The sequence below is a fragment of the Pristiophorus japonicus genome, unplaced genomic scaffold (assembly GCF_044704955.1).
Source record: "Pristiophorus japonicus isolate sPriJap1 unplaced genomic scaffold, sPriJap1.hap1 HAP1_SCAFFOLD_1640, whole genome shotgun sequence".
Classification (NCBI taxonomy): Eukaryota; Metazoa; Chordata; class Chondrichthyes; family Pristiophoridae; genus Pristiophorus; species Pristiophorus japonicus.
In genome coordinates, this window is record NW_027251321.1 from 2,501 (window position 1) to 53,383 (window position 50,883).

The window sequence follows — 50,883 nt, forward strand, 5'->3', positions numbered from 1 at the left end:
CCGCCTTCAACATGAGAAGGGTTGACAGCTAACTCCGATTTCTTTAACATCCAAGCATGCTCAACTGATAAACAATCGTCCTATAATTATATCCTGACAAGGCGGGCAGTTTAATATCTCACCAAAACGACTCAATTTCTGACGGTACAGCACATTGTTACATTAGGAACAGGAGGCCATTCGGCCCATCGTGTCCGTGCCGGCCGACAAAGAGCCACCCAGCCTAATCCCACTTTCCCGCTCTCGGTCCGTAGCCCTGTGGGTTACGGCACTTCAAGTGTACACCCAGGTACTTTTTAAATGTGTGAGGGTTTCTGCCTCTACCACCCTTTCAGGCAGCGAGCTCCACCCCAGACCCCCACCACCCTCTGGGTGAAGACATTTCCCCTCAAATCCCCTCTAAACCTCCCTCCAATTACTTTAAATCTATGGCCCCTGGTTGTTGACCCCTCTGCTAAGGGAAACAGGTCCGTCCTATCCACTCTATCCAGGCCCCTCATCATTTTATACACCTCAATCAGGTCTCCCCTCAGCCTCCTCTGTTCCAAAGAAAACAACCCCAGCCTATCCAATCTTTCCTCATCGCTAAAATTCTCCAGTCCTGGCAACATCCTGGTAAATCTCCTCTGTACCCTCTCCAGTGCAACATCCTGGTAAATCTCCTCTGTACCCTCTCCAGTGCAACATCCTGGTAAATCTCCTCTGTACCCTCTCCAGTGCAACATCCTGGTAAATCTCCTCTGTACCCTCTCCAGTGCAACATCCTGGTAAATCTCCTCTGTACCCTCTCTAGTGCAACACCCTGGTAAATCTCCTCTGCACCCTCTCCAGTGCAACATCCTGGTAAATCTCCTCTGTACCCTCTCCAGTGCAACATCCTGGTAAATCTCCTCTGTATTCTCTCCAGTGCAACGTCCTGGTAAATCTCCTCTGTATTCTCTCCAGTGCAACATCCTGGTAAATCTCCTCTGCACCCTCTCCAGTGCAACATCCTGGTAAATCTCCTCTGTACCCTCTCCAGTGCAACATCCTGGTAAATCTCTCTGTACCCTCTCCAGTGCAACATCCTGGTAAATCTCCTCTGTACCCTCTCTAGTGCAATCACATCTTTCCTGTAATGTGGTGACCAGAACTGCACGCAGTACTCCAGTTGTGGCCTAACCAGTGTAAATCTCCTCTGTACCCTCTCTCGTACTGGCACTGGGAGTGTGATTTGAGGTATCTGCTGTACATGGTCCATGTCTCTGAGCCATACAGGAGGGCGGGTATCACTACAGCCCTGTAGACCATGAGTTTGGTGGTAGGTTTGAGGGCCTGGTCTTCAAACACTCTTTTCCTCAGGCGGCCAAAGGCTGCACTGGCGCACTGGAGGTGGTGTTGGATCTTGTCGTCAATGTCTGCTCTTGTTGATAAGAGGCTCCCGAGGTATGGGAAATGGTCCACGTTGTCCAGGGCCGCGCCGTGGATCTTGATGACTGGGGGGCAGTGCTGTGCGGTGAAAACAGGCTGGTGGAGGACCTTTGACTTACGGATGTTTAGTGTAAGGCCCACGCTCTCGTACACCTCGGTGAAGGTGTTGACGAAGGCTTGGAGTTCGGCCTCCGAGTGTGTGCGCAGAAGCAAGCTCCGCTGGGCAGGGCCACATTGTCCGCTTGCCCCAGACACGAGACTCCCCAAAGCGAGCGCTCTACTCGGAACTCCTTCACAGCAAAGGTGGGCAGAGGAAACGTTACAAGGGACCACCCTCAAAGCCCCCCCTGATAAAGTGCAACATCCCCACCGACACCTGGGAGTCCCTGGGCCCAAAGACCAGCCCGCCCTAAGTGGAGGGAGTGCATCCGGGAGGGCGCTGAGCACCTCGAGTCTCGTCGCCGAGAGCGTGCAGAAACCAAGCGGAAGGAGCGTGCGGTAAACCAATCCCACCCTCCCCTTCCCTCAACCACTGTCTGTCCCACCTGTGACAGGGACTGTGGTTCCCGTATTGGACTGTTCAGCCACCTAAGGACTGGTGTTAAGAGTGGGAGCAGGTCTTCCTCGATTCCGAGGGACTGCCTACGATGATGGGCCTGGCCTCTGAGGCGTGAGTCTCGAGGGGCGTGAATGCCAGTGTCGCCTGGGGAAAAACAGACTGCCCTCCCTTTGCAGAAGGACTCGTGGATGTGACACTCGGAGTGAAAGAGCGTCAATGAAAGAGCTGACAGGGTAATTATTCCGCTCCAGCCCCTGCCACAGCTGTTGTTCCACAGCTGATGCCCTCTGACCCCGCCGAGAGTCTCGCTTTTACCATACAGTTGGCGGGGGGCAGGCCCGTTCCGGCAATCGGCTCGGACCTTTCGGGAACAGCCAGGTCACCCCTCGCCCCCCCGCCCCCCCGCCGCTCATTCCCCACACACCCGCCCTCGGCCCTTGGCTTGGCGAATGGGGAAAGCCGGGGGAGCGAGGGACTCTGAGCGACAGAGCATAGAAGGAACAGGGAGGAGAGAAACATACATTTTTGTTGTCCACGCACAGAGGGCAGAGTTCGGGCATGGGGGGGGGGGGGGGTGAACTCAGAGAGAGCGAGAGAGAGAGAGAGACAGACAGACAGATAGACAGAGAGGGAGAGAGAGACAGAGAGAGAGAGAGAGACAGAGAGAGGCAGAGAGAGAGACAGAGAGAGAGAGAGACAGAGAGAGAGAGAGAGAGACAGAGAGAGAGATAGACAGAGAGAGAGAGAGACAAAGAGAGAGGGAGAGAGAGAGACAGAAAGAGGCAGAGAGAGAGAGAGAGAGACAGACAGACAGATAGACAGAGAGAGACAGAGAGAGAGACAGAGAGAGAGAGAGAGAGACAGAGAGAGAGATAGACAGAGAGAGAGAGAGACAAAGAGAGAGGGAGAGAGAGAGACAGAAAGAGGCAGAGAGAGAGAGAAAGACAGACAGACAGATAGACAGAGAGAGAGAGAGAGAGAGACAGAGAGAGAGAGAGACAGAGAGAGACAGAGAGACAGATAGACAGAGAGAGAGATAGACAGAGAGAGAGAGAGACAAAGAGAGAGGGAGAGAGAGACAGAGAGAGAGAGAGAGAGAGACACAGAGAGAGAGACAAAGAGAGAGGGAGAGAGAGAGAGACAGAGAGAGAGAGAGATTGACAGTCAGAGAGAGAGAGAGAGACAGAGAGAGAGACAGACAGAGAGAGAGAGAGAGACAGAGAGAGAGAGACAGATAGATAGACAGACAGTGAGAGAGAGAGACAGGCAGATACAGAGAGAGAGAGACACACAGAGAGAGAGAGACAAAGAGAAAGGGAGAGAGAGAGAGACAGAGAGAGAGAGAGAGACAGAGAGAGAGAGAGAGACAGGCAGACAGCGAGAGAGAGACACACACAGAGATAGACAAAGAGAGAGGGAGATAGAGAGAGACAGAGAGAGAGAGAGAGACAGAGAGGGAGAGAGACACACAACGAGAGAGAGAGACAAAGAGAGAGGGAGAGAGAGAGAGATACAGAGAGAGAGAGAACTCGATTTACTATATTGCAGGTGCTATATAAATACAAGATGTTGTAGTGGAGTGCAGTCACTGTTGGAATGTAAGAATCATGGCGGCCAATTTGCGCACAGCAAGCTCCCAGACACATCCCCTGATTTCCATCACTCCACCATCGGTGGCCGTGCCTTCAGCTGCCTGGGCCCCAAGCTCTGGAACTCCCTCCCTAAACTTCTTCGCCTCTCTCTCCTCCTTTAAGATGCTCCTTAAAACCGACCTCTTTGACCCAGCTTTTGGTCACTTGTCCTAATATCTTCGCTGTGGCTCAGTGGGCAGCACTCTCTCTCGCCACTGAGTCCGAAGGTCCTCGGTTCGAGTCCGTCTCCATGGACTTGAGCACTGTCGGAGGGGCAGTACTGAGGGAGCGCCGCACTGTCAGAGGGGCAGTACTGAGGGAGCGCCGCACTGTCGGAGGGGCAGTACTGAGGGAGCGCCGCACTGTCGGAGGGGCAGTACTGAGGGAGCGCCGCACTGTCGGAGGGGCAGTATTGAGGGAGCGCCGCACTGTCGGAGGGACAGTATTGAGGGAGCGCCGCGCTGTCGGAGGGGCAGTACTGAGGGAGCGCCGCACTGTCGGAGGGGCAGTACTGAGGGAGCGCCGCACTGTCAGAGGTGCCGATTTTCGGATGAGACATTAAACCGAGGCCCCGTCTGCCCTCTCGGGTGGATGTAAAAGATCCCGGGGCCACTATTTGAAGAAGAGCAGGGGGAGTTCTCCCCGGTGTCCTGGGGCCAATATTTATCCCTCAACCAACATCACTAAAACAGATGATCCGGGTCATTATCACATCGCTGTGTGTGGGAGCTTGCTGTGCGTGAATTGAGCTGCCTTGTTGCCTACATGACTGCACTTGAATAAAACTGCTTCATTTGCTGTGAATGAACTTTTCGATGTCCTGAGATGGTGAAACAGGACATAGAATTGTAAATTCTTTCTTCACAGGGAGGAACTTGTAGTTATCTGGTGCCTTTCTGGTTAAGAAAGAATTTATATTGATAACGGGTGCGAGGGTTACATTGCTGGCCTAATATCCAGAGAATGTGAGTGGGTACATATTTATAATCCGCCTCATCCTGTATCCGACCAATCACAGTGTCGGGAAGGGCTCGAAGGTCCTTTGACCCTCACCACGCGGCAACTGTGGGAGGGCGCTGACATGACGGCGACCTTTGCACTCCGCCCTCCCCGAGCCGCACTTGTTTTATGAGCTGGGTGCGTGTCAGTCTGCACGGAGCCGGACTTTGACCCAGTGCCTCCACACACCACGTGTTCATCACAACCTGAGAACTAATAACGGGAGTCGGCCATTCGGCCCCTCGAGCCTGCTCCACCATGTACCGCCCCTCCGACAGCGCAGTGCGGCGCTCCCTCAGTACCGCCCCTCCGACAGCGCAGTGCGGCGCTCCCTCAGTACCGCCCCTCCGACAGTGCGGCACTCCCTCAGTACTGACCCTCCGACAGTGCGGCACTCCCTCAGTACCGCCCCTCCGACAGTGCGGCGCTCCCTCAGTACCGCCCCTCCGACAGCGCAGTGCGGCGCTCCCTCAGTACCGCCCCTCCGACAGTGCGGCACTCCCTCAGTACCGCCCCTCCGACAGTGCGGCACTCCCTCAGTACCGCCCCTCCGACAGTGCGGCGCTCCCTCAGTACCGCCCCTCCGACAGTGCGGCACTCCCTCAGTACTGCCCCTCCGACAGTGCGGCGCTCCCTCAGTACCGCCCCTCCGACAGTGCGGCGCTCCCTCAGTACTGCCCCTCCGACAGTGCGGGGCTCCCTCAGTACTGCCCCTCCGACAGTGCGGCACTCCCTCAGTACTGCCCCTCCGACAGTGTGGGGCTCCCTCAGTACCGCCCCTCCGACAGTACAGCACTCCCTCAGTACCGCCCCCTCCGACAGCGCAGTACGGCACTCCCTCAGTACTGCCCCTCCGACAGTGCGGCACTCCCTCAGTAATGCCCCTCCGACAGTGCGGCGCTCCCTCAGTACCGCCCCTCCGACAACGCAGTACGGCACTCCCTCAGTACTGCCCCTCCGACAGTGCGGCACTCCCTCAGTACTGCCCCTCCGACAGTGCGGCGCTCCCTCAGTACTGCCCCTCCGACAGTGCGGCGCTCCCTCAGTACTGCCCCTCCGACAGTGCGGGGCTCCCTCAATACTGCCCCTCCGACAGTGCGGCGCTCCCTCAGTACTGCCCCTCCGACAGTGCGGCGCTCCCTCAGTACCGCCCCTCCGACAGTGCGGGGCTCCCTCAGTACTGCCCCTCCGACAGTGCGGGGCTCCCTCAGTGTCGGCCTGGATTGAGGGTTCAATTATCTGGAGTAGGAACTCAAATTTACACGGAATTACAGCACAGAAACAGGCCGTTGGCCCCCAGCGCTCCGTGCCGGGGTTTATGCTTCACTCGAGCCCCCTCACACCCCCCTCCATCTCCCCCACCATCCCCATATTCCCTTCTCCCCCATGTGTTTATCCAGCCTCCCCTTAAACCCATCGATACTATTCGCCTCAACCCCGCCCTGTGGCAGCGAGTTCCACATTCTCACCGCTCTCTGGGTAAAGCAGTTTCTCCTGAATTCCCCGTTGGGTTTATCAGTGACTGTCTGGTATTGATGGCCCCTGGTTCTGGTCTCCCCCACACAAGGGGAAACATCTTCTCTACGTCTACCCGATCATAATTTGGAAGCCTTCGATCAGTTCGCTCCTTCAGCTCTCTCCTTTCTAGAGAGATGTGCCCCAACCCATTCAATCTTTCCCAATAGTTGAAAGCGCCCACTTTTGACCCAGAATCCTGGGTCCTACCCCAGAGCCCACGGCAAACGTCACCAGAGCAGGTTGTGTGGGAGTTTTCCAACTCCAACTGATGCCATTCCCGCAAAGTCCCACCTCTTCCCTCATCGTTTCACTTCCCGAAGATATTCTAATATTAAAGCAATGACAGATTAATTATTGCCTGCAGTAATAGGCATTCCGTCAAATCGTTTCACTCTCGAGACTGAATTATTGGACATGAGATGACATTTCATTGAGTAAATATTGATCTCGTTGCTGTCAGAGTGATGCTCCATTAAACACAAAGAAATAAAATAAGATTAAACACTCACACGCACACACTCACATGCACACACACTCACACGCACACACTCACACGCACACACACACACATACACACACACACACACACTCTCTCACACACACACACACACACATACACACACTCACACACACTCTCACACGCACACACACACACTCTCACACACACATACACACACTCACACACACTCTCACACGCACACACACGCATACACACACACTCACACGCACACACTCACACGCACACACACACATACATACACACACTCACACTCACACACACACACACACACACTCACAATCTCACACACACACACTCACTCACAATTTCACACACACACACACTCTCACACTCTCACACACACACATTCACAATCTCACACACTCACACATTCTCACACTCACACGCACACTCTCACACACACACACTCACACACACATTCACAGTCTCACACACTCACACACTCTCACACTCACACGCACACTCTCACATACACACACTCACACATACATTCACAATCTCACACTCACACACACACTCACAATCTCACACACACACACTCACAATCTCACACACACACTCACACACACATTCACAATCTCACAATCACACACACACTCACACACACACACACAAGAGCAGGGGGAGTTCTCCCCGGTGTCCTGGGGCCAATATTTATCCCTCAACCAACATCACTAAAACAGATGATCTGAGTCATTATCACATTGCTGTGTGTGGGAGCTTGCTGTGCGCAAATTGAGCTGCCGCGTTTCCCACAATACAACAGTGACCGTACTCCAAAAGTACTTCATTAGCTGTAAAGCACTTTGGGACGTCCGGTGATCGTGAAAGGCGCTATGGAAATGCAGGTCTTTCTTTTTTTCTCTTGCCCATCCCTGATTTCCATCACTCCACCATCGGTGGCCGTGCCTTCAGCTGCCTGGGCCCCAGGCTCTGGAACTCCCTCCCTAAACCTCTCCGCCTCTCTCTCCTCCTTCAAGACACTCCTTAAAACCGACCTCTCTGACCCAGCTTTTGGTCGCCTGTCCCTAATATCTCTTCATGTGGCTCGGGGTCAGATTCTGTTTGATAATCACTCCTGTGAAGTAGTAACCTTAAAGGCGCTATATGGGTGCAAGTTTTTGTTGTTGTATGGGACAAATTGGATAATTTCCCATACCTCGGGAGCCTCCTATCACGAGGGCAGACATTGGCGACGAGATCCAACACCGCCTCCAGTGCGCCAGTGCAGCCTTCGGCCGTCTGAGGAAAAGAGTGTTCGAAGACCAGGCCCTCAAACCTACCACCAAGTTCATGGTCTACAGGGCTGTAGTGATACCCGCCCTCCTGTACGGCTCAGAGACATGGACCGTGTACAGTAGACACCTCAAGTCGCTGGAGAAATACCACCAACGATGTCTCCGCAAGATCCTGGAAATCCCCTGGGAGGACAGACGCACCAACGTTAGCGTCCTCGACCAGGCCAACATCCCCAGCATCGAAGCACTGACCACACTCGACCAGCTCCGCTGGGCAGGGCCACATTGTCCGCATGCCCCCGACACGAGACTCCCAAAGCAAGCGCTCTACTCGGAACTCCTTCACGGCAAACGAGCCAAAGGTAGACAGAGGAAACGTTACAAGGGACCACCCTCAAAGCCCTCCCTGATAAAGTGCGACATCCCCACTGACACCTGGGAGTCCCTGGCCAAAGACCAGTCCGCCCTAAGTGGAGGAAGTGCATCCGGGAGGGCGCTGAGCACCTCGAGTCTCGTCGCCGAGAGAATGCAGAAACCAAGCACAGGCAGCGGAAGGAGCATGCGGCAAACCAGTCCCACCCGCCCCTTCCCTCAACCACTGTCTGTCCCACCTGTGACAGGGACTGTGGCTCTCGTATTGGACTGTTCAGCCACCGAAGGACTCATGTTAAGAGTGGAAGCAAGTCTTCCTCGATTCCGAGGGACTGGTGATGATAATGTCTGGGTGTAAGATGTTATTGCTGCTGAATGTGTATTCCAGGCAGTCAGTCACTCAAGGGCCATCTCTCTCTCTATATATATATACATATTCTAATTGAAGTCTTACACCTCGAAAGGACACGGGTCGACTGAGGAGATCGTTTTCCACCAGTTAACATATCTGTCTATTCATATCTGTTGCAGCCTGCGCTCTTAAAGGGGCAGGCCCATTCCAGGCGAGGAGTTGCTGTGAGGGTGTGGTGGGGGTGGGGGAGGTGAGAGGGGGAGGGGGGGGGAGGAGTGTATTTTAGAGGTGACTCCCCTCCGCGTTCAATAATGTATCACCCCCTCCCCTCCGCTATCTTCTCCGCACCACCCTGGGCAGGCGATCGGCGGCGGGCTATTTGACTACATGCGGCATCGCGGGGACGCACGTTTTCGGCGGCGGTTGGCTGGTTCCTGGCCTGGGGTCGGTGGGGGGGAGGGTGGGGGAGCGGAACAGGTCTGGGATTCTTGTTGTTTTCTTTCCGTCGAAACATATCCCCGGGGTCGCCAGCACGCCTTTGGGCCTTCAGTTCTGCCGCGATCTGGAACACCGCACGCTGCCTGAAAGAGCGGTGGGAGCACATTCAATCGTGGCTTTTTCACACGGGGGGGGGGAATTGGGTAAATACTGGGCGGGGGGAAATGTGCCGGGCTGTGGGGAAAGAGCAGGGGGGAGTGGGACTGATTGGATGGCTCTGTCACAGAGCCGGCACAGCACGGGCTCCATGGGCCCAATGGGATCCTCCTGTGCGGTATCGTTTCGCGATTCTCTGCCACGTGTGATGGCCTCGACCAGAGCAACTATAGCGAAGGGGCTGGGGAGGGAGGGGGAGGTTACAAGAGATGAAAACATTGTATAACGAGGGTAGACCAACAACAACTTAGGTTTATGTAGTGCCGTTAGCATAACAAAAAGGTCCCGAGGTGCTTCACAGCAGTGTGAATCAGACACTCTGACCCCGAGCCACATAAGGAGATATTGGGGACAGGTGACCAAAAGCTGGGTCAAGGAGGTCGGTTTTAAGGAGCGTCTTAAAGGAGGAGAGAGAGGCGGAGAGGTTTAGGGAGGGAGTTCCAGAGCTTGGGGCCCAGGCAGCTGAAGGCACGGCCACCGATGGTGGAGCGATTATAATCAGGGGATGGTCAGGAGGGCAGAATTGGGGGAGTGCAGAGATCTCGGGGGGTTGTGGGGCTGGAGGAGGTTACAGAGATAGGGAGGGGTGTAGGGGCTGGAGGAGGTTACAGAGATAGGGAGGGGTGTAGGGGCTGGAGGAGGTTACAGAGATAGGGAGGGGTGTAGGGGCTGGAGTAGGTTACCGAGATAGGGAGGGGTGTAGGGGCTGGAGGAGGTTACAGAGATAGGGAGGGGTGTAGGGGCTTGAGGGGGTTACAGAGATAGGGTGGGGTGTAGGGGCTGGAGGAGGTTACAGAGATAGGGAGGGGTGTAGGGGCTGGAGGAGGTTACAGAGATAGGGAGGGGTGTAGGGGCCATGGAGGGATTTGTAAACAAGGATGAGAATTTTAAAATTGCGAGTTAGGACACGGGGCAGCGAGCACAGGGGGTGATGGGTGAGCGGGACTCAGTGCGAGTTAGAACACGGGCAGTGAGCACAGGGGGTGATGGGTGAGCGGGACTCGGTGCGAGTTAGAACACGGGCAGTGAGCACAGGGGGTGATGGGTGAGTGGGACTGGGTGCGAGTTAGGACACGGGGCAGCGAGCACAGGGGGTGATGGGTGAGCGGGACTCGGTGTGAGTTAGGACACGGGGGCAGTGAGCACAGAGGGTGATGGGTGAGTGGGACTCGGTGCGAGTTAGGACACGGGGGCAGCGAGCACAGGGGGTGATGGGTGAGCGGGACTCGGTGCGAGTTAGGACACGGGGCAGCGAGCACAGGGGGTGATGGGTGAGCGGGACTCGGTGCGAGTTAGAACACGGGCAGTGAGCACAGGTGGTGATGGGTGAGCGGGACTGGGTGCGAGTTAGGACACGGGGGCAGCGAGCACAGTGGGTGATGGGTGAGCGGGACTCGGTGCGAGTTAGGACACGGGGGCAGTGAGCACAGGGGGCGATGGGTGAGCGGGACTGGGTGCGAGTTAGGACACGGGGGCAGCGAGCACAGTGGGCGGTGGGTGAGCGGGACTCGGTGCGAGTTAGGACACGGGGGCAGTGAGCACAGTGGGCGATGGGTGAGCGGGACTCGGTGCGAGTTAGGACACGGGGGCAGTGAGCACAGTGGGCGATGGGTGAGCGGGACTCGGTGCGAGTTAGGACACGGGGGCAGCGAGCACAGGGGCTGATGGGTGAGTGGGACTGGGTGCGAGTTAGGACACGGGGCAGCGAGCACAGGGGGGTGATGGGTGAGCGGGACTCAGTGCGAGTTAGGACACGGGGCAGCGAGCACAGGGGGTGATGGGTGAGTGGGACTCGGTGCGAGTTAGGACACGGGGGCTGCAGGAGTTCGGGATGAGCTGAAGTTTGTGGAGGGCGGATGTCTGGGATTGCCAGGGGAGGGGCTGGGGTTGTGGGAGGGCTGAAGCTGACAGAGACACTGGAGAGGGTTTCGGATGGGAGAGGCAGAATATGCAGATTAAGAAAGTGTTTAGCTTATCTTAATCCATTGAAGGCTATCAGTGAATCAAGTAATGGGGGGGATGAACAGAGACAGAAGCTTTCCGTCTGCTGGCCTTCGAGATAAATAGAGTCTGTGTTGAGCTTAATCAACGTCAAGGGGTCGTCTATAAACTCTGCAAAGTTGTCGAGTTTGTTTGTGCTGGATTCCATCACATTCCCTCACTGGGCCGGGGGTATCCACATTCTCCGGGGTGTGCAGCGCGCAGTGGGCGGGTTATTCACCCAGGGGGTGATGGGTGAGCGGGACTCGGTGCGAGTTAGGACACGGGGGCAGCCGAGTTTTGGATCACCTCTAGTTTACGTCGGGTAGAATGTGGGAGGCCGGCCAGGAGTGCGTTGGAATAGTCAAGTCTGGAGGTAACGGAGGCACGGATGAGGGTTTCAGCAGCGGATGAGCTGAGGGAGGAGGCGGAGTTGGGCGATGTTATGGCGGTGGGAGTTTTGGTTATGCTGCGGAGATGTGGCCGGAAGCTCATTTCAGGGTCAGGTATGACACCGAGGTTGTGGACAGTCTGGTTCAGCCTCGGACAGGAGTTGGGGAGAGGGAGGGAGTCGGGGGCTGGGGAACGGAGTTTGTGACGGGGACCAAAAGCGACTTTTTCGGCCTTCCTGATATTCGATGGCTGGTCCCAGACTGGGTGTCGGAAGGACGGAGGACGTTGTTTGATTGCAAAGCACGGTTGCCAAGGGCAACTTGCCGGTTGAGCTGGCTGGTTGCCTGCCGATTGCCTATCCCGTTGCGATGTGAGTTACTGGGCTGTCGGGCCGTGTTGGTAATCGGATTCCAGCCGTGACTCACTCCGGTTATGCAACACTCACTCTCTGTGTTCCAATCCTGACGGCGTTGTTTTGCCAAATGACTCCTTCCCGAGGTCACGGGCACTCCTTCCCTCCCTTGACCCTATAAACTCCCCTCGACCCTATAAACCTCCCCTAGGCCCTATAAACCCCCCTAGATGCTATAAACCCTTCCTAGACTCTATAAACCCTCCTAGACCCTATAAACTCCCCGAGACCCGATAAACCCCCCTGGACCCTATAAACCCCCCAGCCCCTATAAACCCTCCCTAGACCCTATAAACCCTCCTAGACCCTATAAACCCTCCCTAGACCCTATAAACCTCCTTAAACCCTATAAACCCCCGAGACCCTATAAACCCCCCTAGAACCTATAAACCCTCCCTAGACCCTATAAACCCCCTTAAACCCTATAAACCCCCTAGACCCTATAAACCCCCCCTAGACCCTATAAACCCTATAAACCCCCTAGACCCTATAAACCCCCCTAGAACCTATAAACCCTCCCTAGATCCTATAAACCCTCCCTAGACCCTATAAACCCTCCCTCGACCCTATAAACTCCCCTAGACCCTATAAACCCTCCCTCGACCCTATAAACCCCCCTAGACTATATAAACCCTCTCGAGACCCTATAAACCCTCCCTAGACCCTATAAACCCCCCTAGACCCTATAAACCCCACTATCAGACTGATTCCCGGGATGGCAGGACTGACATATGAAGAAAGACTGGATCAACTGGGCTTATATTCACTGGAATTCCGAAGAATGAGAGGGGATTTTCATAGAAACATATAAAATTCTGACGGGATTGGACAGGTTAGAGGCAGGAAGAATGTTCCCGATGTTGGGGAAGTCCAGAACCAGGGGTCACACAGTCTAAGGATAAGGGGTAAGCCATTTAGGACTGAGATGAGGAGAAACTTCTTCACTCAGAGAATTGTGAACCTGTGGAATTCTCTACCACAGAAAGTTGTTGAGGTCAGTTCGTTGAATATATTCAAAAGGGAGTTAGATGTGGCCCTTACGGCTAAAGGGATCAAGGGGTATGGAGAGAAAGCAGGAATGGGGTACTGAGGTGAATGATCAGCCATGATCATATTGAATGGCGGTGCAGGCTCGAAGGGCCGAATGGCCTGCTCCTGCACCTATTTTCTATGTTTCTATGATTCCTCGATTCCGAGGGACTATCCACGATGATGGTTTCAGACCTGATGCATATTGCCAGGGACTATTTCAGATTCGCTGGCAGGGTTTTACTAGAGAGTTGGTAAACACTGCTGTCTGACTCATCTCAGTTACATGTCATAGGGTAGGCGGAGCCTGCGAGTGCTTGCAGGAAAACACAGCAAGAATATTGCAGGAATCACATTTGGATCAGTCTGGCTTGCTGTGCATGTGTGTGTGTGTGTGGACAGATATTTGCAAGCAAACAAGGAAGGTCTGGTCAAACATGGCTTGGAAAATCACTTGTATTATCCTGTGTGGGATATTGGCATTATTGGAACAGATTTCAGCAGAGAGATACACACTTTACTGGAACAGCACTAACGCCAAGTAAGTCGATCCTTAAATCGAGACAAGTTGTTACCAACTTGCAAACAAGTTCACTCGGTTACTGATTAACAGAAGAAAGTGGTTGGAAAGTTTTGTGAAACCACTCGAAGTTGGTAAAACATTTTTTGAAGGATTGTTTTCCTCGCTTTAAACTGAAGCCAAACTTTTCTCGCTCTGCGTGTTGAAGTTCCGTCGGGTGCTTTGATTTAGTTTTTGTTAACGTTACACGTTTTCGGGGTGCCCCTTTTGAGGTTTTCAACGCGTTTGTCTTAAAGGTTTTTTTTAAAAGAATTGATTTTGAAATCAGGTTTAATGCAAAAATTAGGATGTAAGGCAAAATCTGGGATTGAGGTTAATGCAAAAATTGGGATTGAGGTTAAATGCAAAAATTGGGATTTTATGCAAAATCTGGGATTGAGGTTAATGCAAAAATGGGGATTGAGGTTAAATGCAAAAATTGGGATTGAGTTAATGCAAAAATTGGGATTTTATGCAAAATCTGGGATTGAGGTTAATGCAAAAATTGGGATTGAGGTTAATGCAAAAATTCGGAATTAAGTTAATGCAAAAATTGGGATTTAAGGCAAAGTTGGGATTGAGTTAATGCAAAAATTGGGATTGAGTTAATGCAAAAATTGGGATTTAATGCAAAATCTGGGGTTGAGATTAATGCAAAGTTTGGGTTTAATGTAAAATGTGGGATAGAGGTTAATGCGAAAATTGGGATTTAAGGCAAAATCTGGGATTGAGGTTAAATGCAAAAATTGGGTTTAATACAAAATTGGGATTGAGATAATGCGAAAATTCGGATTTAATGCAAAATCTGGGATTGAAGTAAGGTTGAATGCATGAAAGTTTGGCAGCAAAATCAAGTTTAACTTATTAATTCTGTTGGTAATTCGCTTGTGTCCCTTGCTATGGTCTCCGATTTCCGTGCATGGAGCGCTGTGGTTTATTGTCACTGTGGTTCCTGGTCTTTGTTTACCAGAAGCTGGCTTTTTCACACTCCCTAGCCCCCACCGACAGAGAAAAGGTCCCAGCAATGTTTGCAAGACAGGGCGATGTAACTGCTGTGAACACAACGCACACAGAGCTATGGTTGTAATATTCCGGTGTGATTGACTGGAAACTTTTGGCAACTTATTTCCTTGCTGGGAAATAGCAAGAAGGGAAAAAAGCCTTTTAACATGCTCTGAAATCACTGGTGGGACCCACCAATTTCGGAGTGCATTTCCCTTTTAATTGGCTGTTGGTGGGCCCCACCACTATTTTAGGACTGTATTTCCTTTTTATAATTCGTTGATTTTGGGGTGGGGTGGGTGGGGGGAATAGGGCGCAACTTGCTAAATGCTGCAGGAACACTTAATTCTGCTATCTCTTCGGTGTCAACATCAAACCAATTGTTTAAGAAAAGTTTTTGAGAAACTTTTCAACTTTTTTACACAGTGAGGTCTTAAAAGGGTCATTCCGAGATCACGTTGGTTCTGTTTGCAATCGAAGTTTACTGCTGGGGTCTCCCCCAATCGCAGTCTCGAACAGAACCTGTTGAACCACCAAGGAATCGCCACAGGAACAGCAGGAGGCCATTCGGCCCCTCGAGTCAGTTCCTGCATTCGAGAAGATCACGGCAGAACTGTGCCTGCGACCCCATTCACCTGCCTTTGCTTCATGTCGCAACCACTTGCAATTGTGTAGCGCCTGTAACGTCCCCGGAAGTGTGTGTCAGTATTTACAGAGGGTCCCCGGGAGTGTGTGTCAGTATTTACAGGGGGTCCTCGGGAGTGTGTGTCAATATTTACAGGGGTCCCCGGGAGTGTGTCAGTATTTACAGGGGGTCCCCGGGAGTGTGTCAGTATTTACAGGGGGTCCCCGGGAGTGTGTGTCAGTATTTACAGGGGGTCCCCGGGAGTGTGTGTCAGTATTTACAGGGGGTCCCCGGGAGTGTGTGTCAGTATTTACAGAGGGTCCCCGGGAGTGTGTGTCAGTATTTACAGGGGGTCCCCGGGAGTGTGTCAGTATTTATAGGGGGTCCCTGGGAGTGTGTCAGTATTTCCAGGTGGTCCCCGGGAGTGTGTGTCAGTATTTACAGGGGTCCCCGGGAGTGTGTGTCAGTATTTACAGGGGGTCCCCGGGAGTGTGTCAGTATTTACAGGGGGTCCCCGGGAGTGTGTGTCAGTATTTACAGGGGTCCCCGGGAGCGTGTGTCAGTATTTACAGGGGTCCCCGGGAGTGTGTCAGTATTTACAGGGGGTCCCCGAGAGTGTGTGAAAATCCTTCAGACTCAATCGTGGCTTTCAAAAGGGAACTGGATGAATACCTGAAGGAATCGATTTGCAGGGCTACAGGGAAAAGGCGGGGGAGTGGGACTGGCTGAGGTGCTCTTGCAGAGAGCCAGCATGGGTTCGATGGGCTGAATGGCCTCCTTCTGTGCTGTAACCGTTCAATGATTCTATTCTATAAACTGATCAGCGTTTAGCGGGACTCGCGATCAGCTACTGCATAATTTGCAAGACTTTGAGTTCGTTTTCCCTCGCATATATTCTGTCGTGAATCGTTGCCCCTTTAAGATCACACAGGGGACTGATTAATGGTATCTTTTGGACGAACATGATGTCCTTCGAGAATTAATTCGTTTTGGCGACATCTGCGTAAGAATATCAATCGGAATTAGCAGCGAGACGGCTTATATTTAAGGTGCATTCTGCCAATATCTAATTATAAAGGATTTAAAGGTTCTATCTTACTAAACCTTGACTCGCTGACATCAAGTAGAAGTGATTTTTTAAATAAATGGTGGCGATGCAGAAGTGTTATCTTGGCTTGGTGGGCCATTCTCTCGCCTCGGGAGTCAGAAGGTCATGGGTGCGAGCCCCACTTAAGAGACTTGAGCTCATCATCGAGGCCAACTGCAATAGAACATAACAACATAAGAATTAGGAACAGGAGTAGGCCATCTAGCCCCTCGAGCCTGCTCCGCCATTCAATAAGATCATGGCTGATCTGGCCGTGGAATCAGCTCCACTTACCCGCCCGCTCCCCGTAACCCTAATGCTGAGGGAGCGCCGTACTGCGCTGTCGGAGGGGCAGTACTGAGGGAGCGCCGTACTGTCGGAGGGGCAGTACTGAGGGAGCGCCGCATTGTCGGAGGGGCAGTACTGAGGGAGCACCGTACTGTCGGAGGGGCAGTACTGAGGGAGCACTGCGCTGTCGGAGGGGCAGTACTGAGGGAGTGCCGCACTGTCGGAGGGGTAGTACTGAGGGAGCACCGCACTGTCGGAGGGGCAGTACTGAGGGAGCACCGCACTGTCGGAGGGGCGGTACTGAGGGAGCGCCGCACTGTCGGAGGGGCAGTACTGAGGGAGCACCGCACTGCGCTGTCGGAGGGGCAGTACTGAGGGAGTGCCGCACTGTCGGAGGGGCAGTACTGAGGGAGCGCTGCACTGTCGGAGGGGCAATACTGAGGGAGCGCTGCACTGTCGGAGGGGCAGTACTGAGGGAGTGCCGCACTGTCAGAGGTGCTGTCTGTCGGAGGGCCATTATTGGAAGAAGAGCAGGGGGAGTTCTCCCCGGTGTCCTGGGGCCGATATTTATCGCTCAACGAACATCACTAAAACAGACGATCTAAATATTCGTATTTTTGTTTGTTCGTTTCCGGGATGTGGGTCGTCGCTGGCAAGGCCGGCATTTATTGCCCGTCCCTAATCGCCCCTCGAGAAGGTGGTGGTGAGCTCCTTCTTGAACCGCTGCAGTCCCGTGTGGTGGCGGTGCTCCCACAATGCCTCTTGTTGGCGCTTTGACGCAAACGAGTGGCTCACTGGGGCCCACATCAGAGAATCAGCATGCGTGTGGTGTGGGTCTGGAGTCACGTGTAGGCCCTCGACCGGGGAATCTTGGCAGCTTGCCTTCCCGAGCGGGACATCTGTGAACCAGTTGTGCTTTTAATGAGCTTATTTTCCCCACATTACAACAGTGGCTACGCTTCCGTGAAGTATTCCATTGGCTGGGAAACGCTTTGGGACGTCCGGTAGTCGTGAAAGGTGCTCTATAAATGCAATTGTTTCTTTCTGAGAATCTCACCGGCACATGAGGAAGCTATTCGGCCCATCGTTCCTGTGCCGGCTCTGTGACAAGAGCGATCCCATTCCCCCCCCCCCCCCCCACCCCTTCCCTGCTCTTTTTCCCCGTTGCCCGGCAAATTTCTCTCCCGTTAAAGTATTTATTCAAGCGTGTTGATTGGTGGGAGTCGCTCGCTGGACGCCTGGCTCACAAGGTGGGGAGTGTTGTTGTTGCTGTGTGTGTTGGATCGCCCAGTGCGGGCAGGCGCTCTCCCGCGCAGTTCGAGCCGTTGGGGGCCGCGGAGGCCGCAGGCCGGAGGTGTCGTGCCGTTAGCCGGCCTGTGGTGGTGGGCCCCGCGGCTACGGCCAGCGTTGCCCTTTTAAGAGCCCGCGGAGCCTGGGATAATGGTCGGAAAGGCTGGCCGAGTGTCGGGAGCTGTGCAGGAACTGTTTTTCTTTACCCGGCAACTCGTAAAATGTGTTGTCCCGGAAAGTGAGCTTCCCGCCAACCTTGTTGTCTCCCAGTGTCCGGGCCGCAGGAAGCCGGTTCACATTTCCTCCCCCGCTTCACAGGGTCCCGGGCTGGGGGGGGGGAGCGGGGGGAGGTGGGGGGGAGGGGGCAGGAACCTGGGGGGGGGGGCGAGGGGGGGAGAGAGAGAGCGGGGGGAGGGGGTGAGAGAGAGAGGGGGGGGAGGGGGGGGGAGAGAGAGAGAGAGGGGAGAGGGGTGGGACAGAGAGGGGAGTGGGGGCAGGAACCTGGGGGGGGGAGAGAGAGAGGGGGGAGGGGGGGTGAGAAAGAGAGGGGAGGGGGGGAGAGAGAGAGAGAGAGAGGAGGGAGAGAGAGAGAGGGGAGAGGGGTGGGACAGAGAGGGGAGTGGGGGCAGGAACCTGAGGGGGGATAGAGAGAGAGGGGGGAGGGGGCAGGAACCTGGGGGGGCAAGGGGGGGAGAGAGAGAGGGGAGGAGGACCAGGAACCTGGGGGGGGAAAGAGAGAGAAGGGGGGAGGGGGTGCCGGAACCTGGGGTGAGGGGGAGGGGGCAGGAACCTGGGGTGGGCGAGGGGGGGGAGAGAGAGAGAGGGGAGTGTGGGAGAGGGAGAGATGTGGGGGGAGGGGGATTGAGGGAGGGGTGCAGGACGAGATGTAAAAGGCGTTCGCTCTCGCCACCATTTGCTCCCCATCCACAGCCAAATGTATCACCGTTGGTCGGGGGCAAACCGGGGTCAGCCACGGAGGGTGTTCCCACTGATGGGGGAGACTAGAACTAGGGGGCATGGTCTTAGAATAAGGGGCCGCCCATTTAAAACTGAGATGAGGAGAAATTTCTTCTCTCAGAGGGTTGTAAATCTGTGGAATTCGCTGCCTCAGAGAGCTGTGGAAGCCGGGACATTGAATAAATTTAAGACAGAGATAGACAGTTTCTTAACCGATAAGGGGATAAGGGAGCGGGCAGGGAAGTGGAGCTGAGTCCATGATCGGATCAGCCATGATCGTATTAAATGGCGGAGCAGGCTCGAGGGGCCGAATGGCCGACTCCTGCTCCTATTTCTTATAGAAACATAGAAAATAGGTGCAGGAGCAGGCCATTCGGCCCTTCGAGCCTGCACCACCATTCAATATGATCATGGCTGATCATGCAACTTCAGTACCCCATTCCTGCTTTCTCTCCATACCCCTTGATCCCTTTAGCCGTAAAGGCCACATCTAACTCCCTTTTGAATATATTTAGTGAACTGGCCTCAACAACTCTCTGCGGTAGAGAATTCCACAGGTTCACAACTCTCTGAGTGAAGAAGTTTCTCCTCATCTCGGTCCTAAATGGCTTACCCCTTATCCTTAGACTGTGACCCCTGGTTCTGGACTTCCCCAACATCAGGAACATTCTTCCTGCATCTAACCTGTCCAGTCCCGTCAGAATTTTACATGTTTCTATGAGATCCCCTCTCATCCTTCTAAACTCCAGTGAATATAAGCCCAGTCGATCCAGTCTCTCCTCATATGTCAGTCCTGCCATCCTGGGAATCAGTCTGGTGAACCTTCGCTGCACTCCCTCAATAGCAAGAATGTCCTTCCTCAGATTAGGAGACCAAAACTATACACAATACTCCAGGTGTGGCCTCACCAAGGCCCTGTACAACTGCAGTAAGACCTCCCTTCTCCTGTACTCAAATCCCCTCACTATGAAGGCCAACATACCATTTGCCTTCTTCACCGCCTGCTGTACCTGCATGCCAACTTTCAATGACTGATGAACCATGACACCCAGGTCTCGTTGCACCTCCCCTTTTCCTAATCTGTCACCATTCAGAAAATAATCTGCCTTCCTGTTTTTGCCACCAAAGTGGATAACCTCACATTTATCCACATTATACTGCATCTGCCATCCATTTGCCCACTCACCTAACCTGTTCAAGTCACCCAGCAGCCTCTTAGCATCCTCCTCACAGCTCACACCGCCACCCAGCTTAGTGTCATCTGCAAACTTGGAGATATTACATTCATTAATGTATATTGTAAATAGCTGGGGTCCCAGCACTGAGCCCTGCGTATGTAATGAGATCATCATATCATCATAGGCAGTCCCTCGGAATCGAGGAAGACTTGCTTCCACTCTAAAAGTGAGTTCTCAGGTGGCTGAACAGCCCAATACGAGAGCCACAGTCCCTGTCACAGGTGGGACAGACAGTGGTTGAGGGAAGGGGAGGGTGGGACTGGTTTGCCGCATGCTCCTTCCGCTGCCTGCGCTTGGTTTCTGCACGCTCTCGGCGACGAGACTCGAGGTGCTCAGCGCCCTCCCGGATGCACTTCCTCCACTTAGGGCGGACTGGTCTTTGGGCCCAGGGACTCCCAGGTGTCGGTGGGGATGTTGCACTTTATCAGGGAGGCTTTGAGGGTGGTCCCTTGTAACGTTTCCTCTGCCCACCTTTGGCTCGTTTGCCCGTGAAGGAGTTCCGAGTAGAGCGCTCGCTTTGGGAGTCTCGTGTCTGGGGGGGGCATGCGGACAATGTGGCCCCGCCCAGCGGAGCTGGTCGAGTGTGTGGTCAGTGCTTCGATGCTGGGGATGTTGGGCCTGGTCGAGGACGCTAACGTTGGTGCGTCTGTCCTCCCGGGGGATTTGCGGGATCTTGCGGAGACAGCGTTGGTGGTATTTCTCCAGCGACTTGAGGTGTCTACCGTACACGGTCCATGTCTCTGAGCCATACAGGAGGGCGGGTATCACTGCAGCCCTGTAGACCATGAGCTCGGTGGTAGATTTGAGGGCCCGGTCTTCGAACACTCACTTCCTCGGGCGGCCGAAGGCTGCACTGGCGCACTGGAGGCGGTGTTGGATCTTGTCGTCGATGCCTGCTCTTGTTGATAGGAGGCTGGGTTATGTGCTTGGAAGGCGCTCCAGGGGCTGAGTGACCTCTCCCGTTATCAGTCGCGCGCTCTCTCTCTCTCCCCGCCCCCTCCCATGGTGGAGCAGCACCCCTCCGCCCCTGCGGACAATCCTATTTAACGATTGTCGGGGGCGGGGCAGCTTAATTGTTGGTTGATGGGTTGTCCAGCTGTTTGCTTTGACACGGTCCGTTGACTGTGAATGACCTTCGCGATCCTCACGGCCCCTATTCAGCACTGCCACTTAGCACCCATCTGTCAACAGGGGACAGAAGACAGCAGCTGAATCGGACCCCTCCGCCCCCCCCAGCCCCCCCAGCCCCCTCTCATGCACCTCCTTCCGTTGACAAAAGAGCAGGGGTGGGAGCGAGAGGGACTCTGCTCCCCTCGGGGAGGATGTATCGGCCTCGGAGGGGGGGAAAGCGGGGCAGATTCCCCAGAATGATACCCGGGGGGGGGCTGAAAGGGTTAAACCCCGAGGGCAGGCCGCACAGACCGGGCTTGTGTTCCCTCGAGTGTAGGAGATTGAGGGGGAGATCTGAATCGAGGGGGTTGACGATGATTGAAGGATTCGATCGGGTGGATCGAGAGAGAAACGGTTTCCTCTGGTGGGGGGCAGCCCAGAACAAGGGGGCGCCTCACCTTAAAATCAGAGCCAGGCCGTTCAGGGGTGAGGTCAGGGAGCACTTCTTCACACAAAGGGCCGCAGGAATCGGGAACTCTCTCCCCCAAAACGCTGTGGAGGTCGGAGGTCAATTGGAGCTTTCAAAACTGGGATCGAGAGATTTTTGCTTCAATAAAAGTACAAGACTTGCATTTCTATAGCGCCTTTCATGGCCACCGGACGTCCCAAAGCGCCTCACAGCCAATGAAGTACTTTCGGAGTGCGGTCACTGTTGTATTGTGGGAAACGCGGCAGTTCAATTTGCGCACAGCAAGCTCCCACACACAGCAATGTGATAATGACCCGGATCATCTGTTTTAGTGATGTTGGTTGAGGGATAAATATTGGCCCCAGGACACCGGGGAGAACTCCCCCTGCTCTTCTTCCAATAGTGGCCCCGGGATCTTTTACATCCACCTGAGGGGGCAGACGGGGCCTCGGTTTAACGTCTCATCCGAAAGACGGCCCCTCCGACAGTGCGGGGCTCCCTCAGTACTGTCCTTCCGACAGTGCGGCGCTCCCTCAGTACTGCCCCTCCGACAGTGCGGCACTCCCTCAGTACTGCCCCTCCTACAGTGCAGCGCTCCCTCAGTACTGCCCTTCCGACAGTGCGGCGCTCCCTCAGTACTGTCCCTCCGACAGTGCGGCGCTCCCTCAGTACTGCCCCTCCGACAGTGCGGCACTCCCTCAGTACTGCCCCTCCGACAGTGCGGCGCTCCCTCAGTACTGCCCCTCCGACAGTGCGGCGCTCCCTCAGTACTGCCCCTCCGACAGTGCGGCACTCCCTCAGTACCGCCCCTCCGACAGTGCGGCACTCCCTCAGTACCGCCCCTCCGACAGTGCGGCGCTCCCTCAGTACTGCCCCTCCGACAGTGCGGCACTCCCTCAGTACTGCCCCTCCGACAGTGCGGCACTCCCTCAGTACTGCCCCTCCGACAGTGCGGCGCTCCCTCAGTACTGCCCCTCCGACAGTGCGGCGCTCCCTCAGTACTGCCCCTCCGACAGTGCGGCACTCCCTCAGTACTGTCCCTCCGACAGTGCGGCACTCCCTCAGTACTGCACTGGGAACGCTGGCCTGGATTATGGGCTCGGGTCTCTGGAGTGGGGTTCAGACAGAAGGCGAGAGTGGCACCCACTGAGTCACGGAGGGGTACAAACACCCCCCCCCCCCCCGCAGGACAAGTAGATTTGGCAGCAGCTCCAATGGAACTAGTGACTGGAAGTGAGATATGATTTCAAAGCTCTCATTACAAAATCCTGCTCACAGGAAGTGGATGATTCACGGTGATGTGTAATGGTGAAACAGGTTCCATTATTGCGTTTGTAAAGATTGTTTTTCACCTGCATTAGTCATGGCTCAGTGCGTAGCTCCCTCTCTCTGCCTCTCTCTCTCTCTCTGTCCATCCTTCCCTCTCTCTCTCCCTCTCCGTCTCCCCCTCTCCATCTCTCCCTCTCTCACCTTGGAGTCAGAAGGTTGTGGGTTCGAGCCCCGCTCCAGACTTGAGTCCATAATCCAGGCCGACACTCCCAGTGACATTACTGAGGGAGCGCCGCACTGTCGGAGGGGCGGTACTGAGGGAGCGCCGCACTGTCGGAGGGGCGGTACTGAGGGAGCGCCGCACTGTCGGAGGGGCAGTACTGAGGGAGCGCCGCACTGTCGGAGGGGCAGTACTGAGGGAGCACCGCACTGTCGGAGGGGCAATACTGAGGAAGCGCCGCACTGTCGGAGGGGCAATACTGAGGGAGCACCGCACTGTCGGAGGGGCGGTACTGAGGGAGCGCCGCACTGTCAGAGGGGCAGTACTGAGGGAGCACCGCACTGTCGGAGGGGCGGTACTGAGGGAGCGCCGCACTGTCAGAGGGGCAGTACTGAGGGAGCACCGCACTGTCGGAGGGGCAGTACTGAGGGAGCGCCGCACTGTCAGAGGGGCAGTACTGAGGGAGCGCCGCACTGTCGGAGGGGCAGTACTGAGGGAGTGTCGGAGGGGCAGTACTGAGGGAGCGCCGCACTGTCGGAGGGGCTTCAGTGACGGGGAGAGACTGGAGAAGCCGGGGTTGTTCTCCTCGGAGCAGAGAAGGTTAAGGAGGAGATTTAATCGAGGGGTTCACTATCCCGAGGGGTTTTGAGGAGTAAATCAGGAGAGACTGTTCCCGGGGGCAGGAGGGTGGGTAACCAGGGGGACACAGATTGACGATAATCGGCGATGGAACCAGAGGGGGAGATGGGGAGAATGTGTTTTGACGCAGCGAGTTGTTGTGATCGGGAACGCGCTGCCTGAAAGGGCGGTGGGAGCAGATTCAATCGGGACTTTCAAACGGGGGAATTGGGTAAATACCGGAAGGGGGGAAATGTGCCGGGCTGTGGGGAAAGAGCAGGGGGGAGTGGGACTGATTGGATCGCTCTGTCACAGAGCCGGCACAGCACGGGCTCCGTGGGCCCACTGGGATCCTCCTGTGCGGCGAGATTCGGGGACTGTGTCTCTTGACTTGTGAGCCGGGTTGCGTGTGAGCGAGGAGTCTCGGGAGTCGAGCTGCAGGCTTCGGGGGGGGGGAGGGGAGGGATGAGGTATCTGGATAAACCGGTTTGAGCAGTTCTGGTTCAATGCTGTGTGTTGAATCCAAGATTCCCATTGTGTGGTGAGCTTGAGGCTCACGTGATCAGGAGCAGAGAGGGGGCGCGGTTATCTAACCTCCCGCTCGCACGCTATACCCCTCCTCCCCCCTCAACAATAACATCTTGCACTCATCATCATCATAGGCAGTCCCTCGGAATCGAGGAAGACTTGCCTCCACTCTTAACACGAGTCCCCAGGTGGCTGAACAGCCCAATACGGGAGCCACAGTCCCTGTCACAGGTGGGACAGACAGTGGTTGAGGGAAGGGGAGGGTGGGACTGGTTTGCCGCACGCTCCTTCCGCTGCCTGCGCTTGGTTTCTGCACGCTCTCGGCGACGAGACTCGAGGTGCTCAGCGCCCTCCCGGATGCACTCCCTCCACTTCGGGCGGACTGGTCTTTGGGCCCAGGGACTCCCAGGTGTCGGTGGGGATGTTGCACTTTATCAGGGAGGCTTTGAGGGTGGTCCCTTGTAACGTTTCCTCTGACCACCTTTGGCTCGTTTGCCGTGAAGGAGTTCCGAGTAGAGCGCTTGCTTTGGGAGTCTCGTGTCGGGGCATGCGGACAATGTGGCCCTGCCCAGCGGAGCTGGTCGAGTGTGGTCAGTGCTTCGATGCTGGGGATGTTGGCCTGGTCGAGGACGCTAACGTTGGTGCGTCTGTCCTCCCAGGGGATTTGCAGGATCTTGCGGAGACAGCGTTGGTGGTATTTCTCCAGCGACTTGAGGTGCCTGCTGTACGCGGTCCATGTCTCTGAGCTGCAGTGTATGGCTTGCGTTCATTTAGCGCCTTTAACTGACTGAAACATACCAAGGCACTTCACAGCAGTGCGATGAGACCCAACAGATAAATTTGACGCCAAGCCGTGTCAGAAGAAATCGACAGATGCGAGGGAGAGGGATGGGGGCGGAGGCTAGGGGAACGCAGTTAGTGATGGGGACCAAAGACAATGGCTTCGGTCGGTCTTCCCAGTATTTGATTGGAGAAGCTTTGCGCTCATCAGGAGGAACCTCTTTATCCAGAGAGCGGTGAGACTGTGGAACCCGCTGCCACAGGGAGGTGTCGAGGCGAATAGTATCGAGGCATTTAAAGGCAGAAAGGACTCGCATTTCTATAGCGCCTTTCACGACCACTGGACGTCCCAAAACGCTTTACAGCCAATGAAGTACTTTTGGAGTGTGGTCACTATTGCATTGTGGGAAACGCCAATTCACGCACAGCAAGCTCCCACACACAGCGATGTGATAATGACCCGGATCATCGGTTTTAGTGATGTTGGTTGAGGGATAAATATTGGCCCCAGGACACCGGGGAGAACTCCCCCTGCTCTTCTTCCAATAGTGGCCCCGGGATCTTTTACATCCTCCTGAGAGGGCAGACGGAGCCTCGGTTTAACGTCTCATCCGAAAGACAGCACCTCCGACAGTGCGGCGCTCCCTCAGTACTGCCCCTCCGACAGTGCGGCACTCCCTCAGTACCGCCCCTCCGACAGTGCGGCGCTCCCTCAGTACTGCCCCTCCGACAGTGCGGCACTCCCTCAGTACCGCCCCTCCGACAGTGCGGCGCTCCCTCAGTACTGCCCCTCCGACAGTGCGGCGCTCCCTCAGTACTGCCCCTCCGACAGTGCGGCACTCCTTCAGTACCGCCCCTCCGACAGTGCGACGCTCCCTCAGTACCGCCCCTCCGACAGTGCGGCGCTCCCTCAGTACTGCCCCTCCGACAGTGCGGCACTCCCTCAGTACCGCCCCTCCGACAGTGCGGCGCTCCCTCAGTACTGCCCCTCCGACAGTGCGGCACTCCCTCAGTACTGCCCCTCCGACAGTGCGGCGCTCCCTCAGCACTGCCCCTCCGACAGTGCGGCGCTCCCTCAGCACGGCACTGGAGTGTCAGCCTGGATTTTTTGTGGGGACTCGAACCCACGACCTTCTGACTCAGAGGCGAGTGTGCTGCTCACTGAGCCACAACCCGTGGTGAAACGTCCCAGGGTGCTTCACAGGAGTATTATGAGATAAAATACTTGACCCCGAGCCACAGAAGGAGATATTAGGGACAGGCGACCAAAAGCTGGGTCAAAGAGGTCGGTTTTAAGGAGTGTCTTGAAGGAGGAGAGAGAAGGGGAGAGGTTTAGGGAGGGAGTTCCAGAGCTTGGGGCCCAGGCAGCTGAAGGCACGGCCACCGATGGTGGAGCGATTATAATCAGGGATGGTCAGGAGGAGAGAATTAGAGGAGCGCAGAGATCTCGGGGGGTTGTGGGGCTGGAGGAGGTTACAGAGATAGGGAGGGGTGTAAGGGCTGGAGGAGGTTAAGGAGATAGGGAGGGGCTGGAGGAGGTTACAGAGATAGGGAGGGGTGTAAGGGCTGGAGGAGGTTACAGAGATAGGGAGGGGTGGAGGGGCTGGAGGAGGTTACAGAGCTAGGGAGGGGTGTAAGGGCTGGAGGAGGTTACAGAGCTAGGGAGGGGTGTAAGGGCTGGAGGAGGTTACAGAGATAGGGAGGGGTGTAGGGGCTGGAGGAGGTTACTGAGATAGGGAGGGATGTAGGGGCTGGAGAAGGTTACAGAGCTAGGGAGGGGTGTAGAGGCTGGAGAGATATGTAAAGAAGGATGAGAATTTTGTAATCGAATCGTTGCTTAACCAGGAGCCAATGTAGGTCAGCGAGCACAAGGGTGATGGGTGAGTGGGACTCGGTGCGAGTTAGGACACGGGGGCAGTGAGCACAGCGGGTGATGGGTGAGTGGGACTCGGTGCGAGTTAGGACACGGGGCAGTGAGCACAGGGGGTGATGGGTGAGTGGGACTCGGTGCGAGTTAGGACACGGGGGCAGTGAGCACAGCGGGTGATGGGTGAGTGGGACTCGGTGCGAGTTAGGACACGGGGCAGTGAGCACAGGGGGTGATGGGTGAGTGGGACTCAGTGCGAGTTAGGACACGGGGCAGCGTGCACAGGGGGTGATGGGTGAGTGGGACTCGGTGCGAGTTAGGACACGGGGTCAGCGAGCACAGGGGGTGATGGGTGAGTGGAACTCGGTGTGAGTTAGGACACGGGGCAGTGAGCACAGCGGGTGATGGGTGAGTGGGACTCGGTGCGAGTTAGGACACGGGGCACAGGGTGTGATGGGTGAGCGGGACTCGGTGTGAGTTAGGACACGGGGGCAGCCGAGTTTTGGATCACCCCTAGTTTACGTCGGGTTGAATGTGGGAGGCCGGCCAGGAGCGCTGCGTTGGAGAAGTTGGGAGTGTGGAACGGACGAAAGCGCGAGGCATGTCACAAGGATTGGATCGATTCGAAATTCTCCGACGAGGACAAAAAAACTGTCTTTAGAACGGATGGGTGGCCTGTGCCTTTAAGAAAGTGGGTGGGTGGGGGAAGGAGGGGCTGGAGGCTGTTGTGTCAACTGAAACCCCCTCCCATGGGGATCGGAATTCAAAGGGACCTCGAGACACACACACCTCGATTGTCTCTCCCTCTCCCCAGGACACAGACTGACTTCTGCAGCCAGACAGGAACCAGTTAAAGGGACCCCCCTCCGAGCATTTATCATCAAAGGTCTAGGAACGCGCCCCACGCCATGTTGGGGAGGCCGCTCGGCCAATCCGGACCCTGAGTCTCCGCTCCCTCCCATCGCAGCATCCGATTGGTCCTGAAATATCGCGGCCCTCTTCACACCATACCTGGAGTGTTGTGCACAGTTTTGGTCTCTTTTGCTGCAGAAGGACTTGCACTCTTCATCATCATAGGCAGTCCCTCACAATCGAGGAAGACTTGCTTCCACTCTTAACACGAGTCCTCAGGTGGCTGAACAGCCCAATACGAGAGCCACAGTCCCTGTCACAGGTGGGACAGACAGTGGTTGAGGGAAGGGGAGGGTGGGACTGGTTTGCCGCACGCTCCTTCCGCTGCCTGCGCTTGGTTTCTGCACGCTCTCGGCGACGAGACTCGAGGTGCTCAGCGCCCTCCCGGATGCACTTCCTCCACTTAGGGCGGACTGGTCTTTGGCCCAGGGACTCCCAGGTGTCGGTGGGGATGTTGCACTTTATCAGGGAGGCTTTGAGGGTGGTCCCTTGTAACGTTTCCTCTGCCCACCTTTGACTCGTTTGCCCGTGAAGGAGTTCCGAGTAGAGCGCTTGCTTTGGGAGTCTCGTGTCTGGGGACATGCGGACAATGTGGCCCTGCCCAGCGGAGCTGGTCGAGTGTGGTCAGTGCTTCGATGCTGGGGATGTTGGCCTGGTCGAGGACGCTAACGTTGGTGCGTCTGTCCTCCCAGGGGATTTGCAGGATCTTGGGGAGACAACGTTGGTGGTATTTCTCCAGCGACTTGAGGTGCCTACTGTACATGGTCCATGTCTCTGAGCCATACAGGAGGGCGGGTATCACTACAGCCCTATAGACCATGAGCTTGGTGGTAGATTTGAGGGCCTGGTCTTCAAACACTCTTTTCCTCAGGCGGCCTATCACGACCACCGCACGTCTCAAAGCCAAACAACCAGTGGAGTACTTTTGGGAGTGTGGTCACTGTTGTCATGTGGGAAAGCTGGAGAAAGGCGGGAGGCAGAAAGGAATCGAAGGATATGGGGGAGGGGGAGGGGCTAACGAGAGGATGGGAGAGAGCCGATGTGGAGAATAAACACTGGCACAGAGCGGTGGGGCTGAATCATCATCATAAGAACATCAGAAACAGGAGCAGGAGTCGGCCATTCGGCCCCTCGAGCCTGCTCCGCCATTTAATACGATCATGGCTGATCCGATCATGGACTCAGCTCCACTTCCCTGCCCGCCCCCTTATCGGTTAAGAAACTGTCTATCTCTGTCTTAAATTTATTCAATGTCCCAGCTTCCACAGCTCTCTGAGGCAGCGAATTCCACAGATTTACAACCCTCTGAGAGAAGAAATTCCTCCTCATCTCAGTTTTAAATGGGCGGCCCCTTATTCTAAGACCATGCCCCCTAGTTCTAGTCTCCCCCATCAGTGGAAACATCCTCTCTGCATCCACCTTGTCAAGCCCCCTCATAATCTTATACGTTTCGATAAGATCACCTCTCATTCTTCTGAATTCCAATGAGTAGAGGCCCAACCTCCTCAACCTTTCCTCACAAGTCAACCCCCTCATCCCCGGAATCAACCGAGTGAACCTTCTCTGAACTGCCTCCAAAGCAAGTATATCCTTTCGTAAATGTGGAAACCAAAACTGCACGCAGTACTCCAGGTGTGGCCTCACCAATACCCTGTATAACTGTAGCAAGACTTCCCTGCTTTTATACTCCATCCCCTTTGCAATAAAGGCCAAGATTCCATTGGCCTTCCTGATCACTTGCTGTACCTGCATACTATCCTTTTGTGTTTCATGCACAAGTACCCCCAGGTCCCGCTGTACTGCGGCACTTTGCAATCTTTCTCCATTTAAATAATAACTTGCTCTTTGATTATTTCTGCCAAAATGCATGACCTCACACTTTCCAACATTATACTCCATCTGCCATCATTGGAGGTCCCTCGTGTCGAGGATGACTTGCTTCCACAGCAAAAAAGGGATGAGTTCACAGGTGTTTCAATGAAGGACCTAATATTCCGGATCCCGAACTCTATCCTGAAGGGTGGAAGATGCCTGTGGGTGGATTGTTTTAACGTGGGGTGACCAGTGTACACCAGCCACCACACGGGGCTTGACAGAGCGAGGTCTCGGTCCAGGGGCAAGGGTTAACCAGGACGACTGGAGACCAGCTCTGCTGCACGGACCCAGTGCGCCCACATATCGCACACAGTGTGGGCTGGGCCCTGGGGCCCTCGCCTCTCCTGGTCCCCCCCCCCCCACCCCCCGATCTCGCGCCTCTCCCCTGGGCCCCCGATCACATCGCTCCACAATCTCTCGCCGCTCCTTCGCCCCGACCTCGCCGCTCCTGCTGTGCCTGCCCCGCGCTCCAGTCATCGACCTGGACCCTTGCTGACGTCGCTCTTGGAGTAGTACGCCTCCACGCTGCTCTCGGGCTGTCGCTCGCTCTTCCATTTCTGGCCCCGACCTGCCGCTGATCTCACGCGGGCCAACTGGCCTGGAATTGCTGAAAGCTATGGAAGGGTGAATCTCGTGTGTGTGTGTGTTACAAGATCACACGCTGTTTTACTGGAAGCAGGGCAGGCCTGTTGTTGGAAGTCTTGTCTTTACGAGGGTAATTAAAGCACGATGGAGTAGGTGGGGCCCACATACACACTGGCTGTGGAGTTTAATCAGCGCTGCAGTGTGTGCTGGAGACTGTATGTCTGCGGAGTAAGCAGCTAATGACAGCAGCAGTCCCAGACAGCCCAGCCTGCCCTCTGCACCCCCTCTCCCCGCTCCTCCTCCTGCGAAGGGGAGGGCTGCGTGCCCCGAGACACTCGATGCTGCGGTGGGAGGGGATGAGATCAGTATCTCTGCAGGCCACTTTAAGGCATCAAAGGCTTTTTGACGCTTCTTGTCCTCCCCCTCCCCGCCCCCCCTCCGCGTGCTCCCGGGGCAAAGGGAGAAGCGGGGAGGGGGACTCGAGGGTCCAGAAGTGAGCCTCGGTCCAGCCGGCCGAGTCTCAGCTGGTGCCACACTCGTGCTCCGAGTCAGGGGGTTGTGGGGTTCGAATCCTCACTCCAGAGACTCGAGCCCACAGTCCAGGCCCACACTCCCCAGTGCCAGGACTGAGGGAGCGCCGCGCTGCCGGAGGGGCGGTACTGAGGGAGCGCCGCGCTGCCGGAGGGGCAGTACTGAGGGAGTGCCGCGCTGCCGGAGGGGCGGTACTGAGGGAGCGCCGCACTGTCGGAGGGGCGGTACTGAGGGAGCGCCGCGCTGTCGGAGTGGCAGTACTGAGGGAGTGCCGCACTGCCGGAGGGGCATTACAGAGGGAGAGCCGCACTGTCGGAGGGGCAGTACTGAGGGAACCGCACTGTCGGAGGGGCAGTACTGAGGGAGTGCCGCACTGTCGGAGGGGCAGTACTGAGGGAGTGCCGCACTGCCGGAGGGGCAGTACTGAGGGAGTGCCGCACTGCCGGAGGGGCGGTACTGAGGGAGCGCCGCACTGTCGGAGGGGCAGTACTGAGGGAGCACCGCACTGTCGGAGGGGCATTACAGAGGGAGAGCCGCACTGTCGGAGGGACACTACTGAGGGAGTGCCGTACTGCGCTGTCGGAGGGGCGGTACTGAGGGAGTGCCGCACTGCCGGAGGGGCGGTACTGAGGGAGTGCCGCACTGCCGGAGGGGCGGTACTGAGGGAGTGCCGCACTGCCGGAGGGGCAGTACTGAGGGAGTGCCGCACTGCCGGAGGGGCAGTACTGAGGGAGTGCCGCACTGCCGGAGGGGCAGTACTGAGGGAGTGCCGCACTGCCGGAGGGGCAGTACTGAGGGAGCGGCGTACTGTTGGAGGGGCAGTACTGAGGGAGCGCCGCACTGTCGGAGGGGCAGTACTGTGGGAGCACCGCACTGTCGGAGGAGCAGTACTGAGGGAGTGCCGCACTGTCGGAGGGACACTACTGAGGGAGTGCCGTACTGCGCTGTCGGAGGGGCAGTACTGAGGGAGCGCCTTACTGTCGGAGGGGCAGTACTGATGGAGCGCTGTACTGTCGGAGGGGCAGTACTGAGGGAGCGCCGCACTGTCGGAGGGGCAGTACTGAGGGAGTGCCGCACTGTCGGAGGGGCAGTACTGAGGGAGCGGCGCACTGTCGGAGGGGCAGTACTGAGGGAGCGCCGCACTGTCGGAGGGGCAGTACTGAGGGAGTGCCGCACTGTCGGAGGGGCAGTACTGAGGGAGCGGCGCACTGTCGGAGGGGCAGTACTGAGGGAGCGCCGCACTGTCGGAGGGGCAGTACTGAGGGAGTGCCGCACTGTCGGAGGGGCAGTACTGAGGGAGCGGCGCACTGTCGGAGGGGCAGTACTGAGGGAGTGCCGCACTGTCGGAGGGGCAGTACTGAGGGAGTGCCGCACTGTCGGAGGGGCAGTACTGAGGGAGTGCCGCACTGTCGGAGGGGCAGTACTGAGGGAGTGCCGTACTGTCGGAGGGGCAGTACTGAGGGAGTGCCGCACTGTCGGAGGGGCGGTACTGAGGGAGCGCCGCACGAGTATGAGATTCAATCGGGACTTTCAAACGGGGGAATTGGGTAAATACTGGAAGGGGGGAAATGTGCCGGGCTGTGGGGAAAGAGCAGGGGGGAGTGGGACTGATTGGATCGCTCTGTCACAGAGCCGGCACAGCACGGGCTCCATGGGCCCAATGGGATCCTCCTGTGCCGTGAGAGTGTGTGATGAAGACTTGACTTGAAAAATAAGTTGTTAGCGCCCTCACTGGGTGCCAGCAGGTACTGCAATCATTTGAATTTGCAATTCTCGCCCATTTGTTCCTTAATTTTGATTTTTTCATTCGAGATTCGCTAGTTTGCAGCCTGCGTTTATGGGACTCCCGGGTATCAGGAAGCAGACGCAATGACCCAGGCCACCCCCAGTTACCATAGCAACTTACGCTGGGATCGATCGGGTCAACTAGCAGCTGCAGTTTGCCTCAGTACCCGTCGGGCTGAAGTGGTGCGGGGGGAGTAAACTCAGCCGAGGAGGGGAGGGGTGAGTTCCTCCTTATAGCTGTCGCACTCCAGGGACTTGAGCACAAAACTCCAGGCTGACACTCCCAGTGCAGTACTGAGGGAGTGCCGCACTGTCGGAGGGGCAGTACTGAGGGAGTGCCGCACTGTCGGAGGGGCAGTACTGAGGGAGGGCCGCACTGTCGGAGGGGCAGTACTGAGGGAGTGCCGCACGGTCGGAGGGGCAGTACTGAGGGAGCACTGCATTGTCGGAGGGGCAGTACTGAGGGAGCGCCGCACTATCGGAGGGGCAGTACTGAGGGAGTGCCGCACTGTCGGAGGGGCAGTACTGAGGGAGGGCCGCACTGTCGGAGGGGCGGTACTGAGGGAGTGCCGCACTGTCGGAGAGGCAGCGCTGAGGGAGTGCCGCACTGTCGGAGGAGCGGTACTGAGGGAGCGCCACACTGTCGGAGGGGCAGTACTGAGGGAGCGCCGCACTGTCGGAGGGGCAGTACTGAGGGAGCGCCGCACTGTCGGAGGGGCAGTACTAAGGGAGCCCCGCACTGTCGGAGGAGCAGTACTGAGGGAGCGCCGCACTGTCGGAGGGACAGTACTGAGGGAGCGCCGCACTGTCGGAGGGGCCGTCTTTCGGATGATACATTAAACCGAGGTCCCCGTCTGCCCTCTCGGGTGGATGTAAAAGATCCCGGGGCCACTATTGGAAGAAGAGCAGGGGGAGTTCTCCCCGGTGTCCTGGGGCCAATATTTATCCCTCGACCAACATCACGAAAACAGACGATCCGGGTCATTATCACATTGGCTGTGTGTGGGAGCTTGCTGTGCGCGAATTGAGCTGCCGCGTTTCGTACATAACAGCGGCCACATTCCAAAAGTACTTCGATGGCGCGCGGTGGCCGCGACAGGCGCTATATAAATGCAAGGCTGTCTTTTGCTTGAAGTCTGTCGGTGGCGTGCGGATGGCCGCTGTCGGCACACACATACTAACCCTTCCCGCTTCCACTGATTGCCTCCCCAGGCTCCTGAAGGAAGACTACACGCAAGAGGTGAAGCTGAATGATTATTTGGACATCTTGTGCCCTCACTACGAGGAGGCGGTCCACTCGCGAGAGGCCGAGCGTTACACGCTCTACCTGGTGGACGAGGAGGATTACCGCGCCTGCAAGGCCAAGTCCAAAGACCAAGTGCGCTGGGAGTGCAGGAAGCCCTACGCCCTCCACGGCCCCGAGCGATTCTCCGAGAAGTTCCAGCGCTTCACCCCCTTCAGCCTGGGCAAGGAGTTCAGAGAGGGTCATTATTACTACTACATCTGTGAGTATGGCCGCGCTCGTGGAAGGGCAGTGGGCCATCTGCAGCACGGCATTTAGTGTCACACGCCCTTGCGATGCGCTCTGCTCCTTCACGGGCAAGCGAGCTCCAGGTGGGCAGAGGAAACGTTACAAGGGACCACCCTCCCTGGTAAAGTGCAACATCCCCCACCGACACCTGGGAGTCCCCGGGCCCAAAGACCAGTCCGCCCCAAGTGGAGGAAGTGCATCCGGGAGGGCGCTGAGCACCTCGAGTCTCGTCGCCGAGAGCATCATCGTCATCATCTTGGGCAGTCCCTCGGAATCGAGGAAGACTTGCTTCCCATTCTTAACACCAGTCCTCAGGTGGCTGAACAGCCCAATCCGAGAGCCACAGTCCCTGTCACAGGTGGGACAGACAGTGGTTGAGGGAAGGGGAGGGTGGGACTGGTTTGCCGCACGCTCCTTCCGCTGCCTGCGCTTGGTTTCTGCACACTCTCGGCGACGAGACTCGAGGTGCTCAGCGCCCTCCCGGATGCACTTCCTCCACTTAGGGCGGACTGGTCTTTGGCCCGGGGACTCCCAGGTGTCGGTGGGGATGTTGCACTTTATCAGGGAGGCTTTGAGGGTGGTCCCTTGTAACGTTTCCTCTGCCCACCTTTGGCTCGTTTGCCGTGAAGGAGTTCCGAGTAGAGCGCTTGCTTTGGGAGTCTCGTGGTGGGGGGCATGTGGACAATGTGGCCCTGCCCAGCGGAGCTGGTCGAGTGTGGTCAGTGCTTCGATGCTGGGGATGTTGGCCTGGTCGAGGACGCTAACGTTGGTGCGTCTGTCCTCCCTGGGGATTTGTAGGATCTTGCGGAGACATCGTTGGTGGTATTTCTCCAGCGACTTGAGGTGTCTACTGTACATGGTCCATGTCTCTGAGCCATACAGGAGGGCGGGTATCACTACAGCCCTGTTGCCTGGAAGGGGAGTGGGCCCTAGCAGCAAGGTTTGTAGGGGTCGGAAAATTATTTTGGAGGGTCAAAGTTCGGGACAGGGGGAGGGCTTAAACAGTGAGCGGGGAGGTTGGAGGAATTCAGAAGAATGAGAGGTGATCTTATCGAAACGTATCAGATTATGAGGGGGCTCGACAAGGTGGATGCAGAGAGGATGTTTCCACTGATGGGGGAGACTAGAACTAGGGGGCATGGTCTTAGAATAAGGGGCCGCCCATTTAAAACTGAGATGAGGAGAAATTTCTTCTCTCAGAGGGTTGTAAATCTGTGGGATTACCTTATTCTGAGACGATGCCCCCTAGTTCTAGTCTCCCCCATGAGTTACGTTCGTTTATGTTCATTACACGTAGGATTCTGTGACTGAAAACATAGGCCAGTATATTCAACAATGAAAGCATATCTATCGCATATCTCCTCCCCCTGTGCTCGCTGACCCACATTGGCTCCTGGTTAAGCAACGCCTCGATTTCACAATTCTCCGTCCTTGTTTACAAATCCCTCCAGCCCCGACATCCCTCCCTATCTCTGTAACCTCCTCCAGCCCCTACACCCCTCCCTATCTCTGTAACCTCGTCCAGCCCCTACACCTCTCCCTATCTCTGTAACCTCCTCCAGCCCCTACACCTCTCCCTATCTCTGTAACCTCCTCCAGCCCCTACACCCCTCCCTATCTCTGTAACCCCCTCCAGCCCCTACACCCCTTCCTATCTCTGTAACCTCCTCCAGCCCCTACACCTCTCCCTATCTCTGTAACCTTCTCCAGCCACTACACCCCTCCCTATCTCTGTAACCTCCTCCAGCCCCTACACCTCTCCCTATGTCTGTAACCTCCTCCAGCCCCTACACCCCTCCCTATCACTGTAACCCCCTCCAGCCCCTACACCCCTCCTTATCTCTGTAACCTCCTCCAGCCCCTACACCCCTCCCTATCTCTGTAACCTCCTCCAGCCCCTACACCTCTCCCTATCTCTGTAACCTCCTCCAGCCCCTACACCCCTCCCTATCTCTGTAACCCCCTCCAGCCCCTACACCCCTTCCTATCTCTGTAACCTCCTCCAGCCCCTACACCTCTCCCTATCTCTGTAACCTTCTCCAGCCACTACACCCCTCCCTATCTCTGTAACCTCCTCCAGCCCCTACACCTCTCCCTATCTCTGTAACCTCCTCCAGCCCCTACACCCCTCCCTATCTCTGTAACCCCCTCCAGCCCCTACACCCCTCCCTATCTCTATAACCTCCTCCAGCCCCTACACCCCTCCCTATCTCTGTAACCTGCTCCAGCCCCTACACCCCTCCCTATCTCTGTAACCTCCTCCAGCCCCGACACCTCTCCCTATCTCTGTAACCTCCTCCAGCCCCTACACCCCTCCCTATCTCTGTAACCTCCTCCAGCCCCTACACTCCTCCCTATCTCTGTAACCTCCTCCAGCCCCACAACCCCCCCGTGATGTCTGCGCTCCTCTAATTCTGCCCCCCTGACCATCCCTGATTATAATCGCTCCACCATCGGTGGCCGTGCCTTCAGCTGCCTGGGCCCCAAGCTCTGGAACTCCCTCCCTAAACCTCTCCGCCTCTCTCTCCTCCTTTAAGATGCTCCTTAAAACCGACCTCTCTGTCCCAGCTTTTGGTCGCCTGTCCCCAATATCTCCTTATGTCGCTCGGTGTGAGATTTATCTGTTTTGTCTTGTTACACTCCTGTGAAGCACCTCGGGACATTGCACTACGTTAAAGGCGATATTTAAATACACATTATTATTATATTCTGTGAAGCCGAAAGCGACAGGCCAAGTCTGATTCCTCTGGGCAGCTTCTAAGTCTCTGTCTCTCTCATTTTCTAGCGAAAGCAATTCACCATCACGGGGAAGACTGCCTGAAGCTGAAGATACATGTCTGCTGCAAAAAAAGTGAGTCCCCTTTCGATCGTTAGTCAACGTCCCAGTGTGTGAGACGCTCATGGGAATCTCTGACAGAGGGAGATCGAGAGCTAATCCATTTATATACCGTCGGAGGGGCAGTACTGAGGGAGTGCCGCACTGTCGGAGGGGCAGTACTGAGGGAGCACCGCACTGTCGGAGGGGCGGTACTGAGGGAGCGCCGCACTGTCGGAGGGGCGGTACTGAGGGAGCGCCGCACTGTCGGAGGGGCAGTACTGAGGGAGCACCGCACTGTCGGAGGGGCGGTACTGAGGGAGCACCGCACTGTCGGAGGGGCAGTACTGAGGGAGCACCGCACTGTCGGAGGGGCGGTACTGAGGGAGCGCCGCACTGTCGGAGGGGCGGTACTGAGGGAGCGCCGCACTGTCGGAGGGGCGGTACTGAGGGAGCGTCGCACTGTCGGAGGGGCAGTACTGAGGGAGTGCCGCACTGTCGGAGGGGCAGTACTGAGGGAGCGCCGTACTGTCGGAGGGGCAGTACTGAGGGAGCGCCGTACTGTCGGAGGGGCAGTACTGAGGGAGCGCCGTACTGTCGGAGGGGCAGTACTGAGGGAGCGCCGTACTGTCGGAGGGGCAGTACTGAGGGAGCGCCGTACTGTGCTGTCGGAGGGGCAGTACTGAGGGAGCGCCGCACTGTCGGAGGGGCAGTACTGAGGGAGCGCCGTACTGTCGGAGGGGCAGTACTGAGGGAGCGCCGTACTGTCGGAGGGGCAGTACTGAGGGAGCGCCGTACTGTCGGAGGGGCAGTACTGAGGGAGCGCCGCACTGTCGGAGGGGCAGTACTGAGGGAGCGCCGCACTGTCGGAGGGGCGGTACTGAGGGAGCGCCGCACTGTCGGAGGGGCGGTGCTGAGGGAGCGCCGCACTGTCGGAGGGGCAGTACTGAGGGAGCCCCGCACTGTCGGAGGGGCAGTACTGAGGGAGCGCCGCACTGTCGGAGGGGCAGTACTGAGGGAGTGCCGCACTGTCGGAGGGACGGTACTGAGGGAGTGCCGCACTGTCGGAGGGGCAGTACTGAGGGAGCGCCGCACTGTCGGAGGGGCAGTACTGAGGGAGCGCCGTACTGTCGGAGGGGCAGTACTGAGGGAGCGCCGTACTGTCGGAGGGGCAGTACTGAGGGAGCGCCGCACTGTCGGAGGGGCAGTACTGAGGGAGCGCCGCACTGTCGGAGGGGCGGTACTGAGGGAGCGCCGCACTGTCGGAGGGGCGGTACCGAGGGAGCGCCGCACTGTCGGAGGGGCGGTACCGAGGGAGCGCCGCGCTGTCGGAGGGGCAGTACTGAGGGAGCGCCGCACTGTCCGGTGGTCGTGAAAGGCGCTATCAAAATGCAAGTCTTTCCTTTGTTAATGATCCTGTAATTTATTTCAACATTAATTTTTTTTTTCTTTTATTGTAGAAACGACTGACAATTCGGGATCCGACACCACAAGGCCAAATCTTCCAGCAGGTGAGCACGAGTTTTGTATTGATATAAAACCCCAGTGAGAGGGGAGGATGAATTTAGATGTGGCACCCAGTGACCCTTGACCTCACGCTCGCCAACGTGAGCCTGACTGAGAAGGCCCCAGCTAGCAGTTCTGTGGCTGTTCTGATTGGATGACCCAGCCAGCATTGGAACTGGGGGATGGGGCTTAAATTAGCCTCCGTACCCCTTGAGAGGGAGAAAGAACTTGCATTTCTATAGCGCCTTTCACAACCTCAGGACGTCCCAAAGCGCTTCACAGCCAATGAAGTACTTTTGGAGTGCGCTCACTGTTGTATTGTGGGAAACGCAGCAGCCAATTCACGCACAGCAAGCTCCCACACACAGCAATGTGATAATGACCCAGATCATCTGTTTTAGTGATGTTGGTCGAGGGATAAATATTGGCCCCAGGACACCGGGGAGAACTCCCCCTGCTCTTCTTCCAATAGTGGCCCCGGGATCTTTTACATCCACCTGAGAGGGCAGACGGGGCCTCGGTTTAATGTATCATCTCAAAGACGGCACCTCCGACAATGCAGCACTCCCTCAGTACTGCCCCTCCGACAGTGCGGGGCTCCCTCAGTACTGCCCCTCCGACAGTGCGGCGCTCCCTCAGTAGTGCCCCTCCGACAGTACGGCGCTCCCTCAGTACTGCCCCTCCGACAGTGCGGCGCTCCCTCAGTACTGCCCCTCCGACAGTGCGGCGCTCCCTCAGTACCGCCCCTCCGACAGTGCGGCGCTCCCTCAGTACCGCCCCTCCGACAGTGCGGCCCTCCCTCAGTACCGCCCCTCCGACAGTGCGGCGCTCCCTCAGTACCGCCCCTCCGACAGTGCGGGGCTCCCTCAGTACCGCCCCTCCGACAGTGCGGCGCTCCCTCAGTACTGCCCGTCCTTCCTGCTCCTGATTGCCATTCAATGATGGGCTCTTTGCTGGGATCGGACTTGGCAGGGGCTGCCCCACCTAGTCGAATAGCCCGCCGTCACTGGCGGGGTAACGGCGGAGAGTTGACACCACCGCCAACAAGAGGGGCGGCGGTTGCGGTGGAGGGAGAGCAGAGAGATTCTCTCGGGAGCGAGGTTTTACAGACAAACCCGAACTTAATTATTGTTTCTCTCTCTGCACAACAGACCAGCCGGGGGAAGATGCTCCAGATACGCAGAGAAGTACGGGCAGCTCGGCCGCGCTGGTTGCGTCGCGAGCCTTCGCTCTCCTGCCACTGCTGCTGTCCCTGGCAGTGCTATAGGACCTTGGCGCAAGGCCCTCGGAATGGCCGCCCACCATTGGCGGAAAACTTTTCAAAATGGCCGCCAACCATGGCTCAAAACTTTTCAAAATGGCCGCCCACCATTGGCGGAAAACTTTTCAAAATGGCCGCCCACCATTGGCGGAAAACTTTTCAAAATGGCCGCCCACCATTGGCTCAAAACTTTTCAAAATGGCCGCCCACCATTGACGGAAAACTTTTCAAAATGGCCGCCAACCGTGGCGGAAAACTTTTCAAAATGGCCGCCCACCATTGGCGGAAAACTTTTCAAAATGGCCGCCAACCGTGGCGGAAAACTTTTCAAAATGGCCGCCCACCATTGGCGGAAAACCTTTCAAAATGGCCGCCGCCGATGGCTCGAAACTTCAAAATGGCCGCCGACCATCGCTTCCTGCAAGAACCCTTCAAATCGAAGAACCGCAGAATGATTGACTTCCCCCTCGCCCACCCCAGGATGCCCTGCTCAGGCCAACGGGCGACCGGCGTTAAAAGGAGAAAATAAGAAAGCACGGGTTTGTTGCAAGACGAGGCCGACGATGAAAGACCCAGCCATGATTGGTGGGCCTCAAAATTCTACCCCTTGCCTTTAAACAGCGTTGCCCGCATTTCGTTTTGTTGTGGGGGGTGGGGGGGGGTGCGCCAGAACTATGTCACCATGGCAACCCATAGGGTCCGGCGAGACGGCACATGGACTGCAAAATGGCCGCCGGCTTTTGTCGGGGGAACGGGATAAGGGTTTCATGCGTCGATTCTTGTGCAGGAGACACACGCGCTTCACAGACTCGAACCCCTCGTCGCTGGCGATGCTGGGTGCCAATCCGATAACCCTCCCCCCTCTCGCCACCCCCCCACCCCCAGAGGAGGAGGAGGCCTTTTCCTCAAGGCCGCATTCCACTCGGATACAGGAGATCCCTGGGAACGAGACGGAAAATGTACATTCGAAAAGAGTTCTGTTTGTTATTTAAGGAGAGACTTGGCGCACTGGGGTCAAAGGTCGCGGTGGGGGAAGGGCCAGGGCCTTTTTCTTTAAACAAGAGCTCCGAGCGGGAGTTTGAGACGGCCTGTTGTGTTGGGGGCTGGTTAAATCGGGCCTTCTGTCTCCTTTTTCCCACCTCCACATTCCTGCCTGCAGGTTGCCATGGTAATTCTTCCCCTCTGGTATCAGACCGACTGCTGAACTGGACTGGTAGTTAGGCTGTTGGCAGCGGACTAGGCCCGGCCCAGAAAAGGCCCGGATTTCGGGTTTCCGCGCAGGGTTGAGGGCCTCCTTTGCTGGGCCCAGAACACGAGCCGGGAGATCCATTAAAGCCGGGGGGGGGGGGGGGGGAATTATGGATCGTTTTGCTGCTAAGCCGGACAAATTCATCCAAAAACTCCCCAACGCGTCGCGAGCTGAGTAGAAAAGATGGCGGCCCCTTTGTGGTTCATGTCACAGAAGTTTACAGCGTGGGAGGAGGCCATTCGGCCCATCGTGTCCCGCGCCGGCCGACAAAGAGCCACCCGGCCTAATCCCACTTTCCCGCTCTCGGTCCGTAGCCCTGTAGGTACTTTTTAAAATGTGGTGAGGGTTTCTGCCTCTACCACCCTTTCAGGCCGTGAGTTCCACCCCAGACCCCCAGCACCCTCTGGGTGAAGACATTTCCCCTCAAATCCCCTCGAAACCTCCCCCCAATTACTTTCAATCTATGCCCCCTGGTTGTTGACCCCTCTGCCAAGGGAAACAGGTCCGTCCTATCCACTCGATCCAGGCCCCTCATCATTTTATACAGGACATTATCTGGCCAACTCGTCCTGGCAACCTTAACAACCTCCTCTCGGGGGTCAAGGTGTTTCGTGACGCTACCCAGGAGCCCCAGCGAAAGCGAACGGCCCCCTCCTGCTGATCCCAACCGTACGAGGGTTGAATGTCAGCCCGTGCGGCAATGATCGCATCCTTTGGCCGAAAAATGGCGCCTTCTCTTCCTCCGGCCTGGTTTCACCCAGTCTTTGGGAGTTATTGCCAATCGCCGTGTCAGAGCATAGGAGCAGGAGTCGGCCATTCGGCCCCTCGAGCCTGCTCCGCCATTTAATACGACCATGGCTGATCCGATCATGGACTCAGCTCCACTTCCCCGCCCGCTCCCCATAACCCTTCACTCCCTTATCGCTCAAAAATCTGTCTCCGCCTTAAATTTATTCAATGACCCAGCCTCCACAGCTCTCTGAGGCAGAGAATTCCACAGATTTACAACCCTCTGAGAGAAGAAATTCCTCCTAATCTCAGTTTTAAATGGGCGGCTCCTTATTCTAAGACCATGCCCCCTAGTTCTAGTCTCCCCCATCAGTGGAAACATCCTCTCTGCATCCACCTTGTCGAGCCCCCCTCATAATCTTATACGTTTCGATAAGATCATCTCTCATTCTTCTGAATTCCAATGAGTAGAGGCCCAACCTGCTCAACCTTTCCTCATAAGTCGACCCCCTCATCCCCGGAATCGACCGAGTGAACCTTCTCTGAACTGCCTCAAAAGCAAGTGTATCCCTCCTGAAAGGCGGTTTACGATCCCACGCTCCGCGATTAGATCGGAGGGCAGAGGGATACACTCCGTGAGCCGAGTGAATCGGCCCGTACGGCGCAGGAAGCCCTCCCCCCCCCCCCACCCCGGCTTAGAAATCCCGCCCCAATCGCGGCCCGCGAAATATCCGACGGGCTGGCCCCGAGGAGGCCCAGCGGCCGAGCCCTGCGTCGAAGGGACCGCAGTTTGTGAAGATTGGAGCTCTCTGTTGGTGGGGAACAGCCTCCTGGCCCTGAGGGGGGGGGGGGGGGGGCGACAGAGTCTTTAACGCGGGCTGGTTGCCGTGCCAACGCAGCACCGCCGCTCATCATTGGTTGGCGACTCTCCCGTCGCCGTTGCCTCTTGCTGGTGGGGTGTGTCCAAGGCAATCGGGGCGTTTGCTGCTTGGCACCGGCGTGTCTCGGACGGGATCCCGCTCGCGCCTCCTTTCTTATATTCATCACTGTTGGTCGCTCGCGCCGGAGCGAGGGGCCTGCGGCTTTATTTTACGGGTTGTTTGAAATTGGAAAGAGGTGCACAAACCTGGCATGTGAGGTCCACTTCCTGTTGGAGTGGGCTGCACTTCCTGTGGGGAGCGGGGGGTCACTTCCTGTGGGGACTGTGGGGGGCGGGGTCACTTCCCGTGGGGAGCAGATGTCCACTTCCTGTGGGGAGCGGGGTCATTTCCTTTGGGGAGCGGGGTCCACTTCCTGTGGGGAGCGGGGTCCACTTCCTGTGGGGAGCGGGGTCCACTTCCTGTGGGGAGCGGGGTGTCACTCCTTGTGGTAAATTGGGGTCACTTCCTGTGGGGTTGGGGGGGTCCACTTCCTGTGGGGTTGGGGGTCCACTTCCTCTGGGGAGGGGGTGTCCACTTCCTGTAGGGAGCAGGGTCACTTCCTGTGGGGAGCGGGGTCCACTTCCTGTGGGGGAGCAGGGTCACTTGCTGTGGGGAGCAGGGTCATTTCCTGTGGGGAGTGGGGTCCACTTCCTGTGGGGAGTGGGGTCCACTTCCTGTGGGGGAGCAGGGTCACTTGCTGTGGGGAGCAGGGTCATTTCCTGTGGGGAACAGGGCCATTTCCTGTGGGGAGCAGTGTCACTTCCTGTAGCCCTCTCCACCAACACCATTAGACCCCAATGTCCCAATCCATGGTTTGCGATATTTGAGTGTTTTTTGCTGGGGGGAGGCCTGTAGCATCTCGTGTGCCTTTCTTGTGCTGCACACGGTCTCTCTGATGTATAGTTATTGTAAAATTGTACACATTTGTAAAGTCTCGATTAAAGTTTCCCAGTGCCTTTTTTTTTGTACAGAAACTATTGTTTTTTTTTATACTGTATTGTCTACAATAAATTCATTTTTAAAAATTGTGATGTGCTCACGTTATGAAGGTTCACTCGACTGATGCCTGGGAGAGGGCCGTTGAATATTGAGTCGATTGGGTCTGTACTCTGGAGTTTAGGAGAATGAGAGGCCATCGCATTTGAACACAAGATTCTGAGGGGGCTTGACAGGGTAGATGCAGGGAGGGTGTTTTCCCCCCCCCCCCGGGCTGGGGAGTCTAGAACCAGGGGTCACACAGTCTCAGGATAAGGGCTCGGCCATTGAGGACTGAGATGAAGAGGAATTTCTTCACTCAGAGGGGGGTGAATCTTTGGGATTCTCTGCCCCAGAGGGCTGTGGAGGCTCAGTCGTTGAGTATATTCAAGGCTGAGATCGGTAGATTTTTAGATATTGAGGGAATCGAGGGATCGGGCGGGAGAGTGGGAGCTGAGGTAGAAGATCAGCCGTGATCTTATTAAATGGCGGAGCAGGCTCGAGGGGCCGAATGGCCGACTCCTGCTCCTGTTCGTTACGTTCTTATCCAAGCGAAGGTTGATTTGGTCAAAGGTGCGTTAGCTGGGAGGGGGAGGAGTGGTCCTCAGTGCCTTTGGGTGAGCAGAAGGTGGGGGTAGGGTTGGAGGAAGGGGTGGAATCGAGACTTTCCGCTCCCAGTCACTCTCTGGTCGTTGGGGTCTGGACTCCAGGTGGGAACCCGGTGGCCGATCGGGTTTGGGTCGCGCTGCCCCCCTTGGTCGACTAGCACCGGCCGTCGGGGCTCGCCCCTGAGGGGCAGCCAGCTGGGTGAAGCCCCCTGGGGCCTCTGTGACAGACTTGGGACCATCAAGAGGGGAAGGGGAGGTTGGGAATATATTTCAATGCTCCATTTGCAAAACCAGCTTTTGGCTAATTTTTTTTGGAGGAGGGAGAGAACTTTGTTGCTCTCAGTTAAGGACATTTTTAGAGGGTGAGGGGAGGGGGGGCACCTGGGACCTTCAACCAGGCCTGCTATTAGGCTCCAGTCCTCTTAAAAGTTGAGAAACGGTCTTATCAAATGAACCACCATCATAGGCAGTCCCTCGGAATCGAGGTGGACTTGCTTCCACTCTTAACACAAGTCCTCAGGTGGCTGAACAGCCCAATACGAGAGCCACAGTCCCTGTCACAGGTGGGACAGACAGTGGTTGAGGGAAGGGGAGGGTGGGACTAGTTTGCCGCACGCTCCTTCCGCTGCCTGCGCTTGGTTTCTGCACGCTCTCGGCGACAAGACTCGAGGTGCTCAGCGCCCTCCCGGATGCACTTCCTCCACTTAAGGCGGACTGGTCTTTGGGCCCAGGGACTCCCAGGTGTCGGTGGGGATGTTGCACTTTATCAGGGAGGCTTTGAGGGTGGTCCCTTGTAACGTTTCCTCTGCCCACCTTTGGCTCGTTTGCCCGTGAAGGAGTTCCGAGTAGAGCGCTTGCTTTGGGAGTCTCGTGTCTGGGGACATGCGGACAATGTGGCCCTGCCCAGCGGAGCCGGTCGAGTGTGGTCAGTGCTTCGATGCTGGGGATGTTGGCCTGGTCGAGGACGCTAACGTTGGTGCGTCTGTCCTCCCAGGGCTGCATTCAAAGTCCTCAAATCTCAATATCAACTTTAACGTAGTAAAACGTCCCAGGGTGCTTCACACGAGCGATTATCGGACACAATCTGACCCCGAGCCACATGAAGAGATATTAGTGACCAGGCGACCAAAAGCTGGGTCAAAGAGGTCGGTTTTAAGGAGCGTCTTAAAGGAGGAGAGGGAGGCGGAGAGGTTTAGGGAGGGAGTTCCAGAGCTTGGGGCCCAGGCAGCTGAAGGCACGGCCACCGATGGTGGAGCGATGGAAATCGGGGGATGGGCAAGAGGCCAGAATTGGAGGATCGCAGAGATCTCGGGGGGTTGTGGGGCTGGAGGAGGTTACAGAGATAGGGAGGGGTGTAGGAGCCAATGCAGGTCAGCGAGCACAGGGGGTGATGGGTGAGCGGGACTCGGTGCGAGTTAGGACACGGGGGCAGCGAGCACAGGGGGTGATGGGTGAGCGGGACTCGGTGCGAGTTAGGACACGGGGGCAGCGAGCACAGGGGGTGATGGGTGAGCGGGACTCGGTGCGAGTTAGGACACGGGGGCAGCGAGCACAGGGGGTGATGGGTGAGCGGGACTCGGTGCGAGTTAGGACACGGGGGCAGTGAGCACAGAAGGTGATGGGTGAGCGGGACTCGGTGTGAGTTAGGACACGGGGGCAGTGAGCACAGGGGGTGATGGGTGAGCGGGACTCGGTGCGAGATAGGACACGGGGGCAGCGAGCACAGGGGGTGATGGGTGAGCGGGACTGGGTGCGAGTTAGGACACGGGGGCAGTGAGCACAGAAGGTGATGGGTGAGCGGGACTCGGTGCGAGTTAGGACACGGGGCAGCGAGCACAGGGGGTGATGGGTGAGCGGGACTCGGTGCGAGTTAGGACACGGGGGCAGCCGAGTTTTGGATCACCTCTAATTTACGTCGGGTAGAATGTGGGAGGCCGGCCAGGAGTGCGTTGGAATATTCAAGTCTGGAGGTAACAGAGGCACGGATGAGGGTTTCAGCAGCGGATGAGCTGAGGCAGGGGGCGGAGACGGGCGATGTTACGGAGGTGGAAATGGGCGGGTTTAGTTATGCCGTGGATATGTGGCCGGAAGCTCATTTCAGGGTCAGGTATGACACCCAGGTTGTGGACAGTCGGGTTCAGCCTCAGACAGGAGTTGGGGAGGGGGATGGAGTCGGGGGCTGGGGGAACGGAGTTTGTGACGGGGACTGAAAACAATGGCTTCGGTCTTCCCAATATTCAATGGGAGAATATTTCTGCTCATCCAGAACTGGATGTGGGACAAGCGGTCTGACAGTTTATAGATGGTGGAGGGGTCGGGAGAAGTGGGGGTGAGGTCGAGCTGGGGGTCGTCAGCGTACATGTGGAAACTGACGCTGTGTTTCTGGATAGACCCTTGGGGGAAGCATAGAAACATAGAAAGTAGGTGCAGGAGTAGGCCATTCGGCCCTTCGAGCCTGCACCGCCATTCAATATGATCATGGCTGAACATTCACCTCAGTACCCCATTCCTGCTTTCTCTCCATACCCCTTGATCCCTTTAGCCGCAAGGGCCACATCTAACTCCCTTTTGAATATATCTAACGAACTGGCCTCAACAACTTTCTGCGGTAGAGAATTCCACAGGTTCACAACTCTCTGAGTGAAGAAGTTTCTCCTCATCTCGGTCCTAAATGGCTTACCCCTTATCCTTAGACTGTGACCCCTGGTTCTGGACTTCCCCAACATCGGGAACATTCTTCCTGCATCTAACCTGTCCAATCCCGTCAGAATTTTATATGTTTCTATGAGATCCCCTCTCATTCTTCTAAACTCCAGTGAATATAAGCCTAGTCGATCCAGTCTTTCTTCATATGTCAGTCCTGCCATCCCGAGAATCAGTCTGGTGAACCTTCGCTGCACTCCCTCAATAGCAAGAATGTCCTTCCTCAGATTAGGAGACCAAAACTGAACACAATATTCCAGGTGAGGCCTCACCAAGGCCCTGTACAACTGCAGTAAGACCTCCCTGCTCCTATACTCAAATCCTCTCGCTATGAAGGCCAACATAACATTTGCCTTCACCGCCTGCTGTACCTGCATGCCAACTTTCAATGACTGATGTACCATGACACCCAGGTCTCGTTGCACCTCCCCTTTTCCTAATCTGTCACCATTTAGATAATATTCTGCCTTCGTGTTATTGCCTCCAAAGTGGATAACCTCACATTTATCCACATTATACTGCATCTGCCATGCATTTGCTCACTCACCTAACCTGTCCAAGTCACCCTGCAGCCTCTTAGCATCCTCCTCACAGCTCACACTGCCTCCCAGCTTAGTGCCATCTGCAAACTTAGAGATATTACATTCAATTCCTTCGTCCAAGTCATTGATGTATATAGCTGGGGTCCCAGCACTGAGCCCTGCGGCACCCCACTAGTCACTGCCTGCCATTCTGAAAAGGACCTGTTTAACCCGACTCTCTGCTTCCTGTCAGCCAACCAGTTCTCTATCCACGTCAGTACATTACGCCCAATGCCATGCGCTTTGATTTTGCACACCAATCTCTTGTGTGGGACCTTGTCAAAAGCCTTTTGAAAGTCCAAATACACCACATCCACTGGTTCTCCCTTGTCCACTCTACTAGTTACATCCTCAAAAAATTCTCGAAGATTTGTCAAGCATGATTTCCCTTTCATAAATCCATGCTGACTTGGACCGATCCTGTCACTGCTTTCCAAATGTGCAAATAATTGATTCCAGCATTTTCCCCACCACAGAGAGAGTGAGACAGAGAGTGAGAGAGAGAGTGAGAGTGAGACAGAGAGTGAGAGAGAGAGACAGAGAGAGTGAGAGTGAGACAGAGAGTGAGAGACAGAGAGTGAGAGAGAGAGAGACAGAGAGAGTGAGAGTGAGAGAGAGAGAGACAGAGAGTGAGAGAGAGACAAGGAGAGAGAGTGAGAGTGAGACAGAGAGTGAGAGAGAGAGAGAGTGAGAGTGAGACAGAGAGTGAGTGAGAGAGAGAGTGAGACAGAGAGTGAGAGAGTGACAAAGAGAGAGAGTGAGAGTGAGACAGAGAGTGAGAGTGAGAGAGAGACAGAGAGAGAGAGAGTGAGAGTGAGACAAAGTGAGAGAGAGAGAGAGAGACAGAGAGTGAGAGAGAGAGAGACAGAGAGAGTGAGACAGAGAGTGAGAGAGAGAGGGTGAGAGTGAGACAGAGAGTGAGAGAGAGAGAGACAGAGTGAGAGAGAGAGAGACAGAGAGAGTGAGAGAGAGACAAAGAGAGAGAGTGAGAGTGAGACAGAGAGTGAGAGAGAGAGACAGAGTGAGAGAGCGAGACAGAGTGAGAGAGAGAGAGAGAGACAGAGACAGAGAGAGTGAGAGTGAGACAGAGAGTGAGAGAGAGACAGAGAGAGTGAGACAGAGAGTGAGAGAGAGACAAAGAGAGAGAGTGAGAGTGAGACAGAGAGTGAGAGAGAGAGACGGAGAGTGAGAGTGAGACAGAGAGTGAGAGTGAGACAGAGAGTGAGAGAGAGAGACAGAGAGAGAGAGACAGAGAGTGAGACAGAGAGAGAGAGTGAGAGAGAGAGAGTGAGAGAGAGAGAGTGAGAGAGAGACACAGAGAGAGAGTGAGAGTGAGATAGAGAGAGAGACAGAGAGTGAGAGAGAGAGAGACAGAGAGAGACAGAGCGAGTGAGAGTGAGAGAGAGAGAGAGAGAGAGTGAGACAGAGAGTGAGAGAGAGAGACAGAGAGAGAGAGAGAGAGTGAGACAGAGAGTGGGAGAGAGAGAGAGATTGACAGAGAGTGAGAGAGAGAGACAGAGAGAGTGAGACAGAGAGTGAGAGAGAGAGTGAGAGTGAGAGAGAGAGACAGAGAGAGTGAGAAGGGGATCTGACAATAAAGAAAGCATTTCAGTGGGGAAGGAAAACAGAGAGGCACAGAGAGAGAGAGAGAGAGGGTGTGACTGAGAACAAGCTGAGTTACATCTTCCGATTTCCTGTCTGCTCCCAAACACTGGCCACGTGTCCCTGTGTGTGAGTGTACCCTGTGAGTGTGAGTGGGGAGAGCACAAGTGTGAGTGTGTGAGTGAGTGACACACTGTATCCAGCCAGTGACACAGTGTAGCGGGGATTGTAACATTGCCAGTGTAACAGTGTAACCACAAGTTGCCGGGGAGGGAAGGAGGGCCAGGGGAGCCCAGCTCTCAGCCCAGGGTAGCTCAGGGATCCCTCCCCAGCCCCAGCTCCACTCCCGATGGACACCCTCCAGCTCCTGTCCGCCTCCTGCATCGTCTTCACCATCTGGATGTTCGCCACCGGCCTGTGAGTAACCCCCGGGGAACCCCCGGGACTCCCCTCTCGCATTGTTACTAACTCGGCGTCACTTTCCGCTCCACTCCTCCTCCACTCCTCTCCTCCTCCTCCACTCCTCCTCCCCGCCTCCCCCCCGCTCCTCCTCTCCTCCTCCACTCCTCCTACCTCTCCTCCTCTCCGCCTCCCCCCCGCTCCTCCACTCCTCTTCCCCGCTCCTCCTACCTCTCCTCCTCCCCGCTCCTCCTACCTCTCCTCCTCCCCGCCTCCCCCCCGCTCCTCCTCCCCCCTCCGACCTCTCCTCCTCCCTCTCCTCCTCCACTCCTCCTCCCCGCTCCTCCTCCACTCCTCCTCCCCGCTCCTCCTCCCCCCTCCGACCTCTTCTCCTCCCCCCTCCGACCTCTTCTCCTCCTCTCCTCTCCTCCTCCCCCTCCTACCTCTCCTCCTCCACCCTCCTACCCCTCCCTCCCCTCTCCTTGCCCTCCCTCTCTCCCACCCCCGCCCCTCCCCTCCTCCCCCACGCCCCTCCCTCCTCTCTCCCCCCCTCGCCCCTCCCTCCTCTCTCCCCCCCCTCGCCCCTCCCTCCTCTCTCCCCCCCCCACCCCTCCCTCCTCTCTCCCCCCCCACCCCCTCCCTCCTCTCTCCCCCCCACCCCCTCCCTCCTCTCTCCCCCTCCCTCCTCTCTCCCCCTCCCTCCTCTCTCCCCTCCCTCCTCTCTCCCCCTCCCTCCCCCTCCCTCCGCCCCCACCCTCCTCTCTCCGCCCCCACCCCCTCCCTCCTCTCTCCCCGCCCCCACCCCCTCCCTCCTCTCTCCCCGCCCCCACCCCCTCCCTCCTCTCTCCCCGCCCCCACCCCCTCCCTCCTCTCTCCCCGCCCCCACCCCTCCTCTCTCCCCCACCCCCTCCCTCCTCTCTCCCCCACCCCCTCCCTCCTCTCTCCCCGCCCCCCCCCCCTCCCTCCTCTCCCCCCCCACCCCCTCCCTCCTCTCTCCCCCCCATCCCTCCTCCTTCTCCCCCCCACCCCCTCCCTCCTCTCTCCCCCCCCACCCCCTCCCTCCTCTCCCCCCCACCCCCTCCATCCTCTCTCCCCCCCACCCCCTCCATCCTCTCTCCCCCCCCCCACCCCCTCCCTCCTCTCTCCCCCCCCACCCCCTCCCTCCTCTCTCCCCCCCCCACCCCCTCCCTCCTCTCTCCCCCCCCCCCACCCCCTCCCTCCTCTCTCCCCCCCCCCCACCCCCTCCCTCCTCTCTCCCCCCCCACCCCCTCCCCCCTCTCTCCCCCCCCCCCACCCCCTCCCTCCTCTCTCCCCCCCACCCCCTCCCTCCTCTCTCCCCCCC

The 50,883-nt window shown here is 56.6% G+C and overlaps 1 protein-coding gene across 1 annotated transcript; it reads left to right on the top strand.

Annotated features, from left to right (window-relative positions):
* Positions 1-13,437: 13,437 nt before the first annotated feature.
* On the top strand, positions 13,438-42,603 carry LOC139243242 (ephrin-A1-like). The gene is made up of 5 exons (XM_070870734.1): positions 13,438-13,608; positions 33,875-34,167; positions 36,979-37,044; positions 38,469-38,519; positions 39,666-42,603. Exons 1-5 carry the CDS (start codon positions 13,448-13,450, stop codon positions 39,779-39,781), a joined length of 687 nt encoding a protein of 228 aa, XP_070726835.1. The 5' UTR covers positions 13,438-13,447; the 3' UTR covers positions 39,782-42,603.
* The last annotated feature ends 8,280 nt before the right edge of the window (positions 42,604-50,883 follow it).

What these genes read in the sequence shown, in the direction of transcription:
- LOC139243242 (XM_070870734.1), top strand. Translation starts at nt 13,448, where the DNA reads ATGTGTGTGTGTGTGTGGACAGATATTTGCAAGCAAACAAGGAAGGTC. An exon ending in TGGAACAGCACTAACGCCAA is followed by an intron (nt 13,609 to 33,874) that starts GTAAGTCGATCC and finishes TTGCCTCCCCAG; the next exon opens with GCTCCTGAAGGAAGACTACA. An exon ending in TCATTATTACTACTACATCT is followed by an intron (nt 34,168 to 36,978) that starts GTGAGTATGGCC and finishes CTCATTTTCTAG; the next exon opens with CGAAAGCAATTCACCATCAC.